Below are 70,050 nucleotides of genomic sequence, written 5' to 3'. Positions count from 1 at the left end.
TGTATTAAATGGAGCAACAGGACTCATGGGAAGGCAAATATCTGTATGGTAGGGTACAGGGTCTCCGGATGTATGCTCAGTGAAATAGCTGAGTCCTATGGTATTTCTGAGTTTTTGAGGGACTTCCACACAGCTTTATATAATGACTGTACTAATTTGCATGCCCAACAGCAGTGAATGAGTGTTCCTCTTTCTCCACATCCTCTCCTACATCTGTTGTCAGTTACTTTCATTGTAGCCATTCTAACTGGTGCGGGCTGGGAATGAAAACTTTTTTAGAATTGAAGGAAAACAAAAGCACAATATACTCAAACCTATGGGAAACGATGAAGGAAATTCTAAGAGGCAAGGTCACAGAACTAAGTGCCTGCATATAAATAAATACGTAAACAAATATATAAATACATAAATAATAAATAAAAAGGAGAGATTCTATATTAGTAACTTAGTAGCGCACCTAATTGCCCCACAATGACAAGAAGAAATAAAAACCATAAAAAAATAGATGGCAAGAAACAATTAAATTCGGGGCTGAAATTAGTGAAATAGAAACAACACAACAACAACAACAATAACAAAAAACAATGCAAAGAGGGCTGGAGAGATGGCTCAGAGGTTAAGAGCGCCGCCTGCTCTTCCAAAGGTCCTGAGTTCAATTCCCAGCAACCACATGGTAGCTCACAACCATCTATAATGTAACCTGATGCCCTCTTCTGGCCTGCAGGGGTATAAGCAGGCAGAACACTGTATACATAAGAATAAATGAATCTTTAAAAAAAAAAAAAAAAACAATTCAAAGAAAAAAAACAAAGAGCTGGTTCTTTGAGACAATCAAGATTGAGAAACGCTTAGCCACATTAATTAAAATACACAGGAGAGAGTATGCAAACTAATCAAATTAGAGATGAAAAGGGGGACCTAAAACAGACACCAAGGAAATCTAGAGAATCTAGAGAAAAGGACATACTTTTATAATTTGTATTCTACCGAACTGGAAAACCAAAAAGAGATGAATGAGGGCCTGGAGAGATGGCTCAGAGGTTAAGAGCACTGTCTGCTCTTCCAGAGGTCCTGAGTTCAATTCCCAGCAACCACATGGTGGCTCACAGCCATCTATAATGTGATCTGGCGCCCTCTTCTGCGCCAGTGTACATGCAGGCAGAGCACTGTATAAATGATAAATAAATCTTTTTTAATAAAAAGGGGGGGATGAATGAATCTCTTGATTTATATGACCTGGTAAAGTTAAGGTTAAATTAGTAGGGGTGGAGAGATGGCTCAGCGGTTAAGAGCACTGGTTGCTGTTCTAAAGGACCCTGGTGTAATTCCCAGTCCCCACATGACAGCTAACCTGTTTTTATAACTCCAGTTCCAGGGTATCTGGTGCCCTTTTTTGGTCTCTCTGGGCACTGCATGCACATGCTGCACAGACATGCATGCAGGCTCAGCACCCACGAAATAAAATAAAATAAAGCAGAATAAAAGTTTAAAAATCAAGCAATTAAACCTAAAATGCCCAGTGAAAGAGAAGCAGTAAGTGAAAGTCTCTCAATCATAAAATCCCAGGGCCAGAGAGTTTCAGTGCAGAATTTGTAGAGGGCACATACTTACAGACGGCATTAGAGAAACCAGAGCTGTTAAACACATCAGCTTTTTCTTCAATGGAAGAAATTGACACTTGTCTACACAGAAGGCTGGAGTGGGTGTCAGCTGACAAGCTGGGGAGCTTTTGCTATCCGGTGGAGCCAACCACGGAATCCCTTAGAATCCTGAGCATCGTCTCTTGGTCAATAAAACTCAACCTTCTGCCTATTACAAACCCTAACCCTCACTAGGCCCTTGCCCTGAGCAGTGTTTATCACTCACAGAACTTAGTCTTGTGGGAAAGGCCACACAGGTGCTTTCAGGGCGATACGAATCTATTTGCATTTTTCTACATGGAGTCATTCAACTTCTTGGCCAGCACCATTTGTTGAAGGTGCTTTCTTTGTTGTTGTTGTTGTTTTATCTTTCTGGCTTCTTTATCCAAAAGCAGGTGTCGATAGGTGTACGGATTTACACCTGGGTCTTCAATTCCACCCATCAATGTGTCTATTTTTATGCCATATTGTGTGGTTTTTTATTACTATAGTTCTATAGTAATAAATAAGGGATGAACAATGAGAGCCCCAGCAGTTTCTTTTACGTTTCAAGATTTTTTTTTTTTTTAAGCTATCCTGGGTTTACTGTTTTCCCATTTGAAGTTAGAAATCGACCTTCCGTGGTGCACAAAGAATTGTGTTGGCATTTTGATGGGCATTGCATTGAATCTGTAGATTGGCTTTGATAAGATGACCATTTCTACTATGCTAATCCTGCCGATCCGTGAGCGTGGAAGATCTTTCCGTTTTTCCTGATAACTTCTTCAACTTCTTTCTTCAAAGACTTGAAGTTTTTGTCATACCTGGTCTTTCACTTGCTTGGTGGCAGTTACCCCCAGGATATTTTATATTATCTGAGGCTCTGGTAAAGGGTGTTGTTTCTCTGACCTCTTTCTCAGCCTGTTTGTCCTCTGTCTATAGGAGGGCTGCTGATGTTAATCTCATGTCCATGCACTCTTCTAGATGTGTTTATCAGCAGCAGGAGTTCCCTGGTAGAATTTTTAGCGCCCTTTATATATAAAATCATATCATTTGCATAGAATGATGCTTTGACTTCTTCCTTTCCAAATCGTATATGTCGTCCGTGTCGTTTAGTTGTCTTATTGCTATAGCTGAAACTTCAAATACTATGTAGACCAGATATGGACGGAGTGGGCAGTCTTGTCTAGTGGAACTAGGTTGAGTTTCTCTCCATTTAATTTGATGTTGGTTAAAGGTGTGCTGTAAGTTGCCTTTATTATATTCAGGCATGCCCCTTCTATTCTTAATCTCTCTTTTATCATGAAGGGCTGCTGAATTTTGTTGAAGGCTTTTCTGCATCTAATGAGATGATCATGTCGTTCCCCCCCCCTCCTCTCAGTTAGTTTATATGGTGGATTACACTTACTCATTTTTGTTTATCCTGTGCCTCTGGGATGAAGCCTACTTGATCATTGTGGACGAACTTTTTGCCTGCGTGTACTCCTGCCGGCCAGAAGAGGGCACCAGATCTCATTCTAGAGGGCTGTGAGCCACCATGTGGTTGCTGGGAATTGAACTCAGGACCTTTGGAAGAGCGGCCAGTGCTCTTAACCTCTGAGCCATCTCTCCATGAATGATCTTTTTAATGTGTTCTTGGATTTGGTTTGCAAGTGTTTTACTTGAGTATTTTTGCATCTGTGTTCATAAGGGAAAATGATCTGTAATTCTCTTTTTTGTTGAGTCTCTATGTAGTTTGGGTATCAGGGTAACTGTGGCCTCATAAAATGAGTTGGGTAATGTCCCTTCTGTTTCTATTTTATGGACTAATTTGAGGAGTATTGGCATTAACTGTGCTTTGAAAGTCTGGTAGAATTCTGCACTAAAACCATCTGGTCCTGGGGTTTTTTGATAGGTATATTTTTAATGGCTGCCTTTATTTCACTATTTCTATTGTTCTATTTAAATCTGATCTTGATTTAACTTTGGTAAGTAGAACCTATTGAGAAAATGATGCTTTCCCCGCCACCTCCCCCTGCCCCTGAGATTTTCCAGCTTTGTGGAATACAGGTTTTTAAAGTGTATCCTTACAATTCTCTGGATTTCCTCGGTGTCTGTTGTTCTGTCTCAATCTTCACTTCTGATTTTGTTAATTTGGTTAATGTTTCTCTGCCTTTTGGTTACTTTGAATAAAGGTTTGTCTATCTCATTGATTTTTCTCAAAGAACCAGCTCTTTATTTCATTGATTCTTTGTACTGTTCTTTTTGTTTCTAGCTTGTTGATTTCAGGTCCCGGTTTGATTATTTCTGGTTGTCTATTCTTCCTGGGTGTGTCTGCTTCTTTTTTGCTCTAGAGCTTTCAGGTGTGCTGTTCAGTTTCTAGTGTGAGATCTCTCCAATTTCTTTACGAAGGCACTTAGTGTGACGAGCTTTCCTCTTAGCACTGCTTCTCGCTGTGTTCCATAAGTTTGGGTATGTTTTTGCACTCATTTCACTGAATTATAGAAAGTCTTTAATTTCTTTCTTTCTGTTCTGACACGTTTTTCTTTCAGTAAAGAGTTTTTCAGTTTCCATGAGCTTTCTGTTGGTTCCTGTTGTTGTTGTAGTCCAGCTGTAGTCCACGGTGGCCTGATAGGAGACAGGAGGTTACTTCAAATGTCTTGTGTCTGTGGAGACGTGTGTCTGAATGTGTGATCGCTTTTGGAGGAAGTTCTATCAAGTGCTGAGAAGGAGGTTTATTCTTTCATGTTTGGGTGTAAATGTTCTGTAGCTATCTATTAAACCCATTTGTTCATAGTGTCTGTTAGCTCCAATATTCTCTGTGTTTAGTTTTTATCTAAATGTTGGTGAGAGTGGGATGTTAAAGTCTCCCACGGTTAATGTACAGGGTTCGATGTGCGATTTAAACTTTAGTAAAGCGGGTGCCCTTGCATTTTGGGCACAGAGGTTAAGAGTTGAAAGTTCATTTTCTTTTTTTTTTTTTTTTTTAAGTTAATTTTTGGTTTGAAGTCTATTTTGTTAGATATTAAAATGGCTACATAAGCTTGCTGCTTAGATCAATTTGTTTGGAATCTCTTTTTCCAACCCTTTACCCAGAGGCAATGTTTCTCCTTGATGTTGAGGAGTGTTTCTTGGGCACAGAAGAAGGAAAGATCCTGTTTTCACAAACATTCTCTTAGTCTGTGTCTTGTTATTAGGGAATTGAGACAAATTGACATTGAGAAATAGTGATGACCAATGACTGTTAATTTTTGCATGTGTGTGTGTGTGTGTGTGTGTGTGTGTGTGTGTGTGTGTGTTCCCCTCCCTTTTTGGTGTGATATTATTTATTAACTTGTTATCATGGGTGCAGTTAGCCTTAAATTGGAGTTTTCCTTCTAGCACCTTCTGTAGGGTTGGGTTTGTAGATAGATATTGTTTAAGTTTGACTTTATCATGGACTATCTTATTTTTTCCATCTATAGTAATTGAAAGTTTTGCTGGGTATAGTAGTCTTGGCTGGCATCTGTGGTGTCTTTAGAGTCTGTAGCACATCTGTTCAGGCCTTTAATAGGTTTGATTTTATATGTTACTTGGCCTTTTCTCCCTGCAGCTTTTAATATTATTTCTTTGCTTATGTGTTTAATGTTTTTATTATTATGTGCTGAGGAGACTTTTTAAACGTACTTATTTATTTATTATGTATACCATGTTTTGCTTGCGTGTACACCTGAACACCAGAAGAGGGCACCAGATCTCATTATAGATGGTTGTGAGCCACCATGTGGTTGCTGGGAATTGAACTCAGGACCTTTGGAAGAGCAGCCAGTGCTCTTAACCTCTGAGCCATCTCTCCAGCCCAAGGGGACTTTATTTTCTGCTCTAATCTATTTGATGTTTTGTAAGCTTCTTGTACCTTTATAGGCAAGTCCTTCTTCAGATTAGGAAACTTTTTTATAATATTGCTAAAAATACTTTCTGGGCCTTTGAGAAGAGATTCTTCTCCTTCCTTTATTCGTATTATTCTTAGTTTTGGTCTTTTTATAGTGTAGCAGACTTCATGGATGTTTGGTGACAGGAACTTTTCAGATTTAACATTTTCTTTCACCAGTTTATCTATCTCTTCTACCAAATCTTCAGTCCCCGAGATTCTTTTGTCTCCTGCGCTGTTGGTGATGCTTGCCTGTGTAGTTTCCGTTCGAATTCCTAAGTGTCTCTTTCCCAGAATGCCCTTAGTTTGTGTTTTCTTTATTGTTTCTATTTCCATTTTTTAGGTCTTGGATGTTTTATTCACTTCCTTCATCTGTCTCCCACCATCACCTCTTTAAGGGACTGATGTGTTTCCTCAGATTGTTTGCACTTTCCTGGATTTCTTTTTTTTTTTTTTTTTTTTTTAGACAGGGTTTCTCTGTGTAGCCTTGGCTGTCCTGGACTCACACTGTAGACCAGGCTGGCCTCGAACTCACAGTGATCCGCCTGCCTCTGCCTCCCGAGTGCTGGGATTAAAGGCGAGTGCTACCACGCCTGCCTTTCCTGGATTTCTTTAAGGGACTTATTCTTTTCCTCTTTAAGGACCTCTACCATCTTCATAAAGTTGGCTTTGAGGTCTTTTTCTTGTGCTTCAGCTATGTTGGAATATTCAGGGGCTGCTGTGGTTGGATAGATAGATAGCTGGGCTCTAGTGGAGACATACTGTCCTGGCTGCTATTTTGTTCTCAAGCTAAGCATCTACGTGTCTGGGTTTGGGGTGATGAGAGAGCCAGGTGCTAGTTTCTCGGTTTGTCTTTGTTGGGTGGGTGTTTTGTTTCTGTTTCCTCTCTGGGTTTTCAGAGAGTGTCCTGTCTTGTGTGCCTGTTTTACTGGCTCGCTGGGATGGCGTGTTCACAGGGAATGCCTGCTGGAGGTGGGGGCTGGGATGCGGTGATGGGGCGTGGGGGATGGAGGAAGGTCAGAAGATGATCTGTGGGATCCACAGAAGGAGTGGACAAGGGGGCGGGGAACAGAGAGCGCCATTAATAATAATAATAATAATTATTATTATTATTATTATTACTACTACTACTATTACTATTACTATCATGTTTTGTGTGTGTGGATGTTTTGTCTGGTGCCCACGGAGGTCATAAGAGGGCGTCATATACCTGGAACTGGAGTTACGCGGGTGGCTGGGAATCAAACCCCCAGGCCCTCTGCAAGAGCAGCCAGGGCTCTTAGGCAGTGAGCCTTCTCTTCAGCCCCATGTGCACTACAGCACTCACTAAGGACCCGGAGTCTATGGATTTGGGGTTGTTGGTGCAGGAGGAACTGTCTCAACTCAGTGTCTTCTCTCAAGGGTGGCTGTGCAGCGTTTCTTTAAAAAAAAAAAAAAAAAAAAAAAAAAAAAGCTCCCAAGTAAAAGGAGGGGCTCTCTCTTCCTTTTCCACCTGGACGAAAATGTTCTACTATTTTGGATTTACCCTTGGAGGGGTTGTTCCTGAGGAGAAAAGCAGTTCATGGTGCCAAATGGTACAAAAACAAAACAAGAGACCGAAGGAAGCGTTAGCGCTAAAATATTGATGCCCCCGGGGAAGCAGCATCCTTGTTGTTTTAGAGGACACATGGGTTTGATTCCCAGCACCCACGTGTTGTCTTTTTTTTTTTTTTTTTTTTTTGGTTTTTTTGTTTTGTTTTGTTTTTTGAGACGGGGTTTCTCTGTGTAGCCTTGGCTGTCCTGAACTCACTTTGTAGCCCAGGCTGGCCTCGAACTCACAGTAATCCACCTGCCTCTGCCTCTCGAGTGCTGGGATTAAAGACGTGCGCCACCACTGCCTGGCTCACACGTTGTCTTAAAACTGTCCTTAACTCCAGTTCCGGGAGGTCTGACACCCTCTTCTAGCCTCTAATGCAGGCAGTAAACTTACATACACTCAAAGCACTCATTCACGTAAACTTTAAAAACGGACAATTTACAATACGGTTCGGATCCACCAGGCACCAGCGTGCACACCTGTGATCCTAGCGCTGAGGAGGCTACTATGTTGTGAGTTCAAAACCATCCTAGGCTGGGGGTGGGGGCCAGGGGCGGTGGGAAAAGAGGGAGGAAGAGATTGACTGGTTATTAATCTCAATTTGATTGCAAAAACATCTCGATTCGTGGAGTGCGCCTCTGGGTGGGTCTGTGAGAGGGGTCTGGAAGTCGGCAAGGCCACTCATCCACGGATTCCAAATCCAGACAGAGCCTTGGCCACTAACGGAGGAACGCCGGAAGCCAGTTCCTGGAGGGGGCGTGTCCTTGGGGGGCTAGCTCTAGCCTTGATCCCTTGTGCTGTTTTCGGGTGTCCTGTCCACTGTGGCTTGGGCAGCTCCATCTGCTCCTCTCCGCCCACGATGGGTGGAAGCCGCTGAGAGTCGAAGCAAAATACGTTTTTTCTGTTACCTGACACAGTGAGCTCAGTGGAGGAGAGGGGTTAAAGGCGGGGCATCCAGAGCGACAGGCTGGTTCTCTCTCTCTAAATCTGAGGCCAGCCTGCTGGTCTATAATAGTGAGTTCCAGGACAGCCAAGGCTACATAATAATAAGACTCCTGTCTCAGACAGGAGGAGAGAGGACCTGGCTTGTTTTCTTAACACACGCCCTGCCTTCCAGCTCCCACCATTTTACTGCAAATGGCAGGAGTCCATTGATCTTCATGGCTGAGTAATATTCCGCATCCAAGCTGATTTCTCGCTGCTGTGGCCATGTGGGTATCTCTTTTGTATGCTGACTTCTATACACAGATTCTGGGGGTGTACGGAGCAGTGGGCTTTAGGTGCACTCAGCAGCGGGCTGCTTTCTTGGCGTCGTTGGCTTGTGAAGTGCCGTCTTCTCAGGGCGCATAGAGCCTTTTGGTGAATCATGACGTTAGACTCTTTTAAACTCAAGTGCAAAGTGCAGAGGAGGCAGGGTTTTTAGTTTGAGGTCAGGAGCCAGGGAGGAGATGGTACGATTTAGCTCAGATTGACAGATTAAAAGTGTTGCCAGGACATTTGATGAGCCGAGTGTACGCCCAGGGACCCGAATGGGAAATGGGGGCGGGGGGGGGGGGGGGGGGGGAAGAAGACAAAGAATGGTGGGGCACCGGGCGTGGTGGCGCACGCCTTTAATCCCAGCACTCGGGAGGCAGAGGCAGGCGATCGCTGTGAGTCCGAGGCCAGCCTGGTCTACAAAGTGAGTCCAGGACAGTCAAGGCTACACAGAGAGACTCTGTCTCGAAAAACCAAAAAAAAAAAAAAAAGAATGGTGGTGCAAGTCTGTATTCAATCCTGGTGTGGTGGTGGTGGTGGTGGTGGTGTGTGTGTGTGTGTGTGTGTGTGTGTGTGTGTGTGTATGTGTGCGCGCGCGCATGCGTGCTATTGAGCTAGTTCCATGATTCTGCAAATAAACACATCAAATCTACACCCTAATACCCCCGCCCCAGAGCAGCCCAGAATTTACTAATTTATTCAGGTTAGTCATTTGCAATAGATCTCTCTACCCTGCAAGGTAGTTGTGCAAGCAGAGTAGAGCAAACTCTACCTTCTTGCAAGAGGAAATCAGAGTCGGCGGCCCCCAAAGTGGTAAAATGTGGACACCTGCAACATCGGACTAGAGACGGCAACCGGGGCCCTGTGGGTAAGGAACAGGAGATTGCGCAGAGGGCTGAGGGCGAACCATTCAAGTCACAAGAGACCAGCACTGAAACCAACTGCAGCGCTTCCCACTGGGGTCGTGAAGAACTCTTGTAACTAATGCTTGGCTCAGTGTGTGACAGCCCGGCCTGTGCTGGCAGGCATCTGCAAGTCTAGCCTTTGGAAGGCTCTCCAGCTGGGGGCCAGCCAGCAGGGGGAGGAGCACACGTGTGGGAAACACAGCGCATTTTAAAAAAAAAAAAAAAACAATGCCTCTTAGACGCTCCGAAGACAGGAGGGTCACAGTGCTGAACTGTGAGTCTTAGAGGAAAAAGAAAATGTTCTGAAAAACCAGATTGTCTGGAAAGTAGTTCCTGGTTCTCACTGGGCCCAGTGGAATTGATATCCTGAGCTGCAAGATACTGAAGAGCATCATGACTTGACCCCGAACATCCTGTCCCAGGTGCAGTCTAGGTCACAGAGCCCTGACATTGTGTGAGTGCAGCAGAACCCATCCCCCAGGGGAACATGTTAGAGATTAAAGTCTAGCAACCTGGAGGGCTCATGGAAGTGCCTAGTACGTGTCTCAGCCTCCTATGGCAGCTGCTCCTCCTGCGTCTTCCACTGCCCTATCTACAGGCACAGGTGGATGTTGGCTGCCTTAAGCTCCCACTCAGAGGCTTACATATTGAGGAAATCCTTCCAGTAGGCAGGACTTCGGGAGTCCAAGCGTGGCCTTATGTCCGCTTTGGTGGCGACCTATGCTGAGCTGAGGGCTTGACAAAAATCAAAATATAAATGGGAGCAGAACAATTGAGATGTAATATGAATAAATTAATAAAATATATATTTTTTTAAAAAAAATAAATAAATGGGAGCAGAGAGGCACGTGGACTGCCGTCTGGAGATGGCCACAGAGCGGGGAGCCAGCGTGCTCCACACACGAGCCCCTGAGAGTCCATGTGCTGAAGAGGGGGCCCTCGGAGTTGAGTGGGACAGTGTCAGTCAACAGCTTCCCAGACATGCAGAGAAGGCACGCCACCAGACAGGGGGCCACCCTGTGTCACACTGCACTGATCCTCAGGAAGGCTCTGTCTCAGAACTCATCAAGTCACTTTAAAGAGACGCTTCCCTGGGTGGTGAGGAGGAAGATGCCCCAAGATTGGCTCTCAAGGCGACAGTCTGGCTACTGTAGAGTTGGGCTGAGGACTAGAGACTATGTATCTCTTAGCCTTCCTAAAATGGTTCCCTCCCCCCCCTCCCCCCCCCCCCCCCCCCCCCCCCCCGGGAGCTTCAAGATCTTCTTTGGAAATGGTGTGGCCTTTTTTTTTTTTTTTTCCTAGCCAGTCTGACTTGTCAGACGCAGGCTGTGTCATTATTTTAGGGGCTCTGCCCCAGGGGGAACAGGAGAGATAAATGATACGAATTCCCAAGGTACACTTCCACAAATCCTTGTGTTAGCTTCTTCCAACTGCTATAACAAAATGCCACAGACTGGTTGGCTTAAAAAGGAAACTTTCTCAGCAGGGCATGGTGGCGCATGCCTTTAATGCCAGCGCTTGGGAGGCAGAGGCAGGCAGATCGCTGTGAGTTCGAGGCCAGCCTGGTCTACAAAGTGAGTCCAGGACAGCCAAGGCCACACAGAGAACCCCTGTCTTGAAAAACCAAAAGAGGAAAAAAAAAGAAAGAAAGAAAGAAAGAAACTTTCTCATGCCAGGGACCGGAAGTCTAAGAGCACCTGCTGGCTCCTGTGTCCCGCCCTGTGCTTGTGCCTCACCCTGACTCTCATCCTCTCAGAAAGGGACCAGATCACAAAGGTAAGAGCATCTTTTTTCTTCCCTTATTTTTTCTTTCTCTTTTAAAAACAAATTTAAATTATATATACATATTTTTACTTACCTGTATGTTCATGCATGCATGTGCCACAGCACACCTGTGGAGGACAAGTTGCAGGGGTCCCTTGTCACCTTTCCACCATGTGAGTCCCACCAGGGATTGAACTCAGGTCCTCGGGATTTTACCCACTCCAGTGCCTTTACCCACTGAACCATTTTGCCGGCCCCTTTTTGCTTGTTTGTTTGTTTCCCCTTTTAACCAAGGCATTGACCTCCCCAGTCTTCTGCACGCTAAGCGAGCACTCTATCAATGAGCCACATTTCCAGCCCGTCACAGGCAGATTCTAGGCAAGTGCATTATTTTTAAAGAAAAAAAATTTTAAAAGTCAAAAATAATTGTAAAAAAAGTTTCGTCTTGGCCAGATCGCTGCCGTCATGGACACGAGCCGCATGCTAGGGTAACCAAAGTGCTGGTCAGGACCAGTTCGCAGAGACAGTGCACGCGGGTGCGTGTGGAATTTATGGATGATGCCAGCCGCTCTATCGTCCGAAACGTCAAAGGCCCCATTCGAGAGGGTGACGTGCTCACCCTATTGGAGTCAGAAAGAGAGGCTCGGAGGTTGTGCTGACCCTGCTGCTGGGTCCTGGATATCCACCACTTAACCCATGGGATGATCTGCAACTGTTAAATAAAGCATTTGTATTTAAAAAAAAAAAAAAAGGTTTCACGTTGAGACAGGGTCTCATCAAGTTTGCCCAGTTGGCCTCGAACTTAACATCTGCCTGCACCGACCTCCCAGTCAGCTGTTGTTATTGGCCCAGCCACTGGGTCCTGCTTGAAAGGTGATCTTACCTTGACTCTATTTTATTCTCGAATAAATGGGAGCTGAGAAGAGCAGAAAGTATCTTTACATAGTGTGTCAGGAGAACGCTGCTTTGATGCTGAATTTCATTGGTCTTTATAAATACATACAACACAGATATTCCAAGGAGGTCCCCATGATCCCCAGAAATGTGTATATCAAAGCTCCTTGAGGTCATGTGGGGTGTCCGGAAGTGTGCCAACTTTTCCTCCTGTTTAATTCCTAGGAATTAAAACTCAAGTCACAGAGCTTGCACAGAAATCACTCCCTACCCCTTGAGCCATCTCCCCAGCACAGGCCAGCTCCCGCTTACAATTTTGTTTTGTTTTGTTTTTGAATTATTTGTCCATTACATATACAGCATTCTGCCTGCATGTGCGTCAACACACCAGAAGAGGGCGCCAGATCTCATTGCAGATGGTTGTGAGCCACCACGTGGTTGCTGGGAATTGAACTCAGGACCTCTGGAAGAGCAGACAGTGCTCTCAACCGCTGAGCCATCTCTCCAGCCCCCTGCTTACAATTTGATTTCAATGATGTGTTACAAGAGTCTACTGGCATCAGACACTGAGAGGGACCAAGACGTTATTATTTACTGGCCTCCAGTTGTTTGTATGACACGTTTGTTTGTTTTTGAGTCGGGGTCTTTCTTCATAACTGAGCTATCCTGGTACTTGTTGTATAGCCAAGGCTAGCCCCAAACTCACAGCAATCCTCCTGCCTCAGTCCCCTGCGTGCTAGGAATGAAGACCTGCGTGACCACGCTCAGCAACGACCGGTACTGAAAAAGCATTTAAAGATGGTTCCGGATCTCTGTCCTTCCCTCTCTCCCGTGTGCGTTTCTCCAGTAGCACCTACACCCCGGCTTTAAAGTGAGGACTGGGGATTGAAACTGTGGTCCTCACGAGCGCAAAACAACCCTCTGAGAAGTCTCCAATCCTCTCCCCTTGATGTTTTGCGTTTTGAGTCTCTCGCTGGGACCTGGGGCTCCTCGGATGCTTAGGTTGGGCTGTGTGTTTAAAGGGCCCCCCAGAGTCCTATTATCTCTGACTCCAGAATGTGGGAGCTAGAAGCACACATTATAGTGCCTAGCTAATTTGGATGGGTGGTTTTTATTTTTGTTTGTTTGTTTGAGACAGGGTCTCTCTGTGTAGCCTTGGCTGTCCTGGACTCACTTTGTAGACCAGGCTGGCCTTGAACTCACAGTGATCCACCTGCCTCTGCCTTCCGAGTGCTGGGATTAAAGGCGTGCGCCACCACCGCCCGGCCTTGCGTGTATATATTTTTTTTAAGATTTATTTATTAAGTATACAGTGCTTTGCCTGCACTGCCTGCACCAGATCTCATTCTAGATGGCTGTGAGCCACCATGTGGTTGCTGGGAATTGAACTCAGGACCTTTGGAAGAGCAGGCAGTGAGTGCTCTTAACCTCTGAGCTATCTCTCCAGCCCTTGGGTGGATTTTTTTTAAATCGAACTCAGACCCCTTGGCTTTCATGCCAAGTACTGATGGAAGTATCTGCCCAGTCCCAGTTTTCTTCTTTGCTGTACGTAGTCCTTCTACCCAAATGCCAAGCACATTAACTTTTATCTGACAAAGAACCCTGGGGCGCTTGGCACGTGATCAGATTTAGAATGAATGGGTCTTTGGAGTAACTTGGACATTTGAGCAGAGGGAAAGGGTGTTAAAAGGCCACCTTCCCACTCATGACCACTATTTTCTGGCTTTGTGAACCAAGCTTGCTCCACTTTTTTCTTTAAAAAAAAAAATTATATATATATATATACATATACATATATATACACATATGTCTACGTGGCTATGTAAGACCTGTGTAAGTGTCTTCAGAAGCCAAAAGAGGGTTGTCAGATATCATCTCTGGGGTTGGAGTTACAGACAGTTGGGAAGTGTCCAACACGGCTGCAGAGAACTGAACCTCAGTCCTCTGCAAGAGCAGCCAGCCCTCTGAATGCCGAGCCATCTCACCAGCCCCTATTTTTCTTTCTTCTTCTCTTCTTGTCTTGTTAAGACTCAAGTCTCCCTAGGTAGCTTAGGCTGGCCTTGAACTTCAGACCCTCCTGCTCCAACCCGCAGAGTGCTGGGATTACAGGGGTGAGCCAGGGTTTCGGCTGCAGCTGAGGATCAAAACTGGGCTTTTGTTCACCCTAGAGAAGCCTTTGTCCAACCACCCAAAGCCCTCAGAATGCTTTAGTCAGCCAAGAATTCAACAGCTAGAAGGCAAACAGCTGCTGTGGGGTTTCCAGGCAGTGTGCCAACCGTTTCAATAAAATAGGCACAGGGGCTGTAGCTCATCCGTAGAGCGCTTTGACAAGCACCTGTAAAGCTCTGGGTTCAGCCTCCAGCATCCAATAATAGTGATGATGACAATGACGAGGAAGGTGGGAGGAGAAAGAAGAACCGTGCCTTATCCCTCCACTGACCTTGTGCACAGAGAAGTCTCATGCAGGGCCCCATCTGGGAATTACAGAGCAAGGGACAGTCACAACCCAGGAAGATTATGGGGTGACTGATGCCAAGGTTGAAACTGGGGGAAACCCAGAGGAAAGTACTTCCTTCCCAGGTTAGTAAGGAAGTCAGGGGAGGTGTTTTGGGCCTTCGCTATCTCTAAGGAAGAGTGTTCAAAGCACCATTCAAGTCCTCAGGAGTCCGGCTCAAAACTCTAGGCAAATAATCCTGTGCAAGTTCTAGCATGATCTGGCCTTCTTGTAGAGCTGACGAGCCCCTCTGCCAACCCAGAAGGAGAAATGAAGCAAACGGTCCAGCCAGAGTATGAGCTGAGGACCCACAACTGCTTCTAGATCAAGCAGAACAATTGACCTCCAGGAGCAACACACACACAGAGAGAAGGAGACAGACAGACAGACAGACACACAGACAGACAGACACACACACACACACACAGACACACAGACAGACACACACACACACACAGAGACACACAGCCAGGCAGACAGACAGACACACACACACACACACACACAGAGACACACAGGCAGACAGACAGACACATACAGACACACACACACACAGACACACACACACACACACACACACCGCTGCGGCTTCAGGACCCTCTAAGACAAAGAACTGGCAGGTTTGCCATCTTTGCACCTGTTGTCCAGGCCTAGTTTCATGTCACTTGTAAAAGATTGACTCAGCTGGGCTTATTGACTATTGATCATTTCCTGTGGAGGGGGAAATGGGGGAGGGGGGGGGGGAGGGGGCAGGGGAGGGGGCAGGCACAGGGTAGTGGAACCCTCACCCACGTATGTGGTCCAGTCTCCCAACAGGTGTGTGCAATTCTGCCCTAATTGCAGATGGCCTCAGGGACAGGGCCAAAGTATATAGGCCTGGAAAGGCTAGGGAGGGAGCTCCAGCTATGGGGCCGTGGGGGAGTTGGCAGCCACCTGCACTCTTGCCTGTGACCTCCATTGCTCTGTCAGTAAGTCTAATGGAGCCCTTTGTTCCTGAGGGTGAGCCAGGCAGAGATGTAGCTTGGATTGTCACTGGGACCTTTGCAGGAGGGCCAGGTGGTATGTCTTCCTTCCTTCAGGGAAGGCAGAGACAGAGACAGACAGAAAGACAGACAGAGGCAGAGACAGAGAGACAGACAGACAGAGACAGAGAGATAGAGACAGACAGACAGACAGACAGAAAGACAGGCAGAGACAGAGAGACAGAAAGACAGAAAGACAGAGACAGAGAGACAGAGACAGACAGACAGACAGAAAGACAGAGGCAGAGAAAGAGAGACAGAGACAGACAGACAGACAGACAGAAAGACAGACAGAGGCAGAGACAGAGAGACAGAGACAGACAGAGGCAGAGACAGACAGACAGAGACAGACAGACAGACAGAGACAGAGAGATAGAGACAGACAGACAGAAAGACAGAAAGACAGAGACAGACAGAGACAGACAGACAGACAGACAGAAAGACAGAGGCAGAGAAAGAGAGACAGAGACAGACAGACAGACAGAAAGACAGACAGAGGCAGAGACAGAGAGACAGAGACAGACAGACAGAGGCAGAGACAGAGAGAGGCATACATAGTTTCAGAAGAGGCTGAAGAACCTGTCAAATGCCTTGTGATTGGAGTTAGAGGTGACTATGAGCCTCGATGTGGGTGCTAGGTACCGAACCTGGGGTTCCCATAACAGCAGCCGGTGTCCATTACTGCTGAGCCAACATCTCTCCAGCCCCTCAAGAAATAGGTCACTTCACCGTAGATGTCCCCACCACCACCTTATTCAGCTCCTTCCCCGGTAGGAAGGAAGTGAAGTCGGGGGTGGGGTGGGGGTGGGGGGCCGGCGCGATGTCATTCTGTGAAGAAAAGAGCAAAAGCAACCGCCTGGAAGGTGGGGAGAGTAAATAGAAAAAGCATGTAGAAAGGTCAGGAAGAGAGAGGGAGAAATAGATGGGCCAGTAGGGCAGGAAGGGCCGAGGCATACTTCACAATCTCCTCAGAGACAGTTGGGCCATTTCCGCACCGGCTATAAGGTAGTTAAGTAGCCCTGAGATGAAGCAACAGGGACTCGAGTAGTACTTGGAAACGGGGTAGCCCCCCCCCAGCAGGTGCCTCAAGAAGAAAGAGCCATGGGGTCCCCCTCACTCCTGCCCCGGGGAATCAGGATAACTCTCATTCTTATGGTGGAAGGAACTGAGTCTGAGGAAGGAGAGCTGGGGCCTGGAGCTGTGGGTCTGAAGGAGAGGGGCTGGGGTGTGGACTCCCAAGTCCCACATCCAGTTCTGAAGGATCTAGAACCATGGGCTAGTGGCAAGAAGGCTGAGAGCAGGACCTTTGAGCCTAAAGGAAAAGGGTCTGGGAGCCAGACCCCTGGTTCTGAGGGATGGAGGCTGGACTCTTTGATCTTGGGTGAGGGTGGTTATCCAAATAGCCTAGCCTTTTCTCAGAAGTAGATTAAGGGTGGGGCACCTGCCTGGCGCATATTGCAAGGTAGCCCTCCCCGTTTCCTGGGCTGCCTTGGGTAACATGGGGGTATATAAAAGCGTTCCGTTTCCTGCTTTAAAAGCACTGGAGACATTTCCAGCCACATGACTAGAGTCATGAGCCCTGTGCCAGTGCTGGCCCTCCTGGGGGTCACCGCCTTGCTACCCTGTGCGTGAGAAATCCAGCCTGGAAGGGGGACGGGGGTGGGGGGTGGAAAATCTCTGCCCCCAGGAAGTGGCACAAGGTAACCAACTAGCAACTGAAACGGAACTGACCTTCTTTCCCATGCATCCCAGGTGTACCGGCTCTGACCTGCCAACGGGTCGTAATTGAGACCGTGAGGAACGCATCAGGGATGCCCATTGAGTGGGAAAGCGGTAGGGAGACTTGCGAGGCCGGCGAGGGGTGCCAAGACTTGGTGTTGCTCCTGGAGAACGGTAAGAAGAAGGAATCTCCCTGTAAGGACCTGCCTCGCCCCCAGGCATCCGACATCCCTAGGAGGAACTCTTCCTTAGCGGCTTAGCGGCTCGCCTGCCTCAGGATGCCCAGAACCCTGAAATCTCAATCTCCACCTCTATCCGCCTTCCTTTCTCCATCCAGGACCCCAGCTAAACTTGATCGTCGTCAAGGACTGCGTTAAGGCCGAGGACCAAGAGCCCCGGATTACCTGGCTCAGGACGGGTCCTGGCCTCTCCATCGTCTCCTACACCCACGTGTGCCGCCACAGGGACTTCTGCAACGACGCGTCCAGCACTAAGGTTCTTGGGGGCCGACGCACACCCACAGGTGCCACGGGGAGAAAGAATGACAAGAGGAGTGGGGAAGGATTATCATAATGAAGGGGAGGGGCTGTAGGACAGAAATGAGCTCACAGCGAGGGGGAGGGGCGCGGGAGGGGGTGGGGTGAGGGGGCGGGGTGTACTGGTTTACAGACATTCATTTACCAAAGGAGGTTTGGCCAGCTCCCTGGCTCTGTCCCACTCTCGATTGCAACTTTGGCCTAGTCCCTCTTCCAATTCGCTCGGCCTCCGTCCCTCCTCACCCTTCCCTCCCTCCATCCTGCCTCAGAACACCTCTGCCAGCCTTTTCCAACAGGGTTTGGGGCCACGCTCTGGCTATATTTTCTGCCGCTGAACCACCAGCCTTTAACTCTGGCACTTGACGCCTCTTCCGGCATAGCCCCTCTTTCTGGGTACCTAGGATCGGCTTATCGGTGGCTCTCATACAGAGTTTCTGCGTCTCCCTTCCTTAAGGAGAAATTGGGGCATTGCCCTCCAGCTTTGTTGATTGATTGGTTTGTTGTATGAGGGTGGGAGTATACCAGTGCGTCCGTGTGTATGTGTGCGCGCGCGTGCTCACGCGCATGTGTGTGTGTGTGTGTGTGTGTGTGTGTGTGTGTGGGCGGGTACACACGTGTGTGGAAATGTGTAGAAGCCAGAAAGCCCACACAGGGTGTCCTTTCTCAGAAACCATCCAGTTTTGCGTCTCTCATTGGAACCCGGAGCTCGCTCACAGATTAGGCGAAGCTGGCTGACCTAGCAAGCCCTGGGAACCCGCCTGGCTCTGCCTCTTAAGTTAGGACTATCAGTGGACAAACGCACCTTTTTGTCCTACATACATGGGTGCTGGCAACTGAACGTAGGGTCCTCAGGCTCCCAAGGCACGGCTCCTCAGCCCTGGCCTGGACCTTTGCATGGCTTTTGCCGCTGTTACGTGGCATCTTGGGCGATGGTGTTGCTGGAAAATTTGCTGAATCGATGTTTATTTCCTTTCACTGTTTAGCAGAAGTTGTGGGTGAAATCACTGGTTCATTCTAAGTCACCCTCCTTTCCTTGGCCGAGTCTATATCTGTGCCCCATCTCAAAAGCCCTTTCTCCAAGCCAGAGTCTCTGCTGGTCTCCCCACTCCTTCCATCCTTGATCCACCCCCCCCCCCCAACTAGATCATAGGCTGAGTTCCCTGCAGCTGGACCTGGATGAGGGCTACCTCAGGAGGGCATGTTGGGGGAACTAAGTGGGAAGGCGGCATCTTCCCTCTGCCCCTCACTGTAGCTGTCACCTCTAGTCCCAGGGACCCTGCGCTGCCCACTCTGCCTTTCTAAAAGAGACTGTGAGAATGCACCAGAACAAGTCTGCCCCGCTGGCAGCACACACTGCTACAGCGGAGTCCTCAGGCTCAGAGGAGGTGAGCTTGCACATGGGCACCCTGGGAGAGTGTGGGCTGTGAGACTCTGGAGAACAAGGGTTAAAATGAGGTCGGATAGAACACACTAGAAAGTAGGGATGGTCTCCTACAGCTGGATTTGCCTGAGACCTGGGTAGTTCTATGTCAGCTCGCACTCTCTCCCTCTCCCTCCCTCCCTCCCTGCTTTTCTCTCTTCCTCTCTTCTTTCCTAGGAGACATCGCCACCAACCTCAGGGTGCAGGGCTGCATGCCCCAGCTAGGATGCAACCTGCTCAATGGCACCAAAGAAATTGGAACCTTGGATACAAGTGAAGTCTGTGGTCCCCAGTCAGGTGAGTAGGTAAACCAGGCCGAGCCCAGGGACAGGACGGTCCTTGGAAAGTGTGGAACAGCCAAAGCCACCAACCGAAGCCAGGCAAGAAATTCCAGATCCTTAGTACTCACTGTAAGAGCAGGAGGTCTGACTCTCCAAGAAGGGATGTTGTGGGGGGTTGGGGGTGGAGGGAGAGGGTTGGAGAATGTGTGCCTGCAAGAGATGTCCTGCTGGAAGAAAAAAGAAAGGAAGGGATCAGGGGCCCAGCGTGGTGGTGCACGCCTTTAATCCCAGCACTCAGGAGGCAGAGGCAGCCGGGTCGCTGTGAGTTCGAGGCCAGCCTGGTCTACACAGTGAGTCCAGGACAGCCAAGGCTACACAGAGAGACCCTGTCTCGAAAACCGCCCCCCCCCCAGAAAAAAGAAAAAAGAAAAAAAGAAAGAAAGAAAAAAGGAAGGGATCGTGCTCAGAATTAAAGGACAGAGTTAAATCAACAGGAGTCTCAGCTAATGTTGAACCAAATGTGGGTTCTCTAACTGAAAGAGATGGGGTGAGGAGCAGAAAGGTTAAGGAAGAGGTGAATTCCTCTGTCATATTTTGCCACAGTCAGTTCAGAAGCGCGTGCTGGTGTTTCCGTGAGAGTAATGGTATATGCGTTTGTGTGTGTGTGTGTGTGTGTGTGTTTTGAGACAGTGTAGCCCTGGCTGTCCTGGACTCTCTGTGTAGACCAGGCTGGCCTCGAACTCACAGAGATCTGCCCTCCTCTGCCTCCCGAGTGCTGGGATCACAAGTGTGCGCCACCGCGCCCGGCTGATGAATTACTTCTTAGCGTGGCTCTGGGGGATCCTAGGTTTCCTGGCAGTTGGCTTTAATGGCTGTGTGGGGTTGCATGTGTCGGTGTGTCCCTGTGTGAGTGGGTGCATGTGCATGGCTGATGTCCATGACACACACATGTGTAGAGGCCACAGGACGACCCATCTACCTCCTTTGAGACGTGGTCCCTTGAGGGTTTGGAGCTTTAAGCTAGATGTGCTGGTCAGCAAACTCCAAGAATCTCCCTGTCTCTGCCTCCCCAGCATGAGGATTGTAGGTGTGCACCACGCACACGGCTTTTTGGAGGAAAAAAAAAAATAATACGTTTTAAAAAAAATGTTTGTCTTTATGTGTGCAGGTTCTTTCTCAGAGAGGCCAGGAAAGGGTGCCCTGGAGCTGATGGTATAGGTGGTAATGAGCTGTCTGATGTGGGTGCTGGAATTCGAACTCTTGGCCTCCGCAAGAGCAGCGACCTATCTGGCCCCAGCATGCACCAGCTTTTACATGAGTGTTGGGGATGCAGACTTCCACTTGCGTAGCAAGCACTGCACCCACTGAACCACATCTCTCCGCCTTGGTGTTGGTCTTTTTAACCCACCTACGTGGAAAAACCTGGGGATGCGGGCTGGATGTCACTCGTGCCAAGGACTCCTGCCTTGGGCATCACGAGAGATGTCCCACGAGAGGGGCCCGCCTGTTAGTGTTTGCGATCGGAAAGGAGTGTCCGGGGACATGGAGCTGGGGAGGCCCCTAAGGTGGATTTGATCTCCCTGTCCAGGTCCGCAGGCTCTGGACTGCAACAGCGTGGCTCTGGACACTGTACGGAATGTATCGGATCTGCACCTGACCTGGACGACTGGCTGGAAGACCTGTGGGGCGGGCGAGGGATGCTACGAAACAGTGACTATGGTACAGAACGGTAAGAAAAGGCCCCGCCTTTCTCACCAGGCGCTCCCGCAGCATCATGGGACAGAATCTATAACCCGCCCCCACACGGCAGTGGTATCTAGGACTCCCTCCTGAGCGGACGCACCTGCCCTCACCCACTCCCCCACCCCGTGAGCGGATGCACCCAACCTCCTGCCACGCTCCCCTCCTGCCCTTGTCCATCCCCCCAATCTCATCAGCCTCCCTCTCTTCCCCAGGACAGGAATTTCACATGGTTCTCACTAAGGGGTGCACTAGGGCTGTAAACCAAGAAGCTCGAGTCACCAGGCATAGAACAGGCCCCGGAATCTCCATTACGTCCTACGTGCATGTGTGCCGCCAGGAGGACTTCTGTAACAACCTGTCTACAACTGGAGCTTTTTGGATCCCGCCCCCTGTCACAGGTACCTGAGGCATCAGATCCCTAGAGAAGGGAAGGAGCTGTGGGAGGAACTGCCAGGCTGTGGGGGTCCAAGTAAGCACGCCGGGGCTATTTATTTTATTCTAATTCTTTATTTTTGATGGCACTGGAGATGGAATCCAGGGCCTTGTATATGGTAGGTAAGTGCTCTCTACCACTGAGCCACACCCTCAGCCCTCACTTGGGGTTGGTTCTAGGCAGAGCTCTACCACCGAGCCACGCCCCCAGCCCCTCACTGCGGGATTCTAGGCAGGGGCTCTACCACTGAGCCACGCTCCCATCCCCTCAGGAATTCTACGCAAAGGCTCTACCACTGAGCCACACCCTCAGCCCCTCACTTGGGGATTTTAGGCAGGGGCTCTACCACTGAGCCACACCCCCAGCCCCTCACTGGGGGATTCTAGGCAGGGGCTCTACCACTGAGCCACACCCCCAGCCTCTCACTGGGGCATTCTAGGCAGGAGCTCTACCACTGAGTCACACCCCCAGCCTCTCACTAGGGGATTCTAGGCAGGGACTCTACCACTGAGCCACACCCCCAGCCTCTCACTAGGGGATTCTAGGCAGGGGCTCTACCACTGAGCCACACCCCCAGCCTCTCACTAGGGGATTCTAGGCAGGGGCTCTACCACTGAGCCATGCCCGCAGCCTCTCACTAGGGGATTCTAGGCAGGGGCTCTACCACTGAGCCACACCCCCAGCCTCTCACTAGGGGATTCTAGGCAGGGCTCTACCACTGAGCCATGCCCCCAGCCTCTCACTAGGGGATTCTAGGCAGGGGCTCTACCACTGAGCCACACCCCCAGCCTCTCACTAGGGGATTCTAGGCAGGGACTCTACCACTGAGCCACGCCCCCAGCCCCTCACTGGGGGATTCTAGGCAGGGGCTCTACCACTGAGCAACACCCCCAGCCCCTCACTGAGGGGTTCTACGCAAGCACTGTTCAAAATCTCCACCATCAGCTATCATTGTTAGCTCCCTCCCCCTTGAGCTTGAATACTTGTATAACCTTCAGGCTCCTCCCTGGCCCTCGCCGTGCATCTCTTCTCTGGTTCCTTCCTTTATCCCCCATCCCGCTGGCTGTTTTTGTTTCTATGCCCCTGGTCTCTTCTCCCAACACCTCTGCGACAGGAAACCCGGTAGGTTTTCTGATGCTGAACCAGGAACCTCAGAGAGGCCACGCCCCCACCCTGCTCTTTCTCTTTCCTCCAAGGCTGCTTTGGATCCCTGGCTTCGCATGTAGTGTATTCTGCATCTCCACTTCCCATTGAATAGTTAATCTAAAATCGTTCCTTTTCTGTTGCCTGGCATTAAAAACGAGTTCTTTATTCTGAATAGGTTGAGAAAGGACAACTTTCTTTCCCTGGGTTACTTAATAGAATTTAGAAGTGAATGATCGGCGGAAAGATGGCTCAGCATTTAAGAAAAGGTCCCGAGTTCAGTCCCCAGCACTCACTTTTGGTGGCTCACAACTGCCTGTAACACACATATGCAAGCCCACACCACTCCCCGCCCCCGCTCCCTACCTACACACACATACACATAACTAAAAAGAATAAAAATAAATCTTTTTCTTTTAAGTTGGAAATAAAGTCGGTGTTCCCTCTGGGATACCCCCATTCTTCCTTAGCTAAATTCATGGCTCTGTCCAGCCTTGGAAGGCTCTCCCAGACTCCACTGGGATTAAAAGCGTACACCCCCACCTCGCTGGGCTGCAGACTCCACTTGGGAAAATAGCACCTTTTATGCTTTCTGGCCCCAGGGCCTCCCCTACCCTCTCTTTACCCCTGCTACCTTAGTTGGCCACAGTCCAAATTCCCTGCCTATTCGGAGGTGGGGGTGGGGAGCTGAGGGGCAGGGGGCGGCATAAGTTGGGATTCTCTGAGCCAAATCCAGAAACCTTCCACTGTTCCTCACTGTATGTGTTGCTTCCAGTCGCAGGGACCCTGCGCTGCCCACACTGCCTCTCAACACGCGGCTGTGAGAGTGTGCCAGAACAGGTCTGCCCTGCAGGCAGCACACACTGCTACAACGGAGTCCTCAGGTTCAGGGGAGGTGAGCCTGGACATGGAGACCCTGGGGCTGTGGATGAGGAAGTTGAGATGTAGTGTCTGGGAAGGGAGGGTAAACTGAGACAGACCATAAGACCCAGCGTGGGGGCAGGGGTGGGGGCGGGCCAGGCGGGGGAGGGGAGTAGGGCTGGCCTCCTGGAGCTGGGCTTGCCTCTGAGGCTTGCATGATTCTTACATCAGTCTCTCTGTCTGTCTCTGTCTTTCTCTGTCTGTCTCTGTCTCCCCACTCCTCACCCCATGCCCTCCTTTCCCAGGAGCCATTCTCACCAGTCTGAGAGTGCAGGGCTGCATGCCACAGCCAGGCTGCAACCTGCTCAGTGGCGCCAAGGAGATTGGAACCTTAGATGTGAGCGAGAACTGCGCCTCCCAGTCAGGTGAGTTTCACATAGGAAAAGAAGGCCGCCCCCACCCCCCCCCCCCCCCCCCCCTACTCCCACCCACCCACCCACCCCCACTCCTACCCCCTGCACTGCAGCCTGGATCAAGGTGAGCCTGTGGGGTGTGGGACACCCAAAGCCATCCTATCTTGGCTAGCCGGCCCAGGCATTTAAAGGAGCAGCACTCACCCGGTGAGGCTGAGGCTGCAGCGTGGAAAGGTAAAGAAGAGAGGGAGTATAGCCCAGGAGACAAAAGCATTTGAGGAGAGCTTTAAGTAATTCTGGAACAAGTGAGCTTGGATGGCCTGTCCTTGTGGATGGGTGGGCTCAGTGGGGAAGTGCCAGGTACACAGCCACGTGCTGGTTGTCTTGAGTGCTTGGTTGCCCCCATTCTATACATGTGCACACACACACATGTTGCTTACACGCCTGCACATACACACATGCATGCTCACACACGTGCACACATACCTGCACACAAACACATGCATGTGCACACAAATAAAAACTTTAGAGTGTTGAGTGTTTCCTCAAGTGCTCCTGTTTGTGTTTTATTTATGTTTTAGTACATTTGCTTGCTTGCTTGTGTGTATGTGTGTGTGCGCGCGTGTTAGTGTGCACACACATGGCCATGCTGTGCAAGTGGAGGTCAGAGCTGATTTTCTCCTTCCACCATGTAAGTTCTGGAGATGGACCTCGGGTCAGCAAGCTTGTCGACAAGTGTCATAAGCCTTGTTTGAGTTTTAATACGCTGGCTCGCGTTGACTTGAGGACTTGAGCTGGGTGTTCACTGCTTTGTGTAGCACAGAGGCGGCTTAGGGTGGCTAGCAGGTGGGAGTCAAGCGGGAAGCCCGGCTATGATGAGCTCGCTCCTCCTATCCCAGGCGCTCAGGCACTGGAATGCAGGAGTGGGTACGCAGAAGGCCTAAGGAAAGTGTCCTCATTGCCCCTGGACTGGAGGTCGACCAGGTGGGCGACCTGTAAAGTCGGCGAGGGTTGCCAGGAAACTGTCCTGCTCATACAGAACGGTGAGAAGAGAACATGGGTGCGAGACCCGCCCCTTCCGGTTCAGCACCCCACCACCCCCAGTTCTCCTTGGAATTCCCGAAGCCACACCCCCAGTGCCAAGACTCAGGGTGCTTCCAGCGCCCAGCCCCCACCTAGCATCTCACCAACATCCGCCCCACTCAACTCCCTGAGGCACAACATCCCAGTAGGACTTCCTCACCCCCACCCCTCCAGGTCTCCCTCTTCCCTTCCAGGACCTGATGCCCCCCTCCCCTCTCTCCTTCCAGGACCCGATGTGAACTTGGTGCTACACAAAGGCTGCACCACAGAGGAAGACCACGAGCCCAGAATCACTCGGCACCACATAGACCCGAGCCTCTCCGTCGTCTCTTACACCCACGTGTGCCGCCGCTTTGACTTCTGCAACGACCTGTCCTCCACTGAGCCTCTCTGGGTCCCACCCCCTGTCGCAGGTGGGGACGCAGGAGTAGGAGAAGGGATGAAGGAGGGCAGAATAAAGGACCAACTGTGGTTTCTTTCTTTCTTTATTATTATGTATGCAGTGCTCTGCTTGCATGTACACCTCCACGCCAGAAGAGGGCGCCCTATCACATTACAGATGGTTATGAGCCACCATGTGGTTGCTGGGAATTGAACTCAGGACCATTGGAAGAGCAGGCGGCGCTCTTAACCACTGAGCCATCTCTCCAGCCCTCAACAGCCGTCAACTGTGGTTTCAAAGAGAGCACAAAGAGGCTGGGGGCGTGCTGGTGCATGCCTTTAATCCCAGCACTCAGGAGGCAGAGGCAGGCGGATGGATGTGAGTTCGAGGCCAGCCTGGTCTACAAAGCGAGTCCAGGACAGCCAAGGCTACACACAGAGAGACCCTGTCTCAAAAAACAAAACAAAAAGAGCTATTCATTTACAGGCTTGGGAGCAGGCTGCTCCTTTCTACTCCCACACGTTCTGTGTAATCTACACCTCAGTCCGCTTCTCATAGTCACAGAGCAGTGAACTGCGTGGCTTTTCGTGTGTGTGTGTACACACAAGTGCATACACGCACATGTGTGGAGGCCAAAGGACAACCTCAGGTGACATTGCTCAGAAAACATTCACCTTAATTTTTGAGACAAGGTCTTTCCTTGGCCTTGAGCTCGCCAATGAAAGTAGACCAGCTGGCTAGTGAGCTCCAGGCACCAGCCTCTCTCTGCCTCCCAAGCTTTGGCATTATGGGAGTACACCACTCCAGGTGGCTTTTGGGCGCGGGGGGTTGGGGGGGTGCTCTGCAGCAAGCACTTTGCCCACAGAGCCTCTTCCCAGCCCACTGAGTGGCTTTTCTAATGTTGAATCACTCAGACTCTGGCCCTAGTCTGACCCTGCCCATCCCAAATAGCCCATTTCTCTATGCTGCTGTTGCTCACTAACAGTCTCCTTTGCATTTGTCACCTTCTCTTCTCCCTAAAGGACACTGGCCTAGAACTTCTCGCTTTCCTTACCTAGTGTTTGCCACGCAGAGTATGTGAGACATTCTTCTTGGGAATATTGGCACCTTGTCCTCTTTGACCGTTGGTTAGACTTTGAAGTCACTGGTACCTTCCAGGACGCCCCTGCCTGTCGTTGGCCAAGTCCATACCGTGCAATCACACAGAAAAGAAACTGGGGTCTGGCAGGTTTTGGCACTCAGCCCTGGGGTCACTCCAGGTCTTCCTTGCCTTCAAGCATGACACGCCCTTAGGACACTGAATTCTTGTCGTTGAGCCCTCAAGAGATCCAGGGGCCACTAAGTAACTTCACTTAGGATCACCAAGGCCCTGCCGCCGCCCCTCTCACTGTGTCTTTCATCTCCCAGGCCCAGGGAACCTGAGCTGTCCACTCTGCCTTTCTAAAAATAGTTGTCCTCAGAATGAGCCCAAGCAGCTCTGCCCTGCAGGCAGCACACACTGCTACAGTGGAGTCCTCAGCCTCAGAGGAGGTGAGCTTGGACGCGGGAACCCTGGGGGGCGCTGAACACAGTGGAGATCTGGGAGTCCGGGGAGGAGAGGTAAACTGAGTAGAGTGTGGAGCCAGCCTCCCAGAGCTGGGCTTGCCTCTGAGGATCTCGTGCGTGTGGGGAATGGGGAGTGGGGGGGGGGGGAGGCATGTGTGTGTGAGCATCTGTCTCCCTTCTCTCCCTCTCCCGGAAGGGATCGTCTCCGATCTGAAGGTACAGGGATGCGTGTCCCAGTCAGACTGCAACCTGCTCAACGGCACACAGAAAATCGGGTCCCTAGATGTGAGCGAGGACTGCAGTCTTCAGATTGGTGAGTCTCACGTGGGAGAACACACGCTGCAGCCTCCGAGCACATTGATGCTTGTGGGCTGGTATGCACAGCAGCCATTTTAAGTGAGCATCATCCACTCAAATGTGTGCACGTGCGGAGATTCTCCGAAAAGCCTGCTGGAGGTTGGGAGGTTGAGGACCAAGGAGAGACTGTGACCCAGGGAACAAGAAGCCATTGAGAGGACCTCTAAATGATCCCAGTCCAGTGATTGGTGAGGTGGCTTAGTGTCCTGAGTTCTGTCCCTGAGACCCACATGGTAGAAGGAGAGAGTCTGCCCTAAGTTGTCCACTGACCCCCACTTGTGTGCCGTGATGTGCACACACCCAACAGCATACCAGTGGGTAAACGTAATAAGACCAAAACGTGATTCCGGCCCAGGTGAGCCTGTCTTTGTTGGAGATGAGAGGTGAGTGGGAGGAAAGCCGGGGTGCAAGGTGGTCGCTCTGCACGGGATTCCATGCTGGTGGCCGTGCTGTGACACTCAGCAGTGCATGTTCTGAGGGCGGGTGCTTCCTTCTGGTCGCATTCCTTTTCAATTTGTCATTATCATGTATTCGTTGTATGGCCTGAAGGCTTTTTTGTTTTTGTTTTTGTTTTTGAAGACAGGGTCTCTCTGTGTAGCCTTGGCTGTCCTGCACTCACTTTGTAGACCAGGCTGGCCTCGAACTCACAGCGATCCGCCTGCCTCTGCCTTCCCGAGTGCTGGGATTAAAGGCGTGCACCACCAAGTCTGGCTGGCTGATGGGTTTTAGAATGGCATTTTCATTCAACTTTGTCATGTACTTTGAGGCCCCATTACTCTCCTGTCCTCTCTTTCCTCTTTTTCTAGTCCCATCTTTTTCCCAAACAGCCCCCTTTCTTCTTTTATGCCATAAGCATACATATTTATGTGTGTGCACATGTGTGCATGTATGTGTGTGTGCTCTAACACACGAGAGAACATATGAAATGTTTGTCTTTCTGAGTCAGGCTTATTTCATTTAACGTAATGATCCCCGGCTCTATCCGTTTTGGGTTTTTTGTTTGTTTGTGAAAGACATTTCTTTCTTGATCTTTATTAACATTTATCAACACATTTCATTGCTATTATTGCAACGCATTCTTACATGTTTGTGAGTGTGACGTGTGCATGCCATGTGCACACCGGGCTGGCTAACCCAAGCTCCCAACATTCACCTATCTCCACTTACGAATGCTGGGATTTGAACTCAGGTCCTCTTTTACAGTAAGCACTCATGCATGCTTGAAGCTCTGAGCTCCACCAACCCCCCCTCCCCCCCGCCCCACGCAGCCCAGAGTAAACCAGTCATCCCTGAGGCAGAGGCAGAGGCAGGGGGATCAGAAGTTCAAGGTCATCCCTGGCCATACAGCAAATCCGAGACCATCCTGGGCTACATGAGACCTGAGTCAAAGAAAAACAACTCCACAGCGTGTGTATAGCATATGCGTCTCCACAGGCCTGACTCTGGGTAACCTTGGGTCTCCCGACTTCTATTTGACGCACTCGCATTTTGTCCTCCATCTTCAGCCATCCACACCCCTAGCACTGGAGACCCCAGTGGCCTTGCTTGGTAGAAATGAAGTCAGAGAGACTCAAAGGGCCCTTTAGGTAAGGTGCAGAAGGCAAGAGCTCAGTGGGAACTCTAGAGCGCCCCCACGCGGTACTAAAGTGCATTGCCTGTTATGCACAGGACTGAGCATCCTGGACCGCAAACATTATTCGTTGCGTCAGCTCATTTTTCTCGCCGCTAGAGACTTGAGCGCATGAGAAGGCTGTCACCGGCTCCAAGGCTTTTCCTGCCGTGTGTAGCTGGGAGAAGAAGACTCTGGAAGGGGTCCTTACTGAAAGGGATTTATTCGCCTCTCTCTAGCTGCAGAGCCCCTGAGATGCCAGCACGGTACATTGGAGACCATACAGGATGTGTCACAGCTGCCTCTCCGCTGGACAGCTGGCCAGATAACCTGCGGTGTAGGTGAAGGCTGCCGAGACACGCTGATGATGGTCGAGAACGGTGAGACCGGTCCCCTCTGCGCAGAGACCCGCGCCGTTTACTCAGCCCCGCTCCCTTATATCAGTTGGGCAAACAGTCCTGACCTCCACCCAAGCCTGATCACTTTTTTCTGCCCAGGAAAGCAGGTGAAATTGATTCTCACAAAGGGCTGTACCACCGCTAAGGACCAAGAGGCCAAGGTCACGGAGCACAGGACTGGCCCGGGGCTGTCTGTCACCTCCTACACCCGAGTGTGCCGCCTAGAAGACCTCTGCAACAGCCTGTCTACCACAGCCCCTCTCTGGGCTCTACCCCCTGTGACAGGTACCTGAAGGCATTAGAAGGAAGCCGGCTGGGGGGAGGGGGAAGGGAGGAGAGGGGAGAAGCCAGGGTTCCAGCTCAAGTGGCTCAGAAGAAGTTCATTTACATCGTAACTTTTACAGACTCTCCCTTGTTGGAGAACAGCCAGCCAGCTCCCTATCCTGCCTGCCCGCGCCCCCCCCCCCCCCCCCCCCGCCCCTCCGCGGCCGCCTTTACCTTTAAAGCCCACTGCCCACGGTCTCTCCTCTCCATCTGCACTTTCCTGACAGCCACAACAAGTCCACACTCCCCTGGCTGGCCTCTTCTGGCGATAATGAATGAAGTAGATTTTTTTTTTTTTTTTTTAATTTTAAAGATTTTATTGTGTGTGTGTGTGTGTGTGTGTGTGTGTGTGTGTGTGTGTGTGTGTGTGCGCGCGCGCATGCGCGCGCGTGCATGTGTGGGCAGATACCCACAAAGGCCTGAAAAGGGCACTGGATCCCCTGTAAATAACAGGTTATATATAGGTTGTTGTTAGCTTCCCAGCATGAGTGCTAGGAGTCAAACTACTTGGGTCCTCTGCAAGAGCATGACCCATTTTTAACTGCTCAGCCATCTCCCAGCCCCCCTCCACACCCCCCCCCCTTACCCCCACCCCCCATCTTTTGGTCTCTTTTTTTTTTTTTTTTTTTTTTTTTTTCTCTCTCTTTTCTTTCTTTTTCGTTTTTGTTTGTTTGTTTGCTTTTGGTTTTTTTGTTTTTTGAGACAGGGTTTCTCGGTGTTAGCCTTGACTGTCCTAGACTCGCTTTGTAGACCAGGCTGGCCTCAAACTCACAGAGATCCGCCTGCCTCTGCCTCCTGAGTGCTGGGATTACAGGCATGCACCACCATTCCCAGCTATGGTCTCTGCCTTTATTTTGTTTAATTGTGCGTGGGGATTGCCCATGTGTACCAGTTAGTACGTGGAGTACAACCTTTGTGAGTCTGTCCTTGCCCTCCAACATATGGGTCCCAGAGACTGAACTCAGTCTGGCTTGGTGCCAGATGCTTCCCCCCCCACCCCCGCTCCCACCCCCATGCTAAGCCATCTCCCTGGCCCTCTGGGTGGGCTCGCTGATGAACCCCCAGCCCCATACTCTGACCCTACCGACCCTGTTTCCCCTCTTTCCATATGGCTGGGTTTGGTTCACTCACATCCAGTTTCGGGCTGGAACTCTCCACTCTCCCCGTGAGGCTTTGAGTTTCTGCGTCCTGGAGTAATCTGCAGCCAGGGTGTTTTCCTCGACTATTTAGTAAATGACGACTATTTAGTAAATGACGTGAGCAAAGCCACCTGCTTCCTCCTCTGCGCCTCCTTCTGCCTCCTTCCCGTGTTTACCCAGGCCTGCGGCTAGCTGCAAAGGTCTCCACCTGCTCCTTCTGCTCCTAGCCCCGGGGCCTCTGCAGGCTTCCCGGTTCTCTAACCACAGCGACAGGCGGGCCCCTGGGGTTGGGCCTGCATGAAAGGATCCCAGGAGAGCTTCTTAGGGACCTCAGATGGCTGTCTGATTTTTTTTTTATAATTTTATTAATTTATTCGTATTACATCTAGATTGTTAGCCCTTCCCCTGTTTCCTCCCATTCTTCCCTCCCTCCCATTTCTCTCTTTCTCCCCTCCCCTATGTCTGTGACTGAGGGAGACCCCTCCCCCTATATATGCTCTTAGAATATCAAGTCTCTTCTTGGTAACTTGCTATCCTTCCTCTGAGTTCCACCACGTCTCCCCATCCAGGGGACATGGTCTTAAACCCAGAGACTCCCACTGCCCCCTATTGCTTTCCAGGCCCAGGGACCCTGCGCTGCCCAGTCTGCCTTTCTGCGCCTGCCTGTGAGACTGCACCGGAGCAGGTCTGCCCCGCAGGCAGCACACACTGCTACAGTGGAGTCCTCAGCCTCAGAGGAGGTGAGCTTGGACCCGGGGACCCGGCGGGGGGGGGGGAAGCGGGGGGGGCGGGGGGGGGGGAGCGGGTTAGGGGGCAGGGGGCTGAACACGGTGGGCTGGGGGGTGGAGATCTGGGCCTCCCGGGAGGAAAAAAACAAAATCGAGTGGGAGAACGAAACGATTGTGGAGCCAGCCTCCCAGAGCTGGCCTTGCCCCTGAGGCTCCCAATGCTCTGTGTCTGTGAGTGTCTCCGTCTCTCAGGGGAGATCACCTCCAACACGAAGGTGCAGGGGTGCATGTCCCAGCCAGGCTGCAACCTGCTCAATGGCACACAGAAAATCGGACCCATGGACGTGAGTGAGGACTGTAGTCCTCTACCAAGTGAGTTACATGGGGGTGAAGTGGGGGGGGGGTGGGGGGGGGGCAGACTCAGGTCATACCTTTCACTGCAGCCTCAAGGCAACAATGATCCCTGTGGGGTGTGGGATACCCAAAGTTATCAGTTATGAGGCGGGTCACCCTTGCCATTCAAATGAGCCTCACCCACTCAGCCCTTACACCAAAGGGATCCCCCAAGGAGGTTGAAGGAGGTTGGGAGATAGAGGGCCAAAGAGAAGTGTCCAGGTGAAACAGAAAGGGGCAGTGGGCGGGCGGGGGCGGGAGCATCTTTAAATAAGTTTGAGAAAAGTGAGCCTGAGTGACCTGCCGATGTAGGAGGTGAGATATTAGAGGAAAAACACCTGAAGTGCAAAGTGGTCACCTGGCATACGTCAGTGTGTTGGCGCTACAAGTATGCCGGCGCGGGGTTCATCCGGGAACACAAGGGTTTATTTCTGATTCCGTTTCCTTACATCTTGACCTTTGGTCACCCCCAGATCTCCCACTTCACTTAGGTGAAGCCCCAATTCTCTCAGCCACCTTCATTCGTCTTTGTTCATGAGGCTGAGACACCACTCACCCCACCTACCTCCCCACCACCCCACCCCCACCCCACCCCACCCCTCACCCCCACCCCCCCACCCACCCCTCACCCCTCACCCCCACCCCACCCACCCCTCACCCCTCACCCCACCCCCACCACTCCACCACCGCACCACCCCACCCACCACTCCGCCACCCACCCCACCATCCACCACCCACCCCACCACCCACCTCACAACCCCACCCCCCACCCCCATCCCCCCTACCCACCCACCCCACCCACCCCATCCCCCCTACCTACCCACCCCACCCCACCACCCCACCACCCCACCCACCACTCCGCCACCCACCCCACCATCCACCTCACAACCCCACCACCCACCCCACCATCCACCTCACCACCCACCCCACCACCCACCACCCACCATCACCACCCTAGTTCTTGCTCCATGAAGTGCAAGAAAATGATAGAGCAGATGGGGCTTCAGGTGTGACAGAAAGTTCTAGAATGAAAGTGGAGACTTGGGGAGGGCTCCCTCTTAAGCACTTAAACAACAGCCACAGTGGCACATAAGCAACACGTGGGAAGGGACACACTGTGTCTAAACAAGCAACAGCAGTCGTGCTGGAGACGGGTGTGACAGGAGTCTCGTCCCCTCGAATGTGTGTGCCACTAAGTCTTAAAGCCGTGCAGGAGAAAGAGCACGCTCAGCAGATTTTTCCCTGTGGTTCCACATGACCCCAGCTACAGTCCAGAGGCTGCCCGCCTTGTGTGGACAAGGATGGCCTCAAGACAGGTGCCCTGGGTGTGTATGTTGATGTGAGGCCATGCAGGACCTCATGGTCCCCACACAGAACCCTCAGGTGAATCAGACCCCAGCCCTGCCTGATGGGCCTCCTGGGCAGGATGGAGGAGACACCTCAGCTTGGCCACTCTGAGCTGTGGGAGCACAGAATCTGGGCCCGGAGTGGGCAGAGTTCAATGTTAGTGTTGAAGAGGGCTTCATCAAAGAGGTGACCTTTCTTCGATTTCTTGGTAGAAATGGCTTGTCAGGGACTGCGGAGATGGCTCTGTGGGTAAGAGAATTTTCTTGCAAACATGAGGACATGAGTTCAACTCCAGAGCATCCACCTAAAAAGCACACACACACACACACACACACACACACACACTCACACACACACACTCACACACCCGCACATACATACCCACACATACACTCACACATACACACACACTTACACATACACACACATACATACATACACACACACACACACACACACGCCTGTAACCTCAGTGGTGTGTGAGGCAGAGACAGGATCATGGGAGCTTGGTGCAGCGTATCTCCAGGCCACTACAAGGACTGCACACATACAGTGCACAGAGACACACGCACAACGGGAAAGATACCATACACGTTAAGAGTCGGTGGCGCACGCCTTTAATCCCAGCACTCGGGAGGCAGAGGCAGGCGGATCGCTGTGAGTTCGAGGCCAGCTTGGTCTACAAAGCGAGTCCAGGACAGCCAAGGCTACACAGAGAGACCCTGTCTCCAGCAATATGAGACACTGTCTCAAGGGACAGAATAAGGTAGAAAGTGATAGAAAAGGACATTTGACATCCTCGTCTGGCCTTTGCACACGTGTGTGTACACACACACACACACACACAAATAAAATAGAAAAGATATTATCACCAGGAAACTGAGTGCAAAGGCCCTGCTGTAGGACGGACAGACCGAGAGGGGCCCCACAGGAAGATGGGGTGCTTGGTAGTGTTTGAGCTGTGATTTCATTTTTTTAGAAGATAACGTGAGTATAGGGATCAAGGGAGAACTACTCCAAGCAGAAAAATCAAGCCAAGCCAGGGAGGTAGGATGGTGAGTACCCAGCTAGGTAGAACCGTGAAGGCTAGGACCCCTGGCAAGACCCAGCTGAGGATGGACTTTCTCCCAAGGGCGAGGAGCCATGGGAGGCTGCAAAAGACAGAGGGAGGCGGAGATCGGGCCACTTCCCCCTTCCTTTTAATGAATGCAGGTTAATTAAGTCTGGCTTTCATTTCTGGGACAATGAAACACTGACAGTCTGCAGTGTGCTTTAAACATAGATCCCAGGGGCTAGAGAGATGGCTCGGCAGTTAAGAACACTTGCTGCTCCTCTAGAGGACCCAGGTCCAGTTCCCAGCAGCCACGTCGTAACTAGTTAGTCCGTAACTCCAATTCTAGGGATCCAGTGCCCCCTTCTGGCCACTACAGGGACTGCACACACACAGTACACACACACACACACACACCACACACACAACTGGAAAAATACCATACACATTAAGAGTACATTCTTTTCGAAGAGAAAAGCACATTCCACATATACTGTGCAAACAACAATGTGCACACAATGCATACAACGGCCACAAACACGCGTCACGCTGTGCTTCATACATTGCCGTACATCACATCCCACAGTCTTGGATCCTATGTTCCTCATTTACATGAGAACCCCAGATGTCACACACACCCCCCCACGCACACACACAGAACCCATAGTACACATATACACAGCACATGCTACAAGCCACATACCAGCTAAACACAGATAAGACAGGACGTCCACCATGCCCAGCATACACACAAAGCCACATTACACACAATCTGCACACACCGTGTGCACGCACCTCGCAATTCCCACACAGCTTACGTACAAGCTCCGTGCAGGCTGCGTGAGACACAGCTGTTCTCCTGCAGGTAATGAACTCTGGGCATTAGGACCAAGCATTGGGGGGGGGGGGGCATCGCCAGCCCTGGCCAGGTTCAGTGACTATTGACAATCCGCAAGACCCCGTGGCAGCTGCCAGGGATACAGGATGGCGGGGAGGGAGGGAGCCGGCTGGAGTCAGGACTGGGGACAGAACAGCACTTGCAAAGGCTCAGGGGTGAGAGGGGGCTAGGCGCCGACATTCCGAATGCCCACAGCAAATCGTTTTTTGAAGATGAACCAAAGAATTAGAGCATGGAAGCCACTGTTTGGCTCTCCGAGGATCTGGGCAGTGGTCACAGGAAGAGAAAGCCTCTGGTCAGCAGTTAAGAGCCTCTGGTCTAAGTCAGAGAGAAGCGCAGCCGTTTGAATGTTAAAACTGCACATTTCACTGAACTTCTTTCCAGGTTGAGGGAGGTGGAGGGTATATTATATAATCCAGTAGGTGTACCATGTTCCTGCGGCATTCCCTGTCTGTGCCGGCCCACCATCCGTCAACAGAACCTAGCTTGATTCCTTAGGGAGGCTGTTGTCCTTAGTAACAGTGTCACTTTATGGCCCCCCTTCCCCGTGCGCTCCCTGAGCAGCTCCCCCCCCCCCCCCCGCACGTCGATCCATCTTCCGCTGGTCCCTGACACCATGTCATACTCATAGCCACCAGGGAGAGGATGGGGATGTGTCCATGATGAGGTAGGAAGGCCAAGTCACACGGTGCCCTTGTGGGCCAGATTAAAGAAGTCAGAATTTTATTCTGGGGGAGATGGGAGCCTACCAGAAGTTTCTGCCATCTCAGGCCTTCTCAATTCCCCAGAGGCCTGACATGGTTGTCTATCCCTTTAAGAAGACCCTGAGGGCTGCTGGGTGGTAAATAAGGTGGGGGGAGAAGTGGAGGGGGCTCAGGGAGACCCACGACAGGCAGGCAGAGGCCCTGTGAAGCGCTAGAGGGGGCGCCAGAGGGCTCAGGCTCTGCAGAGACCTTACAGTGTGAGCCACAGGGTTTCCTGGGGACTGCAGCACGGGCTGGAGAGAAACAATGGCTCAGAATGGGGGCAGCATGCAGCTGGGCACCTGGGGGAGAGGGGCAGCTTCCAGCCATGGGGAGGACGTGGGTGGGGGTGGAGCAGACAGAGTGCAGGACTGTTTGCAAGAGGAGGGCAGCTGAGAAATGAGGAAATGACCAAGCCCCGCCCCCCACTGCTCCCACTGTGAGGAGTGGGGGTGCTTGGAGGCTTTGAGTTCACAGTCCCTCCTTCAGGCAGACAGGATGTCCCAGCCAGGCCACGGGGACATGGTTCAGACTGGTGGCCTCCCCTAGCCCAGAAGCTGCGGGTGACAGACATGGTATGCTCCCTGACTCTCAGCCACCCTGGGTTTCCTCTACACAGGTGCGCTGACCTGTCACAGGGGGATCATGTTGATGTTTGGCAGCCACTTCGCTGAGGATGCTGTCGAGTGGAATTCATCCTACTCCCAGGTGTGTGAGCCTCAGGAGATCTGTCAGGAGACGCTGCTGCTCATAGACGTAGGTGTGTGCTGAGATGGGGGGCCAACCCCATCCCCATCCCCATCCCCCTACCTCCCCACCCCCTCCCCCTCTCCACTCATACCCTCCTATCCCTCACAACCCCACTCCCCCATCTCCCACCCTCCCACTCCTTCACCCTCCCAATATCCCAACCCCCTAGCCCCCCAACCCCTCACTCCCTTACCCCCCACCCGCATCGCCCCACCCCACAACCCATACCCCCATACCCCACACCCCCCACGACAGCACCCAACCCCCCACCCCACAACCCATCCACCCATAACCCATACCACCCAACCCCCCACCCCACTGCCCTCCCACCCCTCATCCCCACCCCTCACCCCTGGCACTACTCTAGGTCTGGCCAGGCCCTGGATTCTATGCCCTACAAATACTGCCTGGCTCCCTCAAGCCTGGGGCCTCTCTGACTGCCCTCTCTGCCCTTGTCTTGCTGAGTGGTGACACATGGTGGCCCCACACCCAGAGAGGAGACAGACCGGTGATGGAATGCAGGAACCCCGATGACCTCTATGACTTGAGCTGGGCATGTGACTCAGTTGGTACAGTGCCTGTGTAGCCTCCATAAAGCCCTGAGCTTGATCCCGGCACCAGGTGTGCCTGTGACACCAATGCAGACAAGAAAGAGACAGTTACATTGAAATTCAGTGCCAGCCAGGCATGGTGGCACACGCCTTTAATCCCAGCCCTTGGGAGACAGAGGCAGGTGGATCTCTGTGAATTCGAGGCCAGTCTGGTCTACAAAGTGAGTCCAGGACAGCCAAGGCTACACAGAGAAACCCTGTCTCGAAAAAAAAAAAGAAAGAAAGAAAGAAAAAAAGAAATTCAGTGCAATTCTCACCTGTATAGTGTCTTCAAAACCAGACTGGGCTATCTGAGACTGTCCCTAGACTGGGCTATCTGAGACTGACCCCAGACTGGGCTATCTGAGACTGACCCCAGACTGGGCTATCTGAAACTGACCCCAGACTGGGCTATCTGAGACTGACCCCAGACTGGGCTATCTGAGACTGACCCCAGACTAGGCTATCTGAAACTGTCCCTAGACTGGGCTATCTGAGACTGACCCCAGACTGGGCTGAGACTGACCCCAGACTGGGCTATCTGAGACTAACCAAGAGAACACAAGAAAAAAAACGAGTGAGAGAAGCAGAGCTAGAGAAGGGAGTGAAGGAGAGAGGGAGGGAGGGAGGGAGGGAGGGAGGGAGGGAGGGAGGGAGGGTGGGTGGGTGGGTAGAGGGAAGGGAGGATGCCCAGTGCCTGTCTGGGGCTCTGCTGAGCCACCAAGACCTTTTGTAACCTTACAGGGACTTGGGAGAGGAGCCCAGTGTGGGCCTGAAGGGCAGAGTGTAGAGAGGCAGCCAGCAGGGTAGAGGAGATGACCAGAGTGAGGCTGCAGCCTGCTGGGGGGGTGGGGTTGGTGGGGCTCAGGGGACATGTGTGGAGAGGCCCTAGCAAGCAGAGCTGCAAGGGGCAGAGCAGAGGAGCCAGTCTGTCAGACTCGGGACAGGGTCTGTCTTCTTGTCACTGGGCACTGTGTTCTGCCTGTGCCTGGGAGGGACCAACAGTTGGGCTCCCAGGTCTTGCCACCCTCCCCTTCTGAGCATGCCTTCCACTCTCATACCCGCAGGACAAAAATCGCTCCTAATAGGGAGCAAAGGCTGCAGCCATCCTCGGGCCCAGAGCAATGCTGGGGTCTCCATATACTCCCGCCCCCCTGGAATGCTGGTTGCTTCCTACACCCGCTTCTGTTCCACCAGCCTGTGTAATGGAGCCAGCAGCAGCAGCGTCCTACTAATCTCCCTCCCCCGTCCAGGTATGGGATCCAGGGATGCGGAGGGACCCTGGACACTTGGGGTGGCCGTAGTGGAGAGTATGCAGTGCACTCCCCAACCTTTCTCTCTGTCCTCAGCCGTCCCTCCCCCCGGAGACCTGCGGTGTCCTGTGTGCGCGCAAATAGGGTCCTGCTCTCCCAACACTGACTTTGTCACCTGCCCTCAGGGTACCACTCACTGTTATAAAGGTGACCTTAGGCTCAGGGGAGGTGAGTACTGGACCCCTGGGTCTGAGGGAGGAGGTGCTGGGAACGCGGTTGGAGGAAAGAAGGCGGGACTTAGATTCTGGGTCCTAGGGAGAAGGGAGGGGTCTGCAGTTCCTGGGTCAGAGGACTAGGGTCTGGGCTTCCCGGCACTGCCCATCTGTGCCACCCTGACTGGCCGTTCCCCCCTCCAGGTGGACTGTCTTCCACGGTGAGCATTCAGGGCTGCATGGCCTCACCCACCAAATCCTTACTGGGTGACTCCAAATCCATCGGGATCTTCTCCGCAAACGAAGTCTCTGAGGATGGAGATGAGTACAGTGATGAAAATCATGAGAACCCTCTCGATGGAGGTGGCCCAGTCTCTTCCCCGGCTTGGATGTTAGGCCTCGCGGCTCTTCTTATTTTTTTGCTTAGAGGGCTTTGAACTCTCTGCCGAACCCACTTCCGTGTTCTGTGTTGGCCACCCCTACCCAGCGCTCCCCTGACTTCATAACCTAAGGACCATAGACTTAGAACTGTCAGCCCGCTGTCTGGGTGCTGCCATCCCTCAGTCATCCCTCACCCTCACACCTCCGCCTCCTGTTGTTTATATCCCAGAGCCTCTGAACTCACCCTGCTGCAGGCGGACCCCACACATTTGCCACACGTACGCTAAATAAAGTCACTGTTGTTTCTCCAAGGACCGGGTTTCTCTGTGTGTTGGAGATGATGGCTCAGTGGGGTCTGTGAGAGACTTGCTGCCAGGGCCCCGCCCTCCCTGTGTCCGCCCAACTGGGCTTCCCTGTGACCAGGAAGGGCAGGAGGCTGAGTCTCTCAGCTTCCTCACCAGTCAGGGCCACAACAAAGGGCTTTGCCTCATCTGAGCGGCGGGGCAAAGGCTGTGAGGGACACAAAAATCAGACTAATTGACATGGGAGGGGAGATGAGTTGAGAAAAGGTTTCTTAGGGTCATTAGACCAGGTGAGTGCTGCCATTGTAGGCTTGAAAAAGTGAGGATGAGAACACACACATACACACACTCACAACACACACTGAAACACACATACACTCACAACACACTGAAACACACACAACACACACTGAAACAACACACTGAAACACACATACACATGGACACAATACACTCACAGCACACACTGAAATACACACATACTCAAAACACACACTAAAACACATACACACCACACACAAACACAACACACATACATACACACATACACTCACAACACACACTGAAACACACACACCACACACAAACACAACACACATACATACTCACAACACACACGGAAACACATATACACCACACACACACAGAGTCAGTCATTTTTCATCCCAGGCTGAAACCCGCGTTTCCCAACAGCGGCTCCGTGTGAGGGGGACAGTGTCCATGTTGCGGCGTCATAGTCCTCTTGGGACCCCACATGGGCTGAATACGGCTCTCTATATAACAAGCCCTGGCTAGCCTGGACTCACCTTGTAGACCAGGCCAGCCTCGAACTCACAGAGATTCGCCTGCCTCTGTCTCCCAAGAGGTGGGTATGGGGTCGGGCGTGGGGGGCATGGGTGTGTGTGTGTATGAAGGAGTACAAGCACTTTTGAAATTGTTGAAAGCAGCCTTTAGGTTGAAAGGACCTTGAAAAAGGACCTTATCCACCATGGATGCTGGAAGCAACAGTGGACATGGGTTATACCACCGTCTGTGTGCCGTCTCAACCACTGTTCTGTCAGCTGGGCTCAACAAAGCTACCTCTTCCCTTTCAAAAACCTGTTAAAACTTTCCTGTAGAAAATACTTCCTCAAACTGAGCAGTGGTGGCACACCCCTTTAATCCCAGCACTCAGGAGGCAGAGGCAGGCGGAGCTCTACAAGTTCGAGGCCAGCCTGGTCTACGAAGCAAGTTCCAGGACAGCCAGGACTACACAGAAAAACCCTGTTTCAAAAAAAGAAAAATGGGGGAAAAAGAAAAAGAAAAAGAAAGAAAATAAAGAAGCAAAGAAAAGGAAAACAGAAAATAATTCCCTACTCATTTCTCATACCATGTTTTCTGTGCAGTTCAATAAATATAAATATAAATATAGGACAAAACAGCTCAAAACACCCCAAGACAAAGTGCTCAGCATAAGCCAAGCATGGTGGCACACACCTGTAATCCCAGCACTCCGGAGGCAGAGGCAGGTGGATCGCTGTGAGTTCAAGGCCAGCCTGGTCTACAAAGTGAGTCCAGGACAGCCAAGGCTACACAGAGAAACCCTGAAGGAGAGATAAACCTGTTTTTGTTATGATCCCAAGTGTGGGATCAGAACGGTCCTGTGAGAGAACAGGTGAGGTTAATCCACTAGAAAACAAACCTCGAGCAGGAGCTTGATTGTTGCCAGCTGAAAAAAACCTGTGAACAGACTCTGGGAGGAGATATATAAATGAGCCCAAAACTGGAGGCGGGGCCTTGGGAGACTTGGGATAGATTTGGCTGTTCATTGCTGCACTTTGAGATGCTCCTAGAGAGAACCGCTTGAGGGAAGGCTTCGGGGCTCTGGCTCCTGCTGAGGTTCCGGGTTCTGGTTACTCCAGGTTCCAGCAAAAGAAATCCTGCTGATTACGCCAGGAGAATCGCTCCTCAGAACTGATATCCTCACGGTTTTGTTATTCTTTAATCCTCTTTCCCTATTGTTTCGCTTAGTCGGGTTGTAAGTGACGTATGCTCGGTTAATAAGTTCGTAATAAAATATATTGGTTAAGAAATCCGAACCGGGGGCTGGAGAGATGGCTCAGAGGTTAAGAGCACAGCCTGCTCTCCCAGAGGTCTTGAGTTCAATTCCCAGCAACCACATGGTGGCTCACAACCATCTATCATGAGATCTGGTTCCCTCTTCTGGTGTGCAGGTGTACATGCAGGCAGAACACTGTATATGTAATAAATATATAAATCTTCTTTTTAAAAAAGAAAAGAAAAGAAAATGAACCAACAAAACCCTGTCTCCAAAAAAAAAAAAGAAAAGAAAGAAAAGAAAAAAAGAAAAAAGAAAGAAAGAAAAGATTTACTGGCCCCAGAAGAAACAGAGGGCAGGGGATAAGGGACAAAGGACAAAGACAAGAGATAAAGAAAGCTAGAGAAAGGTAAGGGGACAAGAAAGAGGGAAGAAAGGGGCTGAGGGAGAGAATAGAGGGGTATTTGTCTCAGAGGAGGACAAAGGACTGCCTCTGGAAAGAGAGGAGACAGACAGGGCAAATGGTGGTTTATAAAGGTGAAAGGGGGAAACCCAAGGTGGATGAGGTGTTTAATTTTAATTGGGCATGTTAATTAGGTGAGCCAAAGGGAGCTTTTGATTGCTGGACTTCAATGTTTTGATAGCTGAACCTTGGTAGGCAGCCTGGGCAGAGGGGTGAGGGCGGAGCAAGGAGGAGGGGCGTGGCAGGGTAGAGAGGGGCGGGGAGGTGGTAAGTGTCCAAATAAGGGAATGGACCTAGGTGGCTGGCTTTAAGGATGTGATCTAATGGATTTTAGCAAGCCAAAGGGAATGAGAGAAAAGGGCGGGGCCTGCCAGAGCCCTGTTTGCAATTCTCGGACTGGCTAGCGTCCTTTCCTTAGGGACAGACTGTCATCACACATACACAGCGGACAGATAACAGACTGACTACAGACAACAGGGGTAGACAGAGAGCACAGAGAAAGAAGTGGAGAATTGAAATTCTCGTTCTAGGCCTAATATATCCCAAAACGAAGAATCTTTTTGTTCTTGCATATGGAGTGGATACAACCAGTTATCTTTCTTTTTAATATGACTTCATTGAAAATGTGCTTGGGGAGGCTGGAGAGATGGTGGCTCACAACCATCTATAATGAGATCTGGTGCCCTTTCCTGGTGTGTAGGTGTACATGTGGGCAGAGCACTTTATATTAAATAAATAATTTTTAAAGAAAAAAGAAAATGTGAAAAAAAAAAAAAAGAAAATGTGCCTCATTCTTTTTTAAAAAGATTTATTTATTATGTATACAGTATGATCAGATCACATTATAGATGGCTGTGAGCCACCATGTGGTTGCTGGGAATTGAACTCAGGACCTCTGGAAGAGCAGAATGTGCCTCATTCTTAAATAATGTGTGTTTAGAAATTAGCTTGCATGTCTCTGAAAAGTTTAATATCAACTCTTATGGACTGAAGTTATCTCCAGCACCCACTGCCCACACCTCTAAGAGAAAGAGCCAGATGGAACAGGAATTAAGGGGTGCAGTTTTCTCAGCTGCATGAAGACCTGCCCTATTATTCCAGGACAAAAACAAAAACAAAAACAAACAACAACAACAAAAAAACTGGCCAAGGCCTTCCTCATCCCCTCCAGGAAATAGTAATCACACTTGCCTAAAGAGCATTGAGTTAGTTCTACAATGCCAAACAGTATTTAGGACCACTATATAATGTAACCACTGTATTTTTTTTTAACATTTTTTTAAGATTCTTTTATTTTACGTTACGTACAAACGGTTTACGTGAATGCACATTTATGCACCACGTTCACACCCAGTCCTCAGAGATTTGCGAAGAGGGTGTCAGATCCAGTAGAAGAGAAATTTGGGGTGGTTGTGAGCCACCGTGTAAGTGCTGAGAACAGAGCCCAGGTCCTCTACAAAAACAGCGAGAGCTCTAAACTACTGAGCCCTCCCCAGTCTCACACACACACACACATAAACACACACACACCTATATATAATATCCTGATGGGTCTGTGGAGTTGACTCGGTGAGTAAACCACCTGTTTAACAAGGAGAAGGACGGGTGTTCGGATCTCCAGCTCCCAGGTAAAAGCCGTGCACAGCAGGACACACCTGTAACCCCAGCTCGAAGGGAATGAGACAGAATTGGTTGAGCTCCAGACCCAGTGAGAGAGTCTGTCCCCAGAAATAAGGCAGAGACCAATAATAGCAATAATGGGAGGCAGCCATGTCAACATATGGCGGCTGCACACGTACACACAAACCAACGCACACTTCTGGGGAAAGGCAGCATTGTTGGGGGGTGGTCTGATGTGTTTTTATGCTAATTAATAAAAAGCCTGTAATCCCAGCACTTGGCAGGCAGAAGAGGGCGGATCTCTGTGAGTTTGGAAGCCAGCCTGGTCTACGAAGTGAGTCCAGGGCAGCCAAGGCTACACAGAGAGACCCTGTCTCGGAAAACGAAAAAATAAAAATAAAATTAAAAAAAAAAAAAAAAAAAAAAAGGAGAACTGATATCTATGTCTAACTGAGTGGTCATCTTCACAGGACTGAGGAGGTTAAGTATCTGTGACGGCAATCTGTGCTGTCGCCTGCTCGCTGCTCATTTGTACAGCTTGGCGGCATCCCCAGTGACACGACACGGGGCGTTCCTCATTAAAAAAACAAAAACAACAACAAAACAAAATCCCTTCAAGATGCCACGTGACTCCGCAATAGGAGGATGCCCTCAGCAGCAACCGCCAGAGACCGTTACCCAGCACTCACTCTCTGCGCATGCGTGCATTCTGGGGCGCACGGGCATTGGCTTCTCCGGCGACCAATGAGACGCAGCGATTCTCCAGGCTTATCCAATGAGGCCGTGAGATGAGTTCTCATGGATGGACCAACTTCGACTGTCTGCTCTGGCCAACTCTGCCACGTTCGCTTGCTTTGGGGCGCGTCTGGAGGCACCTTCCAAGCTCCAGATTCCGGTGAGCACGTTCTGAAACCAGGAAGATTTTTTCTTTCCTGCTTACAGGAAGAAGAGCAGTGAGGGACCAGATCCCCGAGCCCTGAAGAGAGCATCCAGAAGCAGGAAGGAGGAAGAAGCGGCCTGCGGGAGTCTTGAGTCTGAGGGAGGAGGGCTATGGCGTGGACGCCTGAGTGTGCTGCAGGGTGAACGGGCACTGACGGAAGTCTTGGGTCTGAGGGAGAACTGGCTCTGGGCACCTTAAGCTGAGGGAGGAGGCCTTTGGTCTTAGGAAGCTGGATTTACTCCCTGGGTCTATGAAGAGAGCTCAGCTCTAGACCGTGTGTCTCTGGGAAGCATCTGGGGTCCGGCCACGCAGGATTGAAGGAGGAGGCCGGGCTTGGTACTCCTTCATGGCACGGTGCTGAGGACCGGATGCATCAGCCTGAAAAGGAAGCTGGGTGACCAGATCCTGAGGCGTCCTGTGGGGGTGGGAGGTGATGCCACACCTAGGCTGAGAATCCGAGCTCTGGTGGAGCTGGTCCAGGGACCTTGAGAAGGTTCTGCTGGGGATCTCAGGTCCCGAGGCTTAACGCACAGGCCTCCTGGACCCATCACCCTCCTCTGGACGCTGCAGGGATACGGTCGCTGGGCTCCTGGTGTCAGGGAACCCACAGCTGACTGAGAACTGCAACCAGGGAAGCTGAGGTACAGTAAGCCTGGGGTAACTCCCAAGTACCTCAGCACAGACTGGCTCCAGGGTCTTGTGCACCCTGAAGTTGTCTCTGGCTAGAAACCAAGGATTAAGCTGCGATTGTCGGCTGTTCTCCACAGTTCCAGGTGCTGAGCAGCTGTCCCCAGCCTCAGAGAAGCCATGGGAGCCTGCCACCTCCAGTGCCTCCTGCTCCTCTCTCTGCTGGCCTTCCCTCCCTGCTCAGGTAAGCGTGCAGAAGAGCAGCCATCGGCATGTCGTGAGTTAAATGTCTCTTAACTGATTGGTTGAGGAGAAAATGGGGTCAGACAAGCAAGGGAGAAAACGTGTGCAAAGAACCTGGACGGACTGTGGGTCTGTCACACCTAACTCGACCACCCACTTTTACTCACCAGAGTCCAGCCAAATATTTAGAGAGGAAATCAAAAGATGACATGTCCCTTGGGTCATCATCAACAGTGGGTGCCGCCATATTGTCTCCCTGCGTTTCTCTTCTCATCCCCTTCTCCTGAGTGGTTCTGTTACCCTCGAATGCCCTCATCCTCCATTTCTTCCCTGACATTACGTGATGCCCCCTAGCCCGAGGCTCTGCACCTTTCTCATGGTGACAGAGAGGCCATGTGTACCTGAAGAAGTTGGCCAAGTCACACAGGAGCCTATGGGCCATTCTAAGAAGTGAGAAGTTTTTAGATGTATTTTAATGTTTTTAATTATGTATAGGTGTGTGTGTGTGTGTGTGTGTGTGTGTGTGTGTGTGTGTGTGTGTGTGTGTGCCTACATGAGGGTCTGTGCTCACAAGTGCCAGGAACCCAACTCAGCACTTGGAGGAACAGCAAGGGCTTTAACCACGGAGCCATCTCTACCACTCTTTAAAATCAGAATTTTATTCTGGGGGAGATGGGAGCCTACCAGAAGTTTCTGCCATCTCAGGCCTTCTCATTTCCCCCAGAGGCCTGAGGTGGTTGCCTAAGCCTTTAAGAAGACCCCAAGGGCTGCTGGGTAGTAAATAAGGTGGGGAGAGAAACGGAGGGGGCTCAGGGAGACCCACGACAGGCAGACAGAGGCCCTGTGAAACACTAGGGGGGCGCCACAGGGCTCAGGCTCTGCAGAGACCTTAAGTGTGAGCCACAGGGTTTCCTGGGGACTGCAGCACGGGCTGGAGAGAAACAATGGCTCAGAATGGGAGCAGCAGTGCAGCTGGGCACCTGGGGGAGAGGGGCAGCTTCCAGCCATGGGGAGGGCATAGGTGGGGGTGGAGCAGACAGAGTGCAGGTCTGCTTTGCAGGAGGAGGGCAGCTGAGAAATGAGGAAATGACCAAGCCCCGCCCCCCACTGCTCCCACTGTGAGGAGTGGGGGTGCTTGGAGGCTTTGAGTTCACAGTCCCTCCTTCAGGCAGACAGGATGTGCCAGCCAGGCCACGGGGACATGGTTCAGACTGGTGGCCTCCCCTAGCCCAGAAGCTGCGGGTGACAGACATGGTGTGCTCCCTGACTCTCAGCCACCCTGGGTTTTCCTCTCCACAGGTGCGCTGACCTGTCACAAAGGAATCACGTTGAAATCAGGCAATAACTTTCTTAAGACACCGATTGAATGGAAGCCATTTGGGACCACACAGAGTGCACCTGGGGAGATCTGTCAGGAGACACTTCTGCTCATAGGCGTAGGTGTGTGAGCGGAGCTGGAGGGCCACCCTCCTAGGTTGGCCCATCCTAGTGCTGGCCTGGATTCTATGCCCTGCAGTTCTGCCCAGCTTCCCTAGTGCCTGGGGCCGCCTCTCTCTCTATGTCTTGTTCTGCTGCCCTACAATGAGGAGACAGAAGGGAGCCCTTTGCTAATTAGGGGGAAAGCCTTGGGAGGTATATGCACAGCATGGGGCTGTGCGTGGACATTGTCATCTTCGCCTGCAGCAATGTAGGGAGTTCAAAAGCAGCCTGCACTAGATGGGGGGGGGGGGGGGGGGAGAGGAAGAGTGAGGGAAAAGAGAGGGAGGGAGGGAGAGAGGAAGGATGGATGCTGAGTGACTGTTTGGGGCCCTGTAACCTTACAGGGAAGTGGGAGAGGAGAGAGAAACAGGCCACAGGGAGCCCAGTGTGGGCCTGAAGGACAGAGGGTAGAGAGGCAGCCAGCAGGGTAGAGGAGATGACCAGAGTGAGGCTGCAGCCTGCTGGGGGGGTGGGGTTGGTGGGGCTCAGGGGACATGTGTGGAGAGGCCCTAGCAAGCAGAGCTGCAAGGGGCAGAGCAGAGGAGCCAGTCTGTCAGACTCGGGACAGGGTCTAGGGTCTGTCTTCTTGTCACTGGGCACTGTGTTCTGCCTGTGCCTGGGAGGGACCAACAGTTGGGCTCCCAGGTCTTGCCACCCTCCCCTTCTGAGCATGCCTTTCACTCTCGTACCCCCCCCCTTAGGTGAAAAATCTCTCATATTGGGGAGCAAAGGCTGCAGCAACGCTGGGGATCAGGAGATCAAAGATGTCAGGGTGTATTCCAGTGGACCCGGAATAGTGGCTGCCTCCTATGTCAACTTCTGTGACACTGATCTGTGCAACGGAGCTAACAGCAGCAGCGTCCTGCTCGCCTCCCTTTCTCCTTCAGGTATGAGATGTGGGGACACAGAACCTCAGGGAGCTGCCTGTGCCTGCAGCTGAGGGCAACGCTGGACTGTCTTCTCATCTCTCCTCAGCCACTTTTGAGCCAGGAACCACCAAGTGTCCAGTCTGCTTGGAGCTTCAGGGTTCCTGCTCCCACAAGTCCAACTTTGTCTTCTGCCCTAAGGGCACTGGTTGCTATACAAGTGAACTCAAGGTTCAGGGAGGTGAGTGCTGAAGGCTGCATCTCCAGGAGGAGAGTCATGTGACTGTGACTCCATGGGTCAGGAGGAGGGATGGGGACTGAGTCCTGGGTCTCAGGAAGGAGGGCAGAGGCCTGCGCTGCTGTGGCAGACAAGGTGTGGCTGGAGTCTAGAACCCTGGGTCTGAGGAGGGGTTCAGGACTTGGACCTAGACTCCTGGGTCCTCAGACTCCTGGGTCCTTTATTTGGTTTACCGAACTATCCCTCCCTGCCCCCAGCCCCTGACTGGATCTTCATATTCCAGGTGGGCTCAATGCCATTTTTAGCATCGATGGATGCCTGGTCTTTCCTGCCAGCAATTTATTGGAACACCGAAATCCAATCGGGATTTTCACCGTGACGGAAGCCCCTGATTTATTGACTGGAGATTCGTTTTCACATATACTTGTCCCTCGCACCTCCCGGGCGTTCATGTTAGGGCTGGGGCTCTTCTCCGCCCTTTGTTTGGAGGGCTTTGTCCTCTCTGCTGAACCTCTCTCCCTGTCATTCTTTGCTGTTGGCCACCCCTACCCAGCGCTCCCCTGACTTCATAACCTAAGGACCGTAGACTCGGAACTGTCAGCCCGTGCTGTCCGGGTGCTGCCATCCCTCAGTCATCCCTCCCCCTCACACCTCCGCCTCCTGTTGTTTATATCCGGGAGCCTCTGAAGTCACCCTGCTCCAGGGCTGACACCACACATTGGCCACACACGCACAATAATAAAGTCACTGTTGTTTCTCCACATCCTGGTTTCTCCGTGAGGACATGAGGGCACTCAGTAGGATTCTTTGAGAGACAAGCTGCCAAGGCCTGTGAGGGATCCATGGAGTTGGCCTGACCTATCTGCCTTGAGAGGTCTGTGGCTCCTGGGGCACAAGATGCCTTCTAGTTCCTGAAAGGCTGGTGCACTCCCTCAGGCAGCGTCGTGTTCAGGCCTCTTCGTGTTTCTCAGTATGTTTCCGTAGTTGTCAAGAAAACGTGGAAGAGAACAGTTGGTGTTAGACAATACTCTTTTATATCCTGTGCAGCCTGCAAACGTCATTGTATCCTAGCAACTACAAATGTGTTGGCCCTGGCAATCACCATTATATTCTGTTTCTGATAAAGGTCTACAAAGTCTGATTGCTCTCAATAAAGTTGTCCCAGCTTAAGTCTTGCTGTGGCCCCGCCTACCGGCCCAGTTTAAGTCCTTGTAGTCATATCAGGGGACCTAGGCCCCTCAAGTAAGTATGCCCTGGCCTCCATGGTGCTGTGTGACAACACACACATTTGCTCACCCCATATTAGAACCCAAGTACGGATGCCACCAAAATCAAACTTGGTGAAACAATGAGTTGGTTTGGGTTTTTTTTTGTTTGTTTGTTTTTTGTTTTTTTTTTTTTTTTTTTTTCGAGACAGGGTCTCTCTGTGTAGCCTTGGCTGTCCCTGGACTCACTTTGTAGTCCAGGCTGGCCTCGAACTCACAGCGATCCACCTGCCTCTGCCTCCCGAGTGCTGGGATTAAAGGCGTGCGCCACCACTGCCCGGCTTGGTTTGTTTTTTTAATTTTTGAAATTATATATGCATCTTTTGCCTGCATGTATGTCTGTGTGCCAACATGTGCCTGGTGGAAGCCAGAAGTGGGAGTCAGATCCCCTGGGGCTGAAGCTACAGATGGTTTTGAACCAGCCAGTGCTCTTAGCCCCTGAGACATCGCTCCAGCCCATGTGTTTGTCTTTGTTTGGTTGGTTTGTCTGTTTTTTGTTTTGATTTTTTCATTGTTTTAATTTTTTAAATTTTTTTCTTTGATTCTTTGTGAATTTTACATCATGCACCCCAAATCCCACTCATCTCCCTCATCCTGTCATATCTGCCCACTGCCCTTGCACCTCCCCCACAAAAGAATATAAAATAAGATCGAATTAAAAAAAAAAAAAAAAAAAACCTTGTCATGGAAGCTGTAGTGTGTCCCAGTGTGTCACACAGTTTACCCTTTTGTGTACATATCTTTATGTGCAGATGTTCATTGCAATGTGATCTGATTTGAGGCCTCTGGTTCCTGCCTCACTGTCAAGACTGCATCCTCACAGGGACCTCTCTTGGACATCCTGTTGTTGCCCTGGGTCATGGAGACCCTGCAGCTTTGGATCTGCAGCACACACACTTTACATGCTCCTACAGATCATAGATGGGGCAGATGTTGGGGTGGGACAACTCCAAGCCCTGGATCTGGGTCTGGGAGATAGCTGAGTTGGTCAGCTGGTGAGCTCTCCTGTGTCCCCACCACAAGAGCAACCTCTGCAGCACTGCCACAGGGAGCCCACCCAGTGCCGCTGCCAGAGAAGGGCAGGGTCAGCTCTCCCCGCTAGCAAGTCCTCAAGCCCAGCTCACCGGAGCCTTCGCCACAAGGGCCAGCTCTACTGTGCTGCCCAGGAGAGATACAAGACCTGCTCTCCCGCCTACTGCAGGCAGGAAGGGGCAGGGGCATCTCTCCTTTGCCCAAAACCACCCCTTGGCAGACTAGGGGTTAGGGACACATCTCCCACACTCAGGGCCTTAAGGCCAGTTCTCCTATGTGTGGTGGCTGGCCAGTGGCACAGCCAGCTCGATACAGTGCCTCAGGCAGCAATGCAGACCAGGGACATGTGCATGGTTTTTTTGGTGGTGACACGGGCCTGGGACATCAACACAGACCCAGGCTGCCATAGGGCCACGCACCCAGACATGTCCCCCTGGCAGCAGCCCAAGCCAGGACCTCATCGTGGCCCCCTCACGTCTGCCTGTTCCCTACTGCCATAGTCTCCAGTTCCACTAAACCCCTCAGCATTCACTTTCTCTTTCCTGCTTCCCACCGTCCACTTCATCTTTCCCATCTCCCCATCACACGTCCCTTCCATTGTAGTGGTGCCCACGGCAGGTGCTTGGGTGTCTCAAACTAATGCGTTTCATATCCGTATGGGGGAGGGGTTACTTACAGGAGCAGAAATGCCTCAAATGTAGCTGTATCGCCTAAGCCTACGCCAGCCTGAGTGACAAATCAGAAAGCTGGGAACCTGGAGCACAGCACAGCCTGCAGGCAGGTCAAGAGACTGGAGGGTGTTTCTGTTTTGTTTTGTTTTGAGTTTTTTTGGTTTTGTTTTTTGTTTGTTTGTTTGTTTTGGGTTTTTGTGCCTGGTGCCTCAGTTGGCGGAAGCCTCTTGCAGCTCAGCTGGGGGGGGGGGGCGGGTTCTGCTTCCTCGAGGCAGCAGGTCTGCTGTAAGCTTTTCCTTTACACCTTGCCTTGTCTGAGTGGAGCCTTTTTTTTTGGAAACTTTTCCTGTTAAGCCGGGCAGAGAGGGGTCTTTTGAATCTGGTGGGTTTCAGGGACTTCCTGAAGGTAGTTTGAGTTGTTCATCTTCCAGCTTAAGGAGCTTCCCGGCAGGCAGGGTGGGATGTTCCAATCTTGGAGAATCCGTTACACAGCACTCCACTCCTTTCTTTAGCTTTTTTTTTTTTTTTTTAAATCTCCTCTTCCGCAATGATTCCTGAGCTTTGGAGGGGGTGACTATAGATGTTCACCTATGGCTGAGATATAGGCCACCACGTCACAGGAACAGTTGTTCTCAAGCATTCCACAGATGGCTGAGCTGAGGCCAATAACGGCGACCTATGAGCATAGACACGTCTTGAGAAGGCAGTCTGATGGGCCTACCCGTCATACCCACCTAGGAAAACCGGAGTCGCTGCTTCCCCACAGGAACTATGGTCCCCCTCCGCCGCCCACCCCCCCCCCCCCCCCGAGCTACAGGTTTTATCCTGGCTTACAGCACCAGATGCGACCTTCCTTTTGTGGGACGGGTCTTAAATTCACTCAGAAGGCTTTACCTGTGATCACCAAGGCACAACTGCACAGGCAGGCACATTCTGCATGGCATGCTGGTATTTCAGCCCACAGGGCCCACGGCCAAGAAAAAAGGTTGGCGAAGGCTCTCCACCAACACCCTGCATGCCCCTCCCAGCACTGAGGAAGCCAGCCAGCTTAATCTCCTCGCATCCTGCAGTCCACAGCGTCTTGAGCAATAGAGTCTTCTTCTTGCTTTGGCTCAATGCCTCGTCCTCTGTGGGCTCCTTTGCGTATTTCCCCAGCATCGAGTACTTCTACAACCCTTACCCGCTCCCTCTGTGAAATGGATGGCATACTTGCCCATACCCTGTTGTTGTAGCTGCTGAAGGAACTCTACCAGGACGGAGCACGGCAGACATGACTCAGGCAGACCTTGCCCCTCCGCCTTGCTACAAACCATTTAGATTACATGCCTAAAGCTAGCCACCAAGGTCTATGCCCATACCTGGCCACTTCCTCCTCCTGAGGCTGACTACCAAGGTCCAGCTGTCAAAATATTGAAGTCCAGCAATCAAAAGTCCCCTTTGGTAGCTGGGCAGTGGTGGCACACACCTTTAATCCCAGCACTACTCGGGAGGCAGAGGCAGGTAGATCACTGTGAGTTCGAGGCCAGCCTGGTCTACAGAGCTAGTCCAGGACAGCCAAGGCTACACAGAGAAATCCTGTCTCGAAAAATCAACAACAACAACAAAAATCTCCTTTGGTTCACCCAATTAGCATGCCCAATTAAAAGTAAACACTTTATCTTAACCCAGGGTTTCCCCCTTTATAAATGAGCATTTTCCTATGGGCCACATCTGTCTCCTCTTTCCAGAGGCAGTCCTCTCCCCTCTCTGCTTCTGAGAGAAATACTCCTTGGTTCTCTTCTCTTTCTCCTTTGTCCTCTGTCTCCAGTCTTTGTCTCTTATTCCCTGTCCTCTGTCCGTCTGGGACAAATAAATCTCCTTTGTGCTGAGAACTCGGTCTTGGGGGTGTCCTGAACCAATATTGCTCCTTTTGCCAATGCCATAGCTTGAGTTTAGCCTACAGAACCCACCTCTCCCTTAGCCCAGTCCTTGTACATTGGGACCTCCAGGCACCGCAGCCTTCTCCACCCCACAGCGGCTAATTGGTGAGTTTCCCCCTAACCTCCTCGCATCCCTGCGCTTCTGATGAGCACACACTCTGCCAAGCTTTCCTTTCAGTGTTGCTGGCCGCACTGCCAGAGTCGGGAGCCCCTCCCCTACCCGAAAATGACGCTGACAGGTCCCGGACTTCTTCAAGGGACAACTGTGTCCTTTCTCTTGGTGATGGACTCTGGGTGATGACTCCTTGTTCCCACAGATCTCCCTATCGCCTCTTGAGATTGGTGGGGACATTCTATCTCTCGGCCCACCAGCCTCTGCCGGTGATGGAATAGCTTCCTCCGCCCAGGAAAGTCATACTCAATATTAACTGTGCACTTTAGCATATAGCTCTGGCACCTGACCGTGTCTGCTTTCTCTTCTGTCTGCTCTGTGTGACTCCTACACTCGCTGAACTTTTCTACAGCCAGTTGTTACATATACAATCTGTTTCATGACGTGTCCATAAAGCTCTGCGAACTGCAGGAATACTGACAGCCCAGCCTTCTGTGCCCATCAGCTGCCATGCCTGCACCCTGGCATGGGTAGGAGTCACAACAGCAAAATCCTGCCGTGTGTCCAATCTGCCGTCACAGACCCGCCCCCACCGCAGTAGCATGCTACCCATGCAGCCAGCCTTGCTGTCCTTACAGCCCGAGCCGCCTCAAAGATCCCCACAGCCAACATTGCTGTACAGCTGCGCGGCTACACACTCACCCTTTGCCATCACTGCATCTGCGCCACAGGCAATGATGCTGCAGGCCACGCCCCTCAGGCTACCTGTGCCAGTCACCGCTGCCGTGATCGCGCCCCCAGCCGCTGCTTTTTACTGCAGGCAAAAGGCACAGCAGGCGCCCCCTTTTTCCTCCTGCTGCCACCCGACGTCCCCGGCTTCTCCAGATCCCCTCCTCCAGCCCCCACCGCCAGTCAGCCCCGCCTACTCTGCACTGCCTAGCCCAGCCCTGCAGGGCGGGGAGGAGTCAATGCTCTAGGGCGCCCGAGCACTAGCAGCCCCAAGATCGACTTCATATTTTCCCTTTCCAGCAACTAAATTCCAAACAAATTCACACTTTTTCTCCCTCTAGGAACTGCGGCTTCCTTAGGCCGGTGTCTGAACTACTGCTTACCCCCCCTACCCCCCCCCCCCCCCCCCCCCCCCCCCGCCCGCCCGCACTCCATCCCCACAGCTCCCAAAGCTCCTCCTCCCCATCCTGAGACCAAATTACCGGGCTTGTCACTCACAGCCCTGGTCACGCCGGCTCCTTTGCCAACCCAGCACCCCCCATTAGGCCATCAAGGCCCAATGGCACTTTCCTAGCTTAACCTTTTCTTGTCCTGACACTGGCTACAGCTTAAGCTGAGTCATACAAACGGTGTGATATTCTGTAATGGCAAAAGTTTACTGACTGCATTTATGGTTTTTTTCAACTCAAACTGAGGCTCCAACGTAACGGGAATAAAGCTGTAGCAACTTATTATAAACTGTTAAAGGTAAGTAAGACTTGCTAGCTAATAGTCAGATGCCTTATAATAAAATTCCTTAATATGTTCAGATCTATACTTATCAATTGCAGAGAGAAACTTTATTTAGCCTCCTATATGTGTTTTTCAAAGTTAAGCCTAAAATTGGCTATACTTAATAAATACTTGGTCCTCAGACTCCTCAGAGATCTGCTGAATATGGCATGTTAAATGTTCAACCAATAAGGACTTCCCACAATAAACAGAGACCTCCTCAAAAACAAAAACAAAACAAAACAAAAACAAAAACCATAAAGTCTCCAAAGAAAACAGACTGAACACCACACTGATGACTCCACCTGAGCCGTGGTGACAATAACCACTTGGCAAACCTGCCCCAGGCCTCATCTGTTGCCAGGAACCTGCACAAACAGTGACTGCTGTGCTCTCCCTGGTCAAAAGTAAGGCCAGTTTCCCCACATTCTTCCTTTCCAGGAAAAGGGGCCTCCATCTGACAGCTAAAGGCCCGCTGCCCCGTGTGACAACTGAAGATTAAACGCTACACTTGTCTGATGGCCCAAAGACCAAGAACTGTTGCTGCTGCCTCAGAAGACTAAGTAAGTCTCTGCCACTTTAATTATACGAGAACCATTTAAGTTGTACTCCCTCCTCAAGTTTATCATCCACAGTGAGCTGCCTGCTCAGTCCATCTCACATGTTCAGTTGGCCTTGCTGACAGGCTTCCACTAACAAAGACTGGAGCGTCTAAAGGTTATGAGAAACAGATAAACTATGCAGGTCAAAGGAAAATGGATGGTACAAGCTATGCAGGCCTAAGGATACAGAGACTCCAATAGGTCCATGGTGGTGTAATTATGTAATTTTAAAGTCTGAAAATTTGGACGGTTAAGTGATTTACGGGTCTGAGGAAGATACGTAAATCCAAGAAAGGGTTCAAGTCTGAAAATCCTTCTCAGCTCCTTTGCAGCCTGACACAGGCCACGCTCCTACACGTGACCCTTGACCCCCTCTCTTCCCGACCCCTCCCTTGTTACCCCTCCCCCACACCTTTCTCCTCAATCTATCAGGTCTTTTAAAAAATATATTTATTTATTATTATATATACAGTGCTCTGTCTGCATGTACACCTGCAGGCCAGAAGGGGGCATCATATCACATTATAGATGGTTGTGAGCCTCCCCCTCACTGGACGTACTGCCTGTCCCCTTGACCATCCAAGTCCCCCTTTGGGAACCAAAGCAAGTTGTCTCAACCTTCCCATAGCAACCTCAAAACCTGTTATAGGACCGTGAGCCTCCTCAATCACCCACATTCCCAAATTATCCCAGTTTCAGAACCCCCAGGAAGCACTATTCTAGTGTAACAGAAGCCGCTCAAATTGTTTGCTCCCCAACACAACCAGACCCTGCTGTCAGATAACTGTTAAGATTAATAATTAGACCTAAGGTAAGATAAGATATAAGGTAACAAAGGGACCAGGCAGCACAAGTTATGTTGTATAGGAGTTTATTAAGTGCGCATGGGGAGAGACGGAAAGGGGGGAAGGGTACTCCAGAGAGACAGAGACAAGGACAGTGAGAAAATGAGACACCGCTCCCCCCACACACAGGTAGAGAGGGGGCCACATGGACGCTTTGTCAGAGCCACGCCCTATGGCAGGTAAGCAATGACATCATAGGTAGGCAGAGTGCCGAACTCTAACAGTAACAGAATCTAAATTTCCCAGATCCTCAAGATCTCTCAAGCTCCATTCCAGACCAGTACTCCTGAATCAACAGCCTGAGTTTTCTGGTCTATTTCCTACTCCTAAGGGTGGGATTCCAACACCCCCCCCTTTCCCTGGGATCTCTCCCCCTTTCCCTGATCTTGGGACTCCTCTCCCCAACTACCAGGACCATGAACCTACAAGTTTCACATGTACATCCAAGATAATTTTCCTCTTAAACTCAACTTTACCTTGACCCTCGTCTCTCTGTCTCAACAGATTTCAAATCAACTACAGATGCTCCAGCGCCAGCACCAGCCGTTTCCTCAGATTCTACATGCTGGTCCAGCCTCGCAGACTGGACTACACTTGCCTAGCCTCAGATGGTCCCACAGAACCTGGCCATCAATGGGCACATCCTGTTCTTCCTGGCCTTGGCCAGAAACCCAGCTTCCTTGGGTCCTCTAACAATGATGCCTCAATGTCAGCGGATAATGCCCACTTATCCAACACCCAATGGCCCAATAATAAAACAACATGGTGGGAATGAAGGGCCTTTCGCCAGCCTGAGCATGCCAAACATGGCTCTGGCAGACCTTGCTCCTCTTCTATTACCCTGCCTAAAAAGAAAGAGAGAGAGAGAGAGAGGAGAGAGAGAAGAAAAGTGTTAGGTTACATCCCTAAAGCTAGCCACAGAAGTCTATTCCCTTATTTGGCCACTTCCTTCTCCTGATGCTGACCACCAAGGTCCAGCTATCAAAGCACTGAAGTCCAGCAATCAAAAGCCTCCTTTGACTCACCTAATTAACACGCCAAATTAGAATTAAACACCTCATCCTAAAATGGGGTTTCCCCTTGTACTTTTATAAGCTGCCATTTGTCTATGTGTCACATCTGTCTCCTCTCTATCCAGAGGCAGTCCTTAGTCCCCCTCCAGGACAGATACTCCCCCAACCCTCTCCCCAAGTACCCCCGTACCCTTCCCCCCTCCCTCATCCCCTATGTACTCTCTCTTACACCCTGCCCTCTGTCCCTCTTGGGAAAATAAAACCCCTTTGAGCTGAGGACTTGGACTTGGGGTGTCTTGTGCCAATACCAGTCCTTTCAGCTGTTGCCTCTCCCATCTGGCTGTTGGGGTCGTTTGTGGCTGGGCAAACCATCTCCACCTAGTATAACCTTTTGCTGGAGAACAGGAACCCTTCTCAGTCTGGGGGCCCAATAGTTCTTACAAGGGTGTTTTCTGTGACCAACTCCTCAGGTGTTAGGGCCTTCCAGCAGTTCATCAGCACACAGGTTAGCTTTCTATAAATCCATCCCTTAGGAACTCCAGCGTGACAAACATCCTGCCACATTTGTCTTCAAATAACACAGACATCTTCTTCCTCCGCTTTGCCCTTTTTCTCATTTCCTCTAAGTTGCTTTCTCGCTTTCTGTGCACTCTTTGCACGCTGGTCTAAGTCGCTGCCAAAGTCTGTCATGCTTCATAAAGATCTTACCCAACCAACCGGCTCAGCAAAGGCACGAAAGCTCCAGAACACCCTTGAGGCTCTTGCGAACTGGGGTACAAACACAGCTTCTCCTATTCCTAGTCCTCTCAATAACACCTGCTCCCTCCTGTGTATTCTCCAGTTCCTGGTTTGGGGCGGGGCGGGGGTTGGGGGGGTCGGGGTGTTTTTGTTTGGTTTGGTTCGGTTTGGTTTGATTTTCGTTTTTTTTTTTAAACAAGGTTTCTCTGTGTAGCCCTGGCTGTCCCGGAACTCACTCTGTAGACCAGGCTGGCCCCAAACTGACAAGAGATCCCACTTCTGCAGACCAAGTGCTGGTATTAAAGGCGGCGCCACCACACCTGGCCCCAGTTCTAGGCGGTGATAACCAAGTGCTCCCAAAGGCTCTGATAGGCCAGTCCTTCTGGAATTGCTTGCCTTCGCACTGTCTCAAGTGTCGCAGCCTTCGCCTCAAGGAGGGACTGACTGGGAGCAGCATTACTCAGTTTTTCTGCTCCCACAGCAGCCAGACAGACCCCACCTGCTCCCGTGGCCCACAGCCTCACAAGCCAGGCCGAGACCAGCCATTTCATGGCTGCTTTAAAACTCTCCCATAATTCCATCAGTGTGGGCCCCGAGTGTTTCCTGAGAGGCCTCGTTGTTTGTTTTTCTTCTTCCGGGTCACGGTGAGGTCCTGTGTCTGTACGGTGAATCACAGCTGTCCCCTTTTTCTACTAAAGGTCGGACCGAGAGCTCTTCAATTGCTTTTACCACCTTTCTATTCTCTCTCCTCATTTACTTAATTTACTTAACAATGTGAGGCTAATGCGGAAGAGGCCAGCCCCGGCCCCTTTTCTTGCGGCAATTGCTCCTTCACACACATTACTAAGCACCCGCCTGGCCATCATCTGGGCCAAAATCTCCATCCATGCTGCCCATGTGCTTCTCCTCCGCCTAACCCATGGCGCAGCCTCTTTCTTCCTGTCCTCTCCTCCCTCCCAAGATCCTCCGGCTCCCATCCAACTTCTTCACGTAGTCCACCCCTCTCGGTCACTGTGAGAAAGGTACAGTCCCTCAGGCTAGAGGACATCATGTAACGTCAGAGAACAACTGGAGGTTGGAAGACATTTTTAAGTTGACCAGACTACTCAGGTGAAGGCAAAGAGAGGAGGAGGCCAGTGGGACAATACGGTAGCATCCTTTACTGAAGAAAAGTTTGATTTCCTCTCTAAATATTTGGCAGGACTCTTGTGAGTAAAAGTGGGTGGTCGAGTTAGGTGTGACAGACCCATGGTCAGTCCAGACTCTTTGCACACGTTTTCTCCCTCGCTTGTCCGACCCCATTTTCTCCTCATCCAAACAGTTAAGAGACATTTAACTCACGACATGCCGATGGCTGCTCTTCCGCACGCTTACCTGAGCAGGGAGGGAAGGCCAGCAGAGAGAGGAGCAGGAGGCACTGGAGGTGGCAGGCTCCCATGGCTTCTCTGAGGCTGGGGACAGCTGCTCAGCACCTGGAACTGTGGAGAACAGCCGACAATCGCAGCTTAATCCTTGGTTTCTAGCCAGAGACAACTTCAGGGTGCACAAGACCCTGGAGCCAGTCTGTGCTGAGGTACTTGGGAGTTACCCCAGGCTTACTGTACCTCAGCTTCCCTGGTTGCAGTTCTCAGTCAGCTCTGGGTTCCCTGACACCAGGAGCCCAGCGACCGTGTCCCTGCAGCGTCCAGAGGAGGGTGATGGGTCCAGGAGGCCTGTGCGTTAAGCCTCGGGACCTGAGATCCCCAGCAGAACCTTCTCAAGGTCCCTGGACCAGCTCCACCAGAGCTCGGATTCTCAGCCTAGGTGTGGCATCACCTCCCACCCCCACAGGACGCCTCAGGATCTGGTCACCCAGCTTCCTTTTCAGGCCAAAGCGTCCGGTCCTCAGCACCGTGCCATGAAGGAGTACCAAGCCCGGCCTCCTCCTTCAATCCTGCGTGGCCAGACCCCAGATGCTTCCCAGAGAGAGACACACGGTCTAGAGCTGAGCTCTCTTCAAAGACCCAGGGAGTAAATCCAGCTTCCTAAGACCAAAGGCCTCCTCCCTCAGCTTAAGGTGCCCAGAGCCAGTTCTCCCTCAGACCCAAGACTTCGTCAGTGCCCGTTCACCCTGCAGCACACTCAGGCGTCCACGCCATAGCCCTCCTCCCTCAGACTCAAGACTCCCGCAGGCCGCTTCTTCCTCCTTCCTGCTTCTGGATGCTCTCTTCAGGGCTCGGGGATCTGGTCCCTCACTGCTCTTCTTCCTTGTAAGCAGGAAAGAAAAAATCTTCCTGGTTTCAGAATGTGCTCACCGGAATCTGGAGCTTGGAAGGTGCCTCCAGACGCGCCCCAAAGCAAGCGAACGTGGCAGAGTTGGCCAGAGCAGACAGTCGAAGTTGGTCCATCCATGAGAACTCATCTCACGGCCTCATTGGATAAGCCTGGAGAATCGCTGCGTCTCATTGGTCGCCGGAGAAGCCAATGCCCGTGCGCCCCAGAATGCACGCATGCGCAGAGAGTGAGTGCTGGGTAACGGTCTCTGGCGGTTGCTGCTGAGGGCATCCTCCTATTGCGGAGTCACGTGGCATCTTGAAGGGATTTTGTTTTGTTGCTGTTTTTTGTTTTTTTAATGAGGAACGCCCCGTGTCGTGTCACTGGGGATGCCGCCAAGCTGTACAAATGAGCAGCGAGCAGGCGACAGCACAGATTGCCGTCACAGATACTTAACCTCCTCAGTCCTGTGACGATGACCACTCAGATGTCAATTCTTCTATTGAGTTTTTGTGTGCTTGTACGTTGATGGGCGTCTGTCAAGGTTCACAGCACAGAGGACACTTTGGGAAATCAGTTTACTTCTTCCAACATGCAGGTCCCGGGATTCAAACTCGGGGTGTCATGCTTGGCAACACGTGCCTGTACCCTCAGAGTCATCTCTCTGGCTCTCACTTCTTGTGTATAATAATAATAATAATAATAATAATAATAATAATAATAATAATAATAATAATAATAATAATAATTAATAACAACAACAACAACAACAATAAATTACAAAGGAATTCGTGTCCTTGTGACGTCTTCCTAAGTTCATACCATGTATTTTATTAGCACATTTTTTCTTGAGTCAGAGTCCCAGCCGGTGAAATAACATGATCACTCAATACAGCTGGGCCGAAGAGCAACACCTCAGCCCTCTGCGAGCCAGGGAAACACCTCACCTGTCACAACAGCAGACAAAGGCAGCACGGGGTGTGAGTGCAGCACTAGGCAGCCATTACCAACAAACTCCTGCCCTCCCGCCCCTCCCCAGCCCCCCACCCCCACCTCAGGAGGACACAGTGTGAAGCCGACTAAGCCAGAGTCCAAAAGACAAAAGGCTCCCATGTCCTCGTGTGTGTGTGTGCGTGTGTGTGTGTGTGTGTGTGTGTGTGTGTGTGTGTGTGTGTGTGTGTTATTCAGACAGGGGAGAGGGAGAAGAAAGTGAAAGGCTGGTGTGAAGGTGGAAGGTGCTAGAAGGCATAATCATAAACCCTGGGCTGGGGCTCAGCTGGTGGAGCGCTTGCCTGGCATGCACAAGGCCATGGCTTCCAACGCCCAGTGCTGCATAAATGGTCACACACACACACACACACACACACACACACACACACACACACACACACACACACACACACGATGACACACGCACCCAAAACGAAGTGTAATCCAGAAACTTAAACCCCTGTGCAACTAGTCCGAATGTCTGTCTCCGTCACAGTCCTAACGAAGGAGGAGGCGGATTCATTGGATGCGCAGGCAACCTGCGCCATCACCCGGTTGCCACCCGTGCGTGAGTACAGTATTTGATGGCATCCTCGGCGACAGGGAAGACAGCCGTCCGGGACAGGGTTAGAGGATAAAGCCTCCATTGCTGCATGGAGAGGAAGAGCAAGTCGACACGTGGTAGCTAGGGCCACTGGGTGGGTCCCGGAACAGGGGCATGGCGAGGAGTATGAGAGACCCTTCCGGTAGGCGGTCAGTTGCCTGGGCAAAGGCCAAGTTTACTACCTAGAGCGGCTGGGGGAGCGGAGACAGGGACCCCCCACAAACTGAGGGAAGCATTGTGGGCTGGAGGACGCACCTCGGGCAGCAACAGCCAGGAGGCACGGTGCGCATGCGCCTTCAGAAGCCGCCTGTAATTGGCTTCTCAGGGGACCAATGAGATGCAGTGGTCCTCCAAGCTTGGTCCAATCAGACTAGGCGACGAGTCCTCTTCGGCCAATGGGGTTTCGAGTGTCCTGGCCGGGCTGGCCCCGCCTTCCGTGCCTCCTGCAGCCTCCACCAGAAGGCAGCACAAGGTACCGGTCGCCATCGAAGCTGGGCGCGGTCGGCCCGAAAGAATTTTGCTGCCTTAAAAAAGGGAAACAAAGAAAAAGAAAGGTGGAGGACCCATATTCCTCAAGCCTGAGGAAAGAAGCCAGATGAAATGAGGAAGGAGGGGTGCTGCGCAGGACTCCTGAGGGAGAAAGACAGACTACCGGACCCCTCGGGCTGAGGGAGGAGGGTTGATGGCCCAGGCTCCGGGGTCTGAGGGAGGAGGCCTGGAGGATCTAAAATTTTGTGTCTGAGGGAGGAAGGTTGGCAGTCTGGAACGCTAACGCTTAGTCAGAATGGTGAAAGCTGGCGCCTGGACTCCTGGGTCCGAGGGCCTCGGGTGGGGGGGGGGGGGAGGGGAGGATCTGGAATTCTGTGCCTGAGGGAAGAAAGTTGGGGTTCTGGAACAATGAGTCTGGAAGAGGAAAGCTGGGTCCCGGACTCCCAAGTCTGAGGAAGGAGGACTGGGATCTGAATTCATGGGTCTGAGGGAGGAGGCTGCAGTCTGGCTACTTTGTCTGACGGAGGAGGCTGGGAGGCTGGCTGAGTCTGAGGGAGGAGGGCTGGGGATCTGGAGCCCTGGGTCAGAGTTCGAGGCCCTTGTCTGTATTCTGAGGGAGAGAAGGCGGGAGTGGAACCCCTGTGTCTGAGGAAGGAGAACCGGAGTCTCTTCCTCTGGGTCTTTTCGGAGTGCTGGGTTCTGGACTTAGGGTCTGAAGGAGGAGCCTGGAGTCTATATTTGTGTATCTAGGAATAGAATTGACCTAGACTCTTGAGTCTGAGGGAATAGGCTGGCTGCCCAGAATCATATGTCTTTGGAGCACGTGTGCGTGTGGGAGGCGAGGGTGGGGCGGGAGGGGCGGGGCGTAGCGTGTAGCTGGAACTGGAACTCCTGAATCCTAGGATGAACAGGTGAGGGCTCTCAGAATTCAAGTTCTAGTGGAGCCAGGTCCTAAGGGCCAAGATACTGAGCCCTTGAGAGGTTTCTGCTGTGGATTTGAACCTCTGAGGCTTAAGGCAGAGGCCTCTCAGCCCATTATCCTGCGTCTAGAAGGTGAAGAAAGAGTTGTCAAATTCTTGTTGATTAACTGTAGGTGGCTGACTGTGGAGCTATGGAAACAGAGGCAACAATAAACCTGCGGCCTTGCTGTTAACTCACAAGCTCTTTCAGCACAGACCTCATGGCCTCATGGTCTGTCCTGAAAAGCCGTACCATAAGTCTACCATAAAGAGGACACTTACAGAAAACTGAGATGTAACCCCTCTCTGTCAGGTTGAACTGTCTCCTCTTCTCTGTCAGTTCCCAGGTCCTGATCAGCTCTTTCCAACCTCAGAGAAGCTATGGTAGCCTGCCGCATCCAGTATTTACTGCTCCTCTATCTGCTGGGAGCCTCCCACTGGACTGGTATGTGGGGGATACATAGAGGAGCAACTGGTCCACAGAGGGTGGATTTGTGGTTGGAAAAGGGCACCCCATGGAGAAGGGCAATCGCTTTAATTTTTATTTTTAAATCTCATCTTCCCAGTGGTCCACAATCTACGCTGTCAGGTGGGCACAGTTGTGAGTTTAGAAGATGATCCAGGCCGAACCTTTAACTGGACATCAAAGGCTGAGACGTGTGATCCCGGGGAACTTTGCCAGGAGACTGTACTGTTGATTAAAGCAGGTAAGGTGGGGACCAAGTACTGGGTATCACTTCCTGGGTCCTCATTGCTGGGTGACGGTGGCCCAGGTGTCCAGTTTGATCTTCAGGCCTCAAGCCATCTGACCTTGCCCATCTTTTCAGCTTCGTTTCTCCCTGCTCCCTCTCATACTCACTGAGTGATGTCTGTCACTAATGTCACAGCCCTGTGGCAACATAGATGGTGGCTGGAAAGCCAGCTCAGTCAGTGAGGTGCTTGTCTTGAACGCATAAGGATCTCTCGGTCGATTCCCAGGAGCCCACATAAAAATGCCCGGCATGGTAGCCTGAGCTGCAGTCCCAACACTGGGGAGGCAGAGATGGGGGGGGGGGGGGGGGGGGAATCCCTTGGGAATCCCTTGGGCTTGTGAGAGAGGATGGGCCTGTCATTTGCTTTCTCCCCGCTCAGCATGGCGGCACCGTCATCCGCCTTCTCCACTTCCTGTTTCACAGATGGAACCAAGACTGTCGTTTTGGCCAGTAAGAGCTGCACCCAAGGAGAAGAGTCAATGACTTTAATCCATTATACGGCCCAGTTTGGCCTGATTGCTTTGTCCTACAGTAACTACTGCAATGGCACCCTCTGCAACAACAAAGACAGTCTATCTTCCTTCTGGAAGCCACAAAATACAGATCCCACAGGTACCTGGGAAATGGGGGCTGAGCACTAAGATGTTAGTCTGGCTTCTCAGTGTTACTGCTTGGCGTAGGCCTCAGTGGGCTAGACGCAAAAGAATCCCCCAGCCCTCTTCTGAGTTGTTGCCTTTGAATCCCACGCCCTTCTTAGACTCATAGTCACATTTTTTAGAATGAATGGGGCCTGGAGAAATGGGTCAGTCGGTAAGGTACTTGCCTGGCCCACATAAGGATACCAGGTATAGCTGGGCGGTGGTAGTAGATGCCTTTATCCCAGAACTTGGGAGGCAGAGGCAGGCGGATCGCTGTGAGTTCGAGGCCAGCCTAGTCTACAAAGTGAGTCCAGGACAGTCAAGGCTACACAGAGAGACCCTGTCTCGAAAAACAAAACAAAACAAAAAGTCAAGTATGGTGTCGTGAGTTTGTAATCCCAGCTCTCGGAGGTGGAGGGAGACAGGAGTTGTTTACTGGGTTTACTAGCCAATTGGTCTGACCTAATCAGTGGGCCACAGAGCTATGAGAGATCCTGACTCAAAGGAGGTGTCAATATTCCTGAGGATGACACCTGAGGCTGCTCTCTAGCCTCCACACGCATGCACCCACATTTGCACACACACACAAACATGCATGCACCATACAGACACCTAAAAGGTGATAGGGTTTTTTTTTTTATGTAGATGGTATAGGTATTGTTTTTATTTTAAAAAATAAAATAAGATAGTCCATCCCTTCCTGCGCCTACCACCCAAACAGCGATACTGTCACCATCTCTGTCTCAGCCCATGTTCATATACAGCTTCTTTCTTGACTTGGGTTTCTGCTCTTTGAAGACACTTAGGTGTCATCTTCGGTTGGTAGGTGTCCCTCCATTTCTTTGACTACACCTTGAATGCAGTCCCTGACTTGTAATACCACCAATTACCTACAAGTCTCACCATGTCTAAGCAGACTGTGGAAGCCATGTGGTCACTGGGTTGTTTTGTTTGTTTTGTTTGGTGTGTGTGTGAGTGTGTGTGTACATGTCAGAAGACACCTTTGAGAGTTGATTCTCTCCTTTCACCTTTGTATGGATGCCAAGAACTGAACTTGGGTCTCCCGGCTTGCACAATAAGTGCTTTTTCCTACTGCACCATCTCAACAGCTATAAGGCTGAGGTTCTGGTGCAAAGAAAATCAGTGAAAGGGTATGTGGGCTTGCTTAGTGTGGCCTCTACAGGACACAGGTGGGGAAGAGAAGGCGTCCAGGACAGGCATCTCCAGGTGCTGGGTATGGCCTTAACTTTCCTCTCTTTGTCCACATCCAGCAACTTCCAGTCTGGCAGGAGACTTACGCTGCCCAACATGTGTGGCTCTGGGGTCCTGTTCCAGTGCCCCCACTCTGCCCTGTGCCAATGGGACAAACCAGTGCTATCAAGGAAGACTTGAGTTGTATGGAGGTAAAGGCCCCTCGGGGTTCTGGTGCTCAGGATTCCAGAGCTGAGGGAGAGAGGGGTCTCCCCATTCCCTAAACTCTATGTTGCTTCATTCCTTTCTGGCACATAGGAGGCGTGGACTCCATCGTGCAGGTTAAAGGCTGCGCCACCATAATCGGCTGCAGGCTGATGTCTAGGATGGTGTCGGTGGGCCCCATGGCAGTGAAGGAGACCTGTAACGACCGCCCATCTCTTCAGCCCCGAAAGGCAGAAAGTGGGGCCTCGTGGCTGCACACCTCACTGCTGGTGCTGGAGCTCCTGCTGCCAGCAGCGCTGTTGCCCCTCACCCACTTCTGCTGAGAGGGCTCTGAGGCTTGAGGGGGTCTCTGTCTGCTGACCACCAGCTTGAAGAAGGGGGGGTGAGGCTGAAGAAGAGAGAAGGAGGATGCGTGTGTATTTTACATAAGTAATAAAATTTGTGATTTGTTACTAAGAGCATATGGTGTGTGTGTGTGTGTGTGTGTGTGTGTGTGCGCGTGTGTGCGCGCGCATGCGCACGCGCTGCATGAAACAGCGGTGAGAGTCCAAGGACAACTTTCAGAAATGCATTTTCTCCTCCCACCATGTGGGTTCCAGGGATTGAACTCATGTCATTGGGCTTGGCAGCAAGCACTTTTATCCACTGATCCACTTCACCTACCCAAATGTGTGATTTGTGTATGTTTCAAGCCTTGAAGTGGAGTTTCAGTGCTGAAGAGGAGCCCCTAATGTGCCATCTCTAACACACATTTTTCAGATAAGGAAACTTTAATGATTAAAAAAATAAGATGCCAGGCAGCCGATAGGGTATGTGGAAGAGCAGGGAGGTGAGAGGGGCACCCCAGGGAGAGACAGACCGAGAGTAGAGACAGAGGACAAGGGGAAGAGAGAGGTGAGAAAGAGCCCTGAGGAGGAGACTGGGGCAGAATCGCAACATTCCTCCCTTTCCTGTAATTAATAAAATGAGGACAGTGGATTGTTGGTGTAAAGTAGGTTATATAAATGTAAGTAGGGGGAAAGAGAGAGAAAGCAAAAGTAACAAAGTGTCCAGATGATATGCTGAAAGGGAAGGAAAACTCTGTCCTGAAAGTTCAGGGTGGAGGGCAGGGTGTGTCAGCCACGGCCTGCAGCAGACAGGGACAGGGACGGAGGAGTCCTGGGAGAAGCTGGAGCTGTCTGTCCTGGGTCTGAAGCACATTATTTCTGCCTTTTGTAAACGGATAAGGGATGAAGAAATCGACGTCTTTGACTGCTTCCTGCTGACAGTAGTAGGACGCAGCGACAAGGGTTCACAGGCTGAAATGTTGGCCAGGTCCAGGAAGAACAGGCTGTTGAATTCGCTGTCCAGGGTCTGAGGGAGGATGCAGGCCCAGGGGGCTAGATCTGCAAGGTTAGACTGGAGCACCCTGTGGATGGCGGCGTTGACGACGACCCAAGGCTGCCCGGGAAGGTTTCCTCACAGGCGCCTGGGGCAAGCGCAGCCAGACGCAGCGGGAAGCCGGACAGCAGCGAGAATACTCAGAGAAAGGGATTTGTTGTATCCAAGCCATGGCACCAACTTAATGGTTAAAAAAATAAGCTGTCAGGCAACAGATACTGTAGAGAGAGGGGTTTATTAAGTGAGCATGGGAGACAGAGAAGTGAGAGGAGTGACCCAGAGAGAGACAGAGGAGGAGAGGAGAGGCGAAAAAGCCACGAGGAGGGTTTGCCTTTTATAATCGTGGGTAGGGCCACGCCCAGTGGCAGGTAGGCAATGACATCACAGGCAGGTGGGAAGGGAGTCTTGGTTTCTTTGTAAACTCAGTCGTGTTATGTAAATATGTTTTTGTCCTAATCCCAGGTGTGGCATTTTAGTTTGAGTTTTAGCATGTCCATACCTGTTGCGGCGGGGCGGGGGCGGGGGGGGGGGGGCGGGGGCGGGGTCGCGAGTGGCTGCCCCACCCCCCCTACACAGAATGCACGAGATTTAGAAATGCGCATTAAAGTTTAGTTCCTTGCTTTTCGGCTGCCTCATTTCGGTTGTGATTTGGGCTGCTTTTGCACCTTCCCAAGCCTCAGTTTCCCTCCCCGCTTGAGAGACTCAGGGGGCACCTTCCCTCAGAGAGCCGTGAGGACTAGGAGGATTCCCTCTGAGCACAGCGATTCGCCTGCACTCCCTCCAGGTGAGAGGCCTCAGCGCTTACACCCCTGTTGGATCCTCTCGATCTGCCCTGCGGGGCCCACAGGCCTCAAGCTGCACCAACCATAGCAAGTTTCCCGGGTCTGGGAGGAGCAGATAGCAAGGACCATAACAGAGAGGCTTAAACACCCCAAATAAAGTAGAATTTAAAGGAAAGAGCATTACAGGCAGGTGGATCTCTGAGAGTTCCAGGCCAACTGGAAATTTCATACAATTTTATAAAAATTGTAAGAAATATGCAATTTTATAAATATATACAATTGTGTTTTATTACTTAATATTACATATATAGGGAGAGAAGGAGAGGGGGGAGGGGAAAGGGAGGGAGGGAGAGAGAGAGAGAGAGAGAGAGAGAGAGAGATTATCAGGAAAAGGCTTCAGGCAGAGCCAGGACATAAACCCGTATTTGAGCAAGAGTCTGAGATTTATTTCGCTCTAGGATGCCAATTTCTCTTTGCATTCCCAGCCCAATCTTAAGGTCAGAGCCATCTGCTCTGAGATTCTTATGTCTGCCATGGGCATGAAGAGAAAATCGGGCCCTTTGGCTCCCCAGCTCTAAGGAGCACACCTCCCATGTCCTGTCTGTCCCCTGTTAGGCACTCTTCCCTCTGTGGGCCGTAGGGATAGACGGACGCGGTCCAGAGACATCAGTGGTACATAGAGAAAAGTAAAGAGCAACACGACACAAGAAGACATCATTTTTATTTTTAATTTTTATTTATTATTCTAAATTGGGCAGTTGTTTTGCTTGCTTTGGGGGGGGTTGGTGTTTTGTTTTGTTTTGCTTTGTTTTGTTTTTCGGTTTTGTTTTGTTTTGAGATAGCCTCACTGTGTAGCCCTGGCTGGCCTAGAACTCACTATGTAAACCAAGCAGACCTCAAGTTCACAGAGACCCACCTGCCTCTGCCTCCTGAGTTGGACTTTTAAAATATTTTTTTTATTAATTTCTTGAGAACTTCATACATGCATATATTAACGTGCCAAACTTCTCTCCCTAACTCCTTCCAGGCCCACCTCACCTTCCTGCAGGCTCCCAACGTCATGGTCTGGTTTGTTGCTGTTGTTGCTGTTGTTGCTTTGGGTTTTTTGTTAGTTTGGTTTTGCTGCTGTTGTTGTTTTTTATTGTTTATTGTTTTTCTTTCTTTCTTTCTTTCTTTCTTTCTTTCTTTCTTTCTTTCTTTCTTCTTTCTTTCTTTCTTTTCTTTCTTTTTCTTTCTTTCTTTCTTTCTTCTTTCTTTCTTTTCTTTTTTTTCTTCGTTTACTTCTTTTTCTTTCTTTCTTTCTTTCTTTCTTTCTTTCTTTCTTTTTAATCATAAAAGGCTTCTAGGGCTGGAGAGATGGCTCAGAGGTTAAGAGCACTGGCTGCTCCTCCAGAGATCCTGAGTTCAATTCCCAGCAACCACATGGTGGCTCACAACCATGTATAATGAGATCTGGCGCCCTCTTCTGGCATGCAGGCAGAACACTGTATACATAATAAATAAATCTTTTTTTTTAAAAAAGGCTTTCTAATTTTTGCTGTCCCTGTACTCATGAGGGTGAGGCCAACTCCTGGCATCTACGAAGGGCCATACCCTAAAAGAAAACTGACTCCTTCCCACAAAAGCCACCAACTGTCACTTCCTCAGCTAAAGGCGTGCAGTGAGGGGAGGGGGGCTTGTGAGCCTCTCCCTGCTTCATGCTGCAGGGCGACCAGCTTGTTCTAGCGCAGGCAACCACAGCTTCTGGGAGCCGGGCTGCAGTGGTCCTATTTTATCCAGAAGACAGTTTCTCTCTGGTCCTCCCTGACCTGGGTTTTTATAGCTACAACCCTTGCAACCTTTACTCTATCCCAGTCCCTTCCAACCCCCAACACGAGGTAGGAGAGAAAAAGGATTAGAGAGGAGAGGAGAGCTCTATAGGCTGCTTCCTGCTGGTTAGGGGCGTTGGGTTCCTTGCGGGCAAGTCCAATCTTTGTCAGAGTTCCCAGCAGCTCAGCCAACACAATGGCTGGACAAAGCAGCAGCAGCCGCCCCAGGCCCTCTCAAGAGTCCCCAGAATTAAACTATCTGCAGCTGGTACAGATCACACCCCAGCCAGAGGACAAGACACATTAGAGCCGCTGTG

General features: G+C 51.1%; 3 protein-coding genes across 3 annotated transcripts; all 3 read left to right on the top strand.

The window, feature by feature from the left end:
- The first annotated feature begins 16,989 nt into the window (after nt 1–16,989).
- Nucleotides 16,990–46,830, top strand: LOC127203227 (CD177 antigen-like). The gene is made up of 19 exons (XM_051162021.1): nt 16,990–17,041; nt 17,170–17,310; nt 17,474–17,659; nt 18,938–19,057; nt 19,270–19,377; nt 20,962–21,102; nt 21,329–21,514; nt 23,468–23,587; nt 26,959–26,961; nt 27,173–27,289; nt 29,188–29,322; nt 29,440–29,625; nt 31,424–31,543; nt 31,784–31,903; nt 36,583–36,723; nt 38,371–38,556; nt 38,653–38,784; nt 38,973–39,131; nt 46,682–46,830. The coding sequence occupies exons 1-19, from the start codon at nt 16,990–16,992 to the stop codon at nt 46,828–46,830; spliced, it is 2,502 nt and encodes an 833-aa protein (XP_051017978.1).
- A 197-nt stretch (nt 46,831–47,027) lies between these two features.
- On the top strand, nt 47,028–48,474 carry LOC127203226 (CD177 antigen-like). The gene is given in 5 exon segments (XM_051162020.1): nt 47,028–47,076; nt 47,563–47,748; nt 47,837–47,968; nt 48,249–48,425; nt 48,428–48,474. Coding segments are annotated over 5 exon segments (591 nt in total).
- A 12,908-nt stretch (nt 48,475–61,382) lies between these two features.
- Nucleotides 61,383–66,138, top strand: Tex101 (testis expressed 101). The gene is made up of 5 exons (XM_051162019.1): nt 61,383–61,473; nt 63,524–63,664; nt 64,133–64,321; nt 65,619–65,750; nt 65,857–66,138. The coding sequence occupies exons 1-5, from the start codon at nt 61,383–61,385 to the stop codon at nt 66,084–66,086; spliced, it is 783 nt and encodes a 260-aa protein (XP_051017976.1). The 3' UTR covers nt 66,087–66,138.
- The last annotated feature ends 3,912 nt before the right edge of the window (nt 66,139–70,050 follow it).

Source organism: Acomys russatus, chromosome 19, assembly GCF_903995435.1.
Source record: "Acomys russatus chromosome 19, mAcoRus1.1, whole genome shotgun sequence".
NCBI classification, from domain to species: domain Eukaryota; kingdom Metazoa; phylum Chordata; class Mammalia; order Rodentia; family Muridae; genus Acomys; species Acomys russatus.
Note: the sequence above shows the minus strand (reverse complement) of the source record. Positions and strands in the feature narration are given on the sequence as shown.

What these genes read in the sequence shown, in the direction of transcription:
- Tex101 (XM_051162019.1), top strand. Translation starts at nt 61,383, where the DNA reads ATGTCTGTCTCCGTCACAGTCCTAACGAAGGAGGAGGCGGATTCATTG. An exon ending in TGTACTGTTGATTAAAGCAG is followed by an intron (nt 63,665 to 64,132) that starts GTAAGGTGGGGA and finishes CCTGTTTCACAG; the next exon opens with ATGGAACCAAGACTGTCGTT. An exon ending in AAGACTTGAGTTGTATGGAG is followed by an intron (nt 65,751 to 65,856) that starts GTAAAGGCCCCT and finishes TCTGGCACATAG; the next exon opens with GAGGCGTGGACTCCATCGTG.
- LOC127203227 (XM_051162021.1), top strand. Translation starts at nt 16,990, where the DNA reads ATGAGCCCTGTGCCAGTGCTGGCCCTCCTGGGGGTCACCGCCTTGCTA. An exon ending in GGTGTTGCTCCTGGAGAACG is followed by an intron (nt 17,311 to 17,473) that starts GTAAGAAGAAGG and finishes TTCTCCATCCAG; the next exon opens with GACCCCAGCTAAACTTGATC. An exon ending in GGGCCGACGCACACCCACAG is followed by an intron (nt 17,660 to 18,937) that starts GTGCCACGGGGA and finishes TGTCACCTCTAG; the next exon opens with TCCCAGGGACCCTGCGCTGC.